The 72,089-nt window shown below is 38.9% G+C and overlaps 1 protein-coding gene across 4 annotated transcripts; it reads left to right on the top strand.

The window, feature by feature from the left end:
* The first annotated feature begins 48,550 nt into the window (after positions 1-48,550).
* Positions 48,551-58,777, top strand: LOC136205193 (T-complex protein 1 subunit alpha). 4 transcript variants are annotated; one of them, XM_065995695.1, is made up of 20 exons: positions 48,551-48,749; positions 49,083-49,196; positions 49,406-49,477; positions 49,902-50,070; positions 50,183-50,247; positions 50,595-50,684; positions 50,776-50,862; positions 50,955-51,014; positions 51,169-51,219; positions 52,146-52,241; positions 52,746-52,811; positions 53,028-53,245; positions 53,512-53,608; positions 54,346-54,432; positions 54,865-54,999; positions 55,225-55,329; positions 57,183-57,311; positions 57,406-57,509; positions 57,724-57,814; positions 58,286-58,777. In XM_065995695.1, the coding sequence occupies exons 4-20, from the start codon at positions 49,998-50,000 to the stop codon at positions 58,367-58,369; spliced, it is 1,638 nt and encodes a 545-aa protein (XP_065851767.1). In that variant the 5' UTR covers positions 48,551-48,749; positions 49,083-49,196; positions 49,406-49,477; positions 49,902-49,997; the 3' UTR covers positions 58,370-58,777. The 4 variants fall into 4 exon arrangements, with proteins under 4 accessions (XP_065851767.1, XP_065851765.1, XP_065851768.1 ...); XM_065995693.1 differs by lacking the exon at positions 49,083-49,196; XM_065995696.1 differs by lacking the exons at positions 49,083-49,196; positions 49,406-49,477.
* Positions 58,778-72,089: the final 13,312 nt, after the last annotated feature.

The raw sequence follows: 72,089 nt of genomic DNA on the forward strand, positions 1-72,089 counted from the left end.
TTACACCTTCGCTTTGCTGGTACGCGATGCCTTTTTGACTTGCCCGTCTTATCTTCTTTGCGTCTTTCACACTCCTAATCCTTGTTTTTACCGCAAGTGTGGGCGTATGAGAGGCATATTCTTCCCAGCCGGTCTCGACCTCGACCGAGAGTACCGAGGCCGCCTCTCATGACCCGGTGGAGAGATTTCGACTTGGGTGCCGAGAGGATACGGACGGTGCCGCGACTTCTAGATTGGATAGACTCGCTGACCCTCAGACAGGTAGACGCTACCTAGTCGTGTTAGATTCTTGTTTGATCCTTTCTGACTTTCTCTTTGTGCATTTTTTAGATTAAGTTCAGGTGGGACGACCTCGACTTCGGTCCCGATTATACGTATGTATCTATGATCCAAGAGCAGCAGTGTGTGCTCATCGGCCCCTGCGTGCGGGCGTGGTATTTGGGGGACCGAGGCATCACCAGAGTTAGTGACGCACATTGGACACCAGGTGAGATCCCCGTCTCTATGTTTGCGGTGCGGACCATGCCCCTATCGGTCGTTCGTCGAGACTGGTCTCGCCGGTTCGTTGGTAGAGCGGTGTGGGTTCACGCCGGGGGCCGTGAGCTTTACTTGTCTACTCTGCTGAGCGCGAGGGATGCCCCGGCGGCAGCGATGGAGGTGGATCCGGTGGCAGATGTATTTTCGAGGGAGGCTGTTGCGGCAGTCTTTGGTCAGGAGGAGGTCCCGGTGAGTGGTTCCGCTTTTTTACCCTTTATTCATGAGATGGTTAGCGGTATTTATTGTGTGTTTTTTTTTGCAGGAGGGATCCTGGAGGAGTGCCCATTTATCTGATTTCTTTGACGGCACTCGAGCTCAGACACCCGTGTGCGAGCAGCCTTACTATGTCGACGAGTCCTCCAGCGCTGCCTGACCAGAGAGCTCATCCCTAGGTGTGCCCCTACCAGACTACGGGCGAGATTTTGCCACGATTTGTTATGACGAGTCCGGGGCAGCTTATGCGGGATTTGAGACAGCTCCTCCTATCTTTACCTCGAGGGTCCCTTTTGATCCCTCAGATGCTTCTCTGACTACGAGGGAGACCTGCACGGATTACGTGGGGCTGTCTGGTTATCTCCGAGATCGCCTCAGCTTGCGCTGCACCGATCACCTGGTATGTATCATTATTTTACTTTAGTGTAGTGGAATGTATGCATGTATGTATGATTTATGTTCGTGCCTATGCTGCTTCTTATTTTTATCTGTTTTTCCTTTCTTTTGCTTTAGAGCGATCTGCATGCCCACGAGCGGAGGCAGAGCGAGTTGGTGCGGGAGGCCGACGCCCGGGTCGGTCAGGTGTATCAGGAGAGAAATGACCACTGGTCAGGGATGATGCGACGAGAGACTGAGGGTCACCTTGCCATCGAGGAGAGGGCACACGATGAGTCGATCGGACGCCTCGCTGCCGAGGAGAGAGCACGGGTCGCCGACGAGAGAACACGAGTTGCTGATGAGCGAGCGCGAGCTGCCGAGGAGGCACTATCTGCGGAGCGGGCATCACACTTGAGAGATTTTGAGGACTATTGGGATTTCCCTCCGTATTAGGCTCGTTATGTATTGCTTTGTAGCTTTCATTATTGCTTTGTAGCTTTTATTGGAGTTTCCCCGCTGTATAGCTGATGTATAGGGAGTGGGGTGGATAGTAGGTAGGCTTTTTGTGAAAAGTAGGATAGGAAATGTATAACTCGTGATTCATATTACCATGCATTCAGTAGATTATGATGATTCCAATCATTCTCGTCAAATATATTAATGCCTTTATTTATTTACAAACAACAGAAATACTTAGTCTCTTATACATTGTTTTTGTAATTGCTCAAGTCATAACTATTGTTACCAGAACCCGCCTTTCGGTTTTCGGATCCCGGCTATTTTTCTCCTCTCCTTTTACTATCCCGAAATTTTTAAATGAGTGCCCTTTTGGGTTTTCACCCATTGGGATTTCCCTTATTGTTGCATAGGTCGCCCTTTGCGGGTTTTCAACCTATCGGGAATTTTTCTTTCTTTTTCTTCTTTTTTTTTTACGAAAAGTATTTCTTAAGCCTATCCAGGTTGGTAGGTTCGGAGAATTCCATGCCGTCCATTGTAGTTAACTTCACCGCTCCTTTGCTTAGTATCTTCTTCACGACGAATGGCCCTTCCCAGTTAGGCCTAAACTTCCCCCTTGGGTCGGTGTGCGTCACACGGATTTGTTTCAGCACTAAATCTCCTTCTTTGATAGGGCTGGTCTTGACTTTTTTATTGAAAGCCCGAGCCATCCTTCTTTGATATAACTGTACGTGGTAAAGGGCTTCCATCCTTTTCTCGTCAACTAGAGCCAACTGCTCACATCGCCTCTTCACCCATTCCGTCTCGGGGATTTCTGCTTCCACTGCGATTCTCAACGATCGCTTTTCGATCTCAATCGGCAGGACTGCTTCTGTTCCGTATACCAAGGAGAATGGCGTTGCCCCAGTCGAGGTTCTGATTGTCGTGCGATAAGCCCACAACGCGAGTGGGAGGTGCTCATGCCAGTTTCGATGTGATTCCACCGTCTTTATGAGAATCCTTTTAAGGTTCTTATTAGCTGCTTCTACTGCCCCATTAGGCTGTGGCCGGTACGGAGAAGATCTGTGATGTTCAATGCCATATTCTCGGAAAAGATTCCTTACTTCCCCCTGAAACTGGACCCCGTTATCCGTAATCATGTGATGAGGCACTCCAACCCTGGTGATCAAGTGTTTTTCAATGAACTTTCTCATCTGCTTGGATCCCAGTTTGCTAAACGACTCTGCTTCTACCCACTTGGTGAAATAATCGATGGCGACAGCAATAAACTTATGTCCATTTGAAGCGTTAGGCCTTACTTCGCCGATGATGTCAATGCCCCAAGCAGCGAATGGCCAAATAGGTGCTAGCACATGTAGTTCCATGGCCGGAAGATGACTGCAATCGCCGTGGATTTGACAATCATGGCATTTCTTTGCATACTCGTTACAATCTTTTTCCATGGTGAGCCAATAGAAGCCTTGCCTAATAATTTTCTTAGCTAGTACTGCTCCCCTCATATGGGCTCCACAAATTCCTGAATGTACTGATTCCATTGCCTCGCGGGCTTCTCCCGCATCCAAGCATCTTAATTGTAATCCGTTAATGTGCCTTTTGTAAAGCAAATCGTTGTGGATGATGAACTGTCGGGCTAACCTTCTAATCACAGCTTGATCCCTCGGTTCTGACTCTGCCGGATATGTTCCATCTTTCATGAAGTTCACGATATCGAAATACCACGGTTTTTCATCTGTCCCTAATAGCATTACGTCCTCGTAGCATGGTTTGTGAGATCTCCTCAATACCAACGGTTTCGAGGCAAGGTTCCGGGGGTTGTCCCAAACTGACACCAAAGTGGCCAAGGAATATGATAGAAACGACATTCTTTGAATCTTTATGCCAACCCTTCTAGCTGATCGAGGTACGGACGTAGTCTTTCTTCTCTTACCTCCCAGTTTCCTTGTGCCTATTCGATGATTAACTTTGAGTCACCCCAAATTTCGACATATGACGCTCCCAGTGCCGCTAATGACTCTAAACCATAAATGCACGCTTCATACTCGGCCATATTATTGGTGAGAGGGAAGGATAACTTCTTGGCCATCGGGATCCTTTCTCCTTCTGGTGAAATAAGTAGTACTCCAACTCCGGCTCCATTCGAATTAACTGCTCCGTCGAAGAACATTTTCCATGGTATAACTTCAATTGCGTTTAAGTGCTCATCGGGGAAATCATAATTTATCTCTTCCTCTTCTGCATTCAGAGGTTGGTTGGCCAGAAACTCTGCCACGGCCCTCCCTTTGATAACCTTCTTCGTTACATATTCAATGTCAAACTCGGATAAAAGTAGTAACCATCGGGCTAGTTTCCCTGTCAAAGACGGAGTTCGGTACAGATACTTCACGGGGTCCATCCGAGAAATAATGATCACTTTATACGATTGGAAATAGTGCCGCAGTTTCTTTATCAACCATACTACTGCCACACATGTCTTTTCGATCATGTTGTACTTGAGCTCGTACTCCAGGAATTTCTTACTCAAATAATACACCGCGTGCTCCACACCGGTGTCTCCCTCTTGAGCCAACATTGCCCCAATAGATCGCTCCTCAATTGCTACATAGAGGAGAAGCGGCTTTCCCAGTTTAGGCGGTCTCAGCACTGGCGGATTAGACAAATAGTTCTGGACGCTCTCCAGAGCTTGTTGACACTTATCATTCCAAATAGCGGGTTGGTCTTTCCTTATCAACTTAAAGATTGGCTCGCAGATTGCGGTGAGTCTCGCTATGAACCGACTGATATACTGAACCTGCCCCAGAAACCCTCTCACTTCCTTCTCATTTCTCGTCGCCGGCATCTCCTGTATAGCCTTCACTTTATCAGGATCCACCTCGATTCCCTTATTTCCGATTACATAGCCTAAGATTTTCCCCGACGAAACGCCGAAAAAGCACTTCTTCGGGTTTAACCTTAGCTTGAATTCTGCAATTCGGGCCAAAAACTTCTCGAGCGCGGCAAAATGCCCTTCTCTTGTCTCTGATTTGACCATCATATCGTCCACGTAGACTTCTACCTCCTTGTGTATCATATCATGGAACAGTGCTGTGGCCATTCACTGGTAAGTTGCCCCGGCATTTTTCAAACCAAACGGCATTACTCTGTAACAGTATGTCCCCCACTCAGTCGTGAACGAAGTTTTTGCTTTGTGCTTTTCGGCCATCTGAACTTGCATGTAGCCCATGAAACCATCCACATTCGTGTGTAAGACGCTTGACGCTGCACTGTCGATCAATACGTCGATATGAGGCAATGCGAACTCATCCTTGGGGCATGCCTTGTTAAGATCTCTGTAATCAACGCACATCCTTACTTTGCCGTCCTTTTTTGCGATTGGCACCATATTTGCGACCCAATGGGGATAGTCGATCACTTCGATGAATCCTGCTTCTAACTGCTTCTTCACCTCCTCTCTGATCTTATCTGCCCATTCTGGTCTCATACGTCGGAGCTTCTGCTTTACGGGCTTTGCTTCGGGGTAAGTTGGAATGCGGTGAGTTACGATAGATTGATCAATTCCAGGCATGTCTTCGTATGTCCATGCGAATACAATTTCGTATTTTTTAATTATTCTCTCGAATTCTTTTCTCTCTTCAATAGTTAATTCTTGAGCAATTTGTATAAGTTTAGGATTTTCATCCGTACCAAGATTGAAAGTTGACATTTCTATTGCATTGATTTCAAATGTAGGCATGTTATATGAATGAGAATGCATGGAATGATCATGATCAACATCAAGCAAGTAAGCAAAATCAGAATTCATTTCATTGATAGCATGGGTGATTACATCATCTGATTCAAACAAAGCAGTAATACAATTTTCATCATCAGGGTCTTCGGATTTCTCATGAATTTTGGAGGTACTAGGCTCATCTCCCGCTCCTGCAGTTGCTTCAACGGTGATGACTTGCTCCTCGGCATTCAAATCCAGCATCATAATCTCCTCGACAAAGCAGCTCGCCTTTCCTTTGCCCCAGTCGGCAACATCATTGAAGATTTCGAACCCCGGCAGAATCTTCCCTTCTGTGCTAGTCCATGCCTCGGGGGTCCCTAAATACGCCTTTCCATGCCCCTCGTTCACGAAGTACTTCCTTAGGCCCACTTTTCCTTCACCATTCACGTTGGACGGACCTCCCTGCTCATATCCCAAACCCCTCCGGGTTTTCTGACTCTTAAAGTCCGGAAATTCTGGCAACCCCTGATGGTGTGCTCCTAAGCCCATTCCCGGGATGAAACCTCCCTTCATCATCTTCACCACATCGGTGGTCATGCTTGACTCGTAAATCCCGGAAACTTAGAACCCGGAGAAAAGTTGAGGCTCAATTCCCAACGCCGCCACCGAGCTCAATTTCTCAGCTCTGATTGTCACTATCTCCTCCCCAAAGGGGAATTTAATCATTTGGTGGAGCGTGGAGGGCACACCTCCCAACTTATGGAACCAAGGGCGTCCCAACAGTACAGCAAAGGTTACCGGTATATCCAGCACGGTGAACTCAGTTTCTTCTTCATGCGGCCCTACTTTCAACTTGGCCTTGAAGACTCCCTCAATGTGCCTACGGCTGTCATCATACGCTCTAATCACAGTTTCAAAGGCTGTCAAGTCTCCTCTCTCCACTCCCAACTTCGACAAGAGTTTCAACGGGCAAACATTAATGGCCGATCCATCATCGACCATCACACAACTAGTCTTCTTTCCGTTGATTTCCGTTCGGATGTACAAAGGCTTATTGTGAGCCTTCCCCTCTTCTGGGAGATCCTCATCGGTAAATGTGATTTTAGTTTTCTTTCGAGCCATAATTGCCCCTACTAGCGCTGCCGGCTCAGTATCGGTGGAAATAACCAAATTCTGCAGCTCTTTCATCAGGTTTTCGCGATGGTACTTGGAATGGCATAAAACTTCCCACACCGTGGATTTAGCTTGCGTCTTCTTCAACTGCTCGAGAACTTGGTCATCGGGCTTAGGAGCCGACCCTTCCCCTATCTCAGTCTCAACCATAGGTGCCTTTCCCTCGGCCACTCGTCCTGACCTTGTCATGACGGCGATTTCTGGCTCGTCATCTGATTCATCCCAAATATTGATAGGAATCCTCCGATTAGCATCTTCCTCGTCCGAGGAACTTTCCCAAATATCCACAATCATTAAATCCATAACGTGAGGAACGTTCGGATTCAAATAAAAAGGATCCGCTGATCCATACAAAGCCCAACCTATCAGATCATTGTAATCTCGGAGGGACACTCTGCTCATCCTTCTAGCTGCCAACGGAATAGCTCCTCTCTATGCACATAAGCTGCACCTTATCACTCATTGTTTCGTGACACTGTTCATACCAGTGCCTCCACCTCCTAGCATAATCCATGAATGGTTCCTCGGGGAATTGCCTGATCCTATCCAGATCTTCCAAGGATCCCGTCCATGGAACATACATCTCATACCTCGCCACAAAAGCACTCCTAAGCGGTATCCAATGACCCATTTCCTCCCCTGATAGGCCTTGGTGCCACAACAAGGCTTCTCCCATTAAAGTTTCCGGGAAATGTTCATGTAATTCACATTACGGGAATCCGGCGTCGTACATATGGTTGCGGAATAACCTCGCATGCTCAACAGGATCCTGGTATCCACCATACCTAGGCATTGCCAACACTGCCTCGGGCGTTTCATAAGAGGGGGAGTCCGGGGTTTGATCCGCCAACATCCATACCGTATACTCTTTGATAAACCTCTTCGTCATTGCCGCCCAATCGGTCTTAACATACATCGGAAGTGACATATACCACATCAACGGCTCACCCATCAATGAATTACAGAACAAGCTGGTGATCTCTTCTTTCTTAAAACCCAAGGGCGCCATAGCCGACAAGTAGAAGTGAAGGTGCTCCATAGGGTCCTTATTGCCGTTATACTTGCTAACCCTCGGCAACGGACGCTTGATAGGTCCAATCTGCATCGCAAAGCGCTCTGCAGTTCTGTCTTCAGCTCTTTGGTACTTTTCTAAAAACAAATCCGACAACCGATCCCAATCGTGCTTGCAAGAATCGGGTAATGAGTGGAACCATTCCAAAGGTTCGCCTACCAGCGAGTGGTGGAACCATTGAGCAATTTCATCTACTCCGAAGGATTCAATAAACATGTCGTGCATATATTCACACAAGTGCACCTCGGGATCTCTTCCTCCACTAAACAACCCCAAATCTGGCACAATAGTCCGAGACGACCCTTCTCCGGTCTCTTCAGCACTATCCTCATCATACGGTGCTCCACCATCCGAGCCTTTCCCCCATCGGTTCATCCTCTTGTTCTTCACCAAGGAAGGACACATACAGACCATTTCCTACATTGCTCTTTTCATCGGAGTCCAACAACTCCTCTACATTTCCCTCGAAGGATTCCATCACTACAGTTTCTGTCAAACCAACTCCGATCATACTCACCCTATGATTAGGCAATGGATTACGCCTAATGGAAGGGTTCACTGACGAAGGATCAGCTATCTTCTTCTCTTCGATTAAATCTTGGATTTCGTGTTTCAGCCTCGCATAATTCTCAATTGTATGCCCATAACTGCTGTGGAACTCACAATACCCTTTAGCCTGTATCTACGGAGTAGGTTGAGCTTTGTTATACGGGGTAAGGGCTTTCAATAGTCCTTTCTTCTGCAAACGTTCGAAAACCTTTGCGTAAGTCTGATCGAACTTGGCGAACTGCCTCTTTTCAATAGCATTAAGATCAAGCACTTTCACTGCTGCGGATTCCGTACTCGCACTAGGCCCTCCGGCACTATATCCCGACTTCGTCCACTTGGTATAAGCTTTCTTCGGCTCTCCATCCCCTTCAATAGTCAAGGCACAACTATACATCTGATTGAAATCAGTAAATGGCATATACCGCAACTCATTCTTGATATATGGCAACGTGTTGCCAACCACCATTCGAATCTGATCCTGCTCGAGCGGCTTTTGTTTCATCACTGCGGCCTTAGCCCTCCATCTTTTCACAAAATCGGAAAAGGATTCCCCAGCCTATTGCTTAGTGCTCTCTAACTCTTTCAAAGTGACCTGTAGCATGGTGTTAAAGCTATACTGAGCGATGAATGACTTCGCTAATTCCTTCCAATCCCTCTTTGTTACCATCGGCAATGCATGAAACCATGCGAGGGCAGCCCCCTCTAGGTAGGTGTTAAACATCCCTAGGACCTGATCCTCAGTCAGGATCGTGTGCTTCATCACCGCAACATACTGATTCATGTGAGCGGTGGGATCTCCAGTTCCATCGAACTTTTTCATGTCAGGGAGACGAAATTTCAGAGGCAAAGCTGTTGCCGACAAACAATTCTTCAAGTTATAGAAGTCCTGACTTCCGGAACTTCCTCCATGCAAGTCCTGCACTTCCTGTGTGATGTGTTACTTCCACTCCTCTTCCTTAGCTTTCTCTTCCCCAAACTGCTTGTTACGCAATCCTGATAGTTATCTCCAAAACGGGGACCCGTGCTCACAATGTTCTCAGCTGGTTTACTGCTACTCTTGTTACTCTTAATTGCAAGCTCGTCCAGCTGGACTAAAATTGCGGTTAACTGATCATTGAGGTTATTCACCACTCTTTCTAACCTTGATATTCTCTCATCTGGCGTAGACATACTGACCGAATACTGAGCTGATTCGGACAACGATGATTCGGACGTCACAACTACTGATTCGGAATTGTCAACCCGTAGCTGATCAGACTGCCTGGCTAGTCGATTACTCTCGCGAAACCACAACCGCTTAATGATGAAGTCTGCGCGGACGATCGTCCATTAGTATGTATGCATGATTTTATATGCATGATTTGTGGTGTGTGCGTTTATTTATTTACGGATATATAAGATAAGAAGAACAAACGTTAGTTCTATTTACACGTATCACAACATCTCTCTTCCACCCTTATTCCTCCACACACTCGTCGGTCCAGGTCTCTTTCCTAGGATTTTGGTTTTTGGCTCACATTGCGGTCCAGGGGACGCGTGATGCCGTCGATTATTGCGGAAAAGTAAATCACTCATAAGACAATACAGTTTGTTTTTGACGCGTCGGCGTTCAGTGACTAAGAAATCGACCAAGTTGGATTGTCCTTTCGGAATAACTCGTCTTTCGTCCTTTCATGAGACGCATTAGTTCGGGTTTTGACTCCCTTTGAGCGCATCTCGGTTTTTAGACGTGGTACGAGTTATTCTTCTAGTCCAATCGTTCGTTATTGTCAATGACTCGTTCCTTTTTATTCGTGCGGGTTCGTGTCTCGATTTTTGGATTACAACGGGATCTTTTGGATCTATCGAGAGACATAACCACGTGTTTATTTAGTGATGGAATCACTTTTGGATTTTATTTTAGGGAACGGACTCATCGCGTAACGTGTTTGTTCTTAGCGTCGAGGATTCGTTTGCTCATTTTGCTACGTGAAAAGACGGCGAGTCTTATTTTGAGCGCACGATAATTTTTCGGCTAATTACAACTCTTTGTTCCTCCCAATCCATGGGATATATCATCTCAGTGTGGTTATAGAAAATCAACGTTTCGTTGAATCGCATGTTTATTCGAGGCGAGGATATTACCGTTCTCTTTCCTTTAGGCACGAATTAAGCAAACACGTACATCGGGCCATATTTCTTGGAGTTTTGGTAACGGTCAAAATGATCGAGTCGTTAGTCAAAACCCGCAGTCTCGTCCATATAGCGCAATTATATGGTTTGGCTTAATTCGGCTTCGAGATTTTAAATGGGGTATACACTCGTTCGAGGCACGTATTCAATGGCATTGGTTTATTTTCTTTAACTACTCGCGGGATTAACATATATCGTAGATTCAGAATGATTTTGGTCGTTTAGTTCATTTTTGTCTTTTTATTTTCTTAGTCACCTTTTGCGGACACGTCCATTTCTCTTAAGAATGACACAAGGCATAACGTAAGAGCTCGTCTTTTATTCGGAAGGGACGGGCTACTTGTGCGAAACTTTTCACGTTACAACAAGGTCGTTCGAAACAGAAATGTTCTTCGTTTTCGTTTCATTATGATCTCGTTTCATCCCAATTTATTTAAAGAATGTAAATAACGGCTACTGTTAATATAGTCTTTTGAATCGAAGTATAACTATCCTCAACACCAAACTGATTCATACTAATACGTGCTTACGTCGAAACGCATTTCCTGAACATGTGCCTTCGTCGGGACACAGAAAGGGACAATGCGGGCTGCACATGTTCATTCATACGAGATGACTAAGTCGTCTTTAGTTTAAATCATTTCGATGTTTTAGGGTAATTAGTATGTCAACTCAAGAGTATATATTAACGCATCATTTCATTTTCTTTACATACTTTAGGATTTAGACACGTATCATGGCGATTTGAAAACACGAACTGATTCATTTATCACGCCAAAAATAGTAACGGGTAATCCTATGGCAACTTCTAAGGCTACTATATGCTGACACGGCTGACCGCGAGACCTCACAGGACCGCACAAATTCGCCCCTAACGAATGGATGGGGACCCTTTGGCGCCTTACTGTAAGGGGGAACTTACACTAGCCTCTTTCGAGCGACGAATGGACTCTCGCTAGAGGTTTCGCGGAAATTACCCAAAGGGTTTGCAATAATGCACATGAATGCATACGAAAAGAAGTAAAACGATCCATCCCCGTTAAGGGCTTAATACACGCCTTCTGGAATCAAATTTCTCGCTTCCCCAGCAGAGTCGCCACTTGTTAGACGAGGTGCCGCGGCCTAATCTCCCGGGCGGACCGGGGGGTGGACACCTCATGGCGACGTAAGCGGTGGTTGGCGCCGAAAGCAACCAATCGTGGAATCAAGCTGCTCGGCAGGACCGGAGCTCGGAGATATGGAAGAGTCGCCACCCACGAATGGGAAAATGAACACCGATCCCTTGCGGGAGACCGGTGTGGGTTCGGGAAACTTAGGTACGAGCCGAGAAGGCTAGCTCCTTTTTGGAGAAAGGCTACTAGGCACCCCGACATCGCCCGGTTATGAACCACCGGCCTCCTACTCAGCATGTTAGGCGATAACGGACTAATCGTATACTTCTTTAAGTTTAAAATTCATTTGAAACCTTTTCTTTCTCTTTTTGGAAACCGTTTTGAGCATATATTATTGAAAAGCCACATTAGTAAAGAATCACCCATTTATATTATACATACACAGAGAAGGGGGAAGAAAGAAGTGATTTATTTACAACTTTATTTAAATGTCATGTTGTGTGTTTATTCTATGCTAACTTATTTCCCCCCCAAAACGAGTTTATTTACGTGGTTCGCACCTTAATCGTCGTTGGAACGATTTAGGTGCGTTTTAAAACCCCGATTGGTGAAGTTTACTCGAATCGCCGTTGGAACGACTCAAGTGTTTGAAAATGTTTGAGATAAAAACCTTTAGTAAGAAAACGTGGTTAAACATACAAGTCCATTTTATTTTGTACAAATTCTTTTGAGAAAATGGTTCAAAATATTCGATTATTCACAATGAAAATGATTTTAATTACAAGGTTCACTTAATCCGCCTTTGGAATGGACTAAGGTTTTAAAGCGTGATGTTTTGAGAAACGATTTGAAATGTCAAGAAAACTCTATTTATTTACATTAGGAACCTCTAAAAATTCATTAGTTTAAATAATTAAATTGAAAACTCTTTTTTGATGATTTATTTTCCCCTTTTCCTTAATGGATCCTCCACTTGTCATAATTACAATAAATAATAAATTGAATCCCAAACTCAATCAATCAAAACATTTTTCCCCCAAATAATGTATATATACATATAAGAATTTTGAGAAGAAAAGGAAAAAGATATATATATACATATACATATGTGACAAAATAAGTAATTAAAACAATATAGAGAAAATAATGAACTTTGATGAATGAAAATAGTGATGAAAGTATTTAATAAGTATGATAACTTGCCATTCTAATCAAAAGCCAAAAAAGGAAATAAGTTATAAATAAGAAATTAATGTTTAGCTTAAATGAAATGAGGGGAAAAATCTATATATACACATATATTTTATTAAGTTAAATTAATTGAAAATAAACATTATACCCCCTAAAATAACTATCATAATAAGTATATAAGAAATAACCCTCCCAAGTATACATTAATATCAAAATGACTCCTAATCATCCTCAAAACACCTTCTAATTAATTACCCAAAATGCCCAAATGAATAATCTTCTAAAATAATACCCAATATGGTTTAAATGAATTAAATAGAAAATATATAAAATATAGTTTATAAAACCAAATTGATGAAAGAAAAGACATATGAAGACATTAAGTAAATATATGTACAAAGTATTTAAAAATAGCTTAAAAATATATATTACATAACTATATATATGTATACCAAGGATCAAAAACTTAAAACTTGAGAAAGAGGGACTAAAACGGTATTTTTTACATTCTGGCAGATTTACCGACGGAAAATCCGTCGGTAAACATCAATTAGTGACAGAAACGGAAAATTACAGAACTACTCCAACTGTTTCCAGATTGATTCAAAAGCTTTAAATTAAGTCTAATTCAATCATTTCGGATTTCCGAACTACCAAAAATGGATCATAGTCAATAATGGAAATTCCTAAAACGACGTTTTTATTTTAAAACATTATTCGGAAATTTTTAAATTAAAACTTATAATTACAACATTTTTAACACCCAAACTACCTTTTTATCGGATCACGGTTCGTATTAGGATATCAAAACGAGGTTTTTTATTTTAAAGCAAAACCGAATTTTATTCAACACGAGACGGGAATTAAATAAATACGAAAAATTAAATAAAACGTGATAAATAAATAAATGACAAAATAAATAAAATTATAACATAAAAATAAATAAAGGAAAAGAAATAAATTAAATAAAATAAAACGAGTCTAGTCCTCAGATAATACCTCAAGTTCGGTATCTGACAGTCGAAGCCGATTGATTCCACGAGTCGTGATTTTCCGGTTTTTTGTGTTTTTTTAGTAAAAATTTAACTTTGGGAAATTCGGAATTTTTGAGAAAAAAAAAATATTTTTCTCAAAAAAAATCACTTTCTCTCTCTAAAAATGTCTAGAGTGAGAAAGGCTCCAAAAATCCCTCTCATCTCAAATGCATGGGGATCCGTGCCTTTTATAGGCAAACGGATCCCCGGAAAAATGGGCGACGCCCGAGTAGAATCGGGCGTCGCCCAAGGGGGTTGGGCGGCCGCCCATGGCATGTTGGGCGGCCGCCCAACCCTCCGTTGGGCTACCGCCCAACATTGTTGGGCGGCCGCCCAACATTCGTTGGGCTATCGCCCAACATTGTTGGGCGGCCGCCCAACATTCGTTGGGCGATCGCCCAACAATTATTGGACGGCCGCCCAACAGCGTTGGGCGAGCGCCCAACGCAAGGTTGGGCGTCCGCCCGACGTGGTTGGGCGCTCGCCCAACGGCCGCCGGGTCGCGTCTCGCGCCGTCGGGCGCGCACGTCCCGCGGCCGTCGAGCTCGCGTTCCGTGCCGTCGGGCGTCCACGCGTCGTGGCCGCCGAACGTGCATTCCTCGTGGCCGACGAGCGTGCGTTCCGCGCCGCCGGACCCATGCATCGCTCGGATGCCGAGCACATGCCATTCGTGGTTGGATGCGTGCGTCCGACGGACGTCGAGCGCGCGCTTTGCGTCGTCGAGCGGGCGTCCGACTATCGTCGAACGTGCGCCGGCCGCCGCTAAGCACTCGCACCATGCCGCTAAGTATTCGCGAGCCATCCAATCGACAACAGCGATCGAATGTAACTTATTTATTTTATTATTTTTTAAACTTTCGGAATCAATCGCTTCAACCGTCTTGTTTTCAGGTTTTCGTCACAGGTCCTCCGACTCGGTGTCTACAGCTGCCCCACACTGAGGAAAGATAAGAAGAGTGGCAAAAAGGCAATGGTGGCTACATGGAGTGACAGTGATGAGTCTTCATCCACAGAAACTGAGGCCACCGAGTCAGCGAAGATATGCTTCATGGCTGACGAACTTGTTGAGCCATGCGTCTCTGAGCATGCTGACCTATCCGTCGCATCAGATGACGAGAAGCAATCAAATGAGGTAATTTCTCTTCACCAGCTCAGAAACGATATGGTTAATGCCCTGAGTGATCTCTACACACTTGTCAAGAAGTGTAATAAAAACGTTAGAGCACTCAGCAGGCGCTGTGACGAAGTGGAAGAGGTCAAACTGAGTGACCTCAGATTCCTTCTTCAGGACAATACAACTTTGCATGATAATATGAAGATCATACATGAGTCTATCTCTGAAGTCCAGTCAGTTTCAAAGAAACTGAGAAAGGACGTCACAACTATCCAGAACCAACTAAAGGTTCCAAATAAAAGAAACAGTCCTCTGAGAACTCAGTACCAAGGTACTCAGCAGAGATGGAATCCCCAGCGAAAAGTCCAGTGTGACTTTTGTGGGAAGTTAGAACACACCACTAAGGTGTGCTGGCACGCTCAGCACTGGGGTGCTGACAAGTCAGTGAAACATGCTAAACAGAAGGTCAGCTGTGACTTCTGTGGAAAGAATGGCCATACTGTTCATGTATGTCGCCATAAAATGAAATACGATGCTTTACCTGTTGCACCTAAGCAAGGACCCAAAAAGAATTGGGTACCTAAAAGTAACTAGTTACAATGCAGGTAAGCCTGAGATGTGCAGAGAAGTCAAAGATGTGGTATATTGACAGCGCATGCTCAAGGCATATGACGGGTGATGAAACTCAGTTCATCACGTTTGAGGGTAAACGAGGAGGGAGCGTAAGTTTTGGAGACAACAAGAAGGGTAAGATAGTAGGGTCAGGAACCATCGGAGGTAATCCTACTATTGAATCTGTCTCCCTAGTCAGCGGACTCAAATATAACTTACTCAGCGTAGCTCAGCTATGTGACAATGGGAGAAAAGTTATATTTGATGCTACTGGATGTAAAATATACGAGGGTAAAACAAATGAGTTAATATTAACTGCCCCTCGAATAGATAATGTCTTTATGCTAGACTTAGAGAAAAAGTTTTCAAAAACTGTGTGCTTAGTATCAAAGGAAGAGAATTCCTGGCTATGGCACAGGAGACTTAGTCATGTAAGCATGGACCTCCTGGCCAAACTAGCAAGAAAGCAATTGGTTGAGGGACTGCCTGAACTTAAATTTGAAAAAGATCAATTATGCCACGCTTGCCAAGCTCGAAAACAAACCAAACAATCTTTTCATAGCAAAAATATTGTCTCAACTAAACGTCCGTTAGAGTTACTACACTTAGATCTCTTCGGTCCAGTCTAACCGCTGAGTCTGGGTGGAAGAAGATTTTCCTTGGTCATTGTAGATGACTTCTCTCGGTATACGTGGGTCATCTTGCTGACCAGCAAGGATGAAACCTTTGAGACATTTTCAAATTTGGTTAGAAAAATTGAAAATGAAAAAGACCTAAAATTAGCTCACATCCGTAGTGATAATGGTGGAGAATTCAAAAACCAAAAGTTAGTTGAATTCTGTGAAGCCAGCGGCATTGACCATAATTTTTCTGCTCCTAGAACACCTCAGCAAAATGGGGTTGTAGAAAGGAAGAACAGAACTCTGGTTGAAATAGCCAGGACAATGCTGGATGAGCATAGGCTTCCAAAGTATTTTTGGGGAGAGGCTGTTAACACAGCATGCTATATTCTTAATAGGGCTCTAGTTAGACCTATATTAAAGAAAACCCCCTATGAACTTTGGAAAGGACGAAAGCCCAATATTGGATACTTTCGTGCCTTTGGCTGTAGATGTTTTATTTTGAATACCAAAGATAGCTTAGCAAAGTTTGATTCAAAAGCTGATGAGGCTATCTTTTTGGGCTACTCAACAAACAGCAAAGCATACAGAGTTTTTAATAAGCGAACTCAAGTTTTAGAAGAGTCAGTGCATGTAGAGTTCGACGAAACTAACCCTGCAGGTAGATACCAGCCGCTGACCGAAGATGATCCACACTCAGTAACCACTGCTGACCAAGAACCAGCTACTGAGTCATTCACGAAAAGGCTGACCAAGAGTAAGAGTGAACCTAAGATTACTTTTACTGACCCATCTACTTCTGCAGAGATTGTTGAAACACAGACAGCACAAGACATGAATCTACCTAAAGAGATAAGGATCCCAAGAGGGCACTCAGAGAGTGCGATCCTTGATTCTGCTGGGAATACCCTGATGACGAGGAATCAACTCAGAAAGTACCTCAGCAATGTTGCTTTCGTCTCAGTTCAAGAACCGAAGAATTTCTCTGAAGCTGAGTACGATGAATTCTGGATGAACGCAATGCAAGAGGAGCTCGATCAATTCAGAAGAAATGATGTATGGGAGCTAGTGCCTCATCCAAAGAGTCAAAAGACCATTGGAACAAGATGGGTCTTCAGGAACAAGATGGATGAATAAGGGAATGTAGTCAGGAACAAAGCAAGGCTTGTAGCTCAAGGCTACAGTCAGCAAAAGGTATTGACTACGGTGAGACCTTTGCCCCAGTGGCAAGGCTAGAGGCAATTAGAATTCTATGTGCATATGCATCTTACATGAATTTTAAATTATTCCAAATGGATGTCAAAAGTGCATTTCTTAATGGAGTTATAAACGAGGAGGTTTATGTTAATCAACCTCCAGGTTTTGAGGACCCTAAATTCCCTAACCACGTTTATAAACTCAAAAAGGCTCTGTACGGCCTCAAGCAAGCACCACGTGCTTGGTATGAGAGGCTGACCAGTTTCCTGCTGACTAGAAATTACGTCAGGGGCAAAGCTGATACAACCTTATTCATTAAGAAAAAGGGTAAAGATACCCTGCTGGCCCAAATTTATGTTGATGATATAATATTTGGTGCAACTAACGAATCAATGTGCAAGGAGTTTAGCAAACAAATGTAGACTGAGTTTGAAATGTCCATGATGGGAGAACTCAACTTCTTCCTCGGTCTTCAAATTAAACAAGGAAAGAATGGCATATTCATCAGTCAAGCCAAATATGCCAAGGAGATATTAAAGAAATATGACTTGGAAAATTGCAAGCCAATATCCACTCCTATGGGCACTGACACTGTCCTCTGCGCTGACGAGAATGGTAAGTCAGTAGACAGCAAATTATATCGAGGTATGATAGGCTCTCTACTTTACTTAACAACCAGTAGACCGGACATTCAGTTTTCAGTATGCTACTGTGCTAGATATCAATCTAACCCTAAGGAATCTCATTACATTGCTGTAAAAAGAATCCTTAGATATTTGCAAAGCTCAGTGAACGCAGGTTTATGGTATCCAAATACTCATGATTTTACACTCATCGGATACACTGATGCTGACTATGGACGGGATAAGCTGGAACGTAAAAGCACCTCTGGAGGATGTCACTTCTTGGGAAGCTGTCTTGTATCCTGGTTCAGCAAAAAGCAGGCGTCAGTAGCCTTGTCTACCACTGAAGCTGAGTACATTGCTGCTGGTCATTGTGTTGCTCAAGTCCTATGGATTAAGCAACAACTTGAAGACTATGGTGTTCAAACAAAGACAATTGAAGTCAAATGTGACAACAAAAGTGCAATTGATCTTTCAAAGAACCCAATTCAACACAGCAGAATAAAGCATGTCAGCATCAGACATCACTTCATTAGAGACCATGTACTCAAAGGTGAGATCAAGCTGACCTTTGTCCCAACGGACGAACAGCTTGCGGATATCTTCACGAAGCCACTGGCTCGTGAGCAGTTCAACATACTGAGAGAAGCTATCAGTATGTTTAATCCTCTTCAGTAAATTCCTGTACTAAATGAATATGCATGCTGAGTGAATTATTATGCTGAATGATTGGTTTTGCTGAGTAACTCATAGAAATTAATTAAACAGCAAATACTGAGTAAACTTGCACACTCAGTAAGTTAGTTTAAACTTAAACTTAGAAATCATCCCTTCATGCAATACTGACCACTCAGAATATCAAACGATTAGTATTCTAAACGCTGAGTGTTAGATCCGTTAGACTAAATGCAATAGCACGCGTATAGCCCTAGGATGACGTATACGCCGTATGTGTCATAAATGCCAAGATCTTTGTCGGTTCAAAATCCCAAGGCAAAACTGACATATGGATTCGATTAAGATCCACACCACACATCACCTTTATAAATAATGGGTATTTCCCCATTTTTGTTCTTTACGCTTATCGAACTCTCAAGCAAAGAAATTCCTTCTCTCTAAAAAATCCATCTAAGCTTTCCCATCCTAAACTATGACTAAGGTTTCCTACAACATCTCCGGTGCCGGCCACCAAAAGTCCAGCTCCGATGAACCTACAGGGAATCCTCCAACACCCAGCAATGGAAAAGCTGGTCAGGAAAAGCCTGTAAAGGTCAGGACCTACTCAAAGGTTTTTGAAAATGTCCGTGAATGGAAAGTTGAACCCTCAAGATGGGTATCAGAAAACTTCGTACAAAACGAACAACCCTTCTGCGAGTGGATTTCACAAAACGGCTGGACAGAGCTGTTTTCGGTTAGGGATGAAACCTATCCTGACCTGGTAAGGGAGTTTTACCACAACCTCCGCGTTGCAAATGACAACACTGACTATCTGTGCACAGTGGTTAAAGAGAAAACCATCTTCATCAACCCTCTCTACTTAGGAAATCTTCTCAAATTAAAAACTGAGGGAGCAAGGCTAAGAAGATCTGGAGATCAGGATGGCACTGGGTATGAACAAAACTTCTGCAAACCTGAGGGTCACTCAGGAGAAGTCTCAGCTTCATCTATGGGTCAGCACCAGAAGATGGCTCATTACTTGCTGACTTACTTCATCTACCCAAAGATCAACTGCACTACATCAGCAACTAACTTCGAGCAATGCTTTATATGGCATATGCTGACGTACACTCCCATCAATATGCCAGTCTTTCTTGTTGCTGGTTTCCTTCGAAGTACTGGCACGCTGAGGCTAGGATCAATCATCACAAGAATCCTCATCGACCATAAAGTTGACCTCGAAGGTGAGGACAAGACTCGAGGAACTGAGATCACAGCTGCCTCGCAGAGAGCATTAAAGTTTGGACAGCCTTTGAAGAAAGGTAAAGTTGTTGCTGCTGCTGGACAAGCTAAGGGAACTGCTCAGCCAAAGAAAGGGCGAAGGACTAAGGCCCCAGCTTCCCGCAAAAGGAAAACTGCTGAGACTCCTTCCAAAAATGTTGAGTCTCCAGCAAAAAGACAGAAGTCAGCTGGTAAGTCAGCTGAAAAACAAAGCAGGCAAGGTGAGCCTGGAACTGAGGAAACTGCTGAGCATCCTCAGAAGAAGCAGAAACCTTCTACACAGACTCCCCTCAACGCCATACCTACTGACTTTGTAGTACCAGGTGACTCTCACTTCACCCAATGTCAAGGCAGTGTAGCTGAGTCTGAAGAACATAAGGTACAACTGGATGACCACTTCATCTCACAAGTTGAGGAAGAACTTGATGGTGACAGTACCGAAGAAGAAGAAGAAGAAGAGGCCAGCTGTCAGGATGACGCTGAGGACTCTGAAGAGACAGCAAGTGAACATGAGACTGAGCAGGCCAATGCTGGGGTTGCTGCTGGAGATGAGCAAGTACTTGATCAACACAATGTTGATCCAGTCCAAGAACAAGCTGACCAGCCTCATGATGAGCAACACGAATCTTCTCCTTCTCACTCAGGAGATGCTACTCAAACTGTCACTCCACCTCGTAGAAGAAGAAAGTTGGTTAAGGCCAGTGAGAAGCCTGTCAGTAAAGATTTTGTGCCCCCACCAACTCTTCCTGACTTTGTCATTTCTAAGACAACCAAGGACCCATCCTCAGTAAAGCTTAAATTTTTCAAACGCCAACCAACCTCTACTGTATCGGCGCCATTAGAAAAGTAAGCCTCTGTTTCTTCTCAACAGGAACATGCCGACCAAAATGCTTCCGCCACCTCAACCAGTCAGGTTGAGCCGATTACTGTTCATGCCATTTCTTCAAGCATGGTGCTGACTCCACACACTTCTGCCGTCAGCACAGACAGTATTCGGATTACCACTTCTCCAACTCAACTCTCTGCCGACCAATCAACTATACCTCAAACTTAAGTGCAGATTGAAAATACTATTCCAGTCACTGACCTGGTCACTCCTTTCACTCCTCTTCCTTCTGGTCACACTGATGACCCTGAAGGCTCTCAAAGCTATGTGAATGCTACTGAGTCCGGAAAAAAGCTCATTGACTCAGTTCAAGCGTTGATCCAAGACCTTCAACAATCTACTCCTCCTGCTGCTGGGTCTTCAATTCTTGAGAATACTCAGCTTTCCCAGGTCACTCAGCTTCTCAACGAAGTTAAGGGACTCAAGGACTTGCTGAACGTCATCATATCTTTTCAAGCACAGCAAGCTAAGCAGGATTCAATAGCCAAGCTGGCTGAGATCCAGCTGACAACCGTGCAACACTTGAACTCTTTACAACAACAAGTTCAGAAATTGTCAGCTGTAAACACCGACTATGCCACCTCATCTGAAGTAAAGATGCTTTTTGCTCAGCTTCACACCGAGCAACTTAAGACAAATGAGCAAATGGTCTCTTACAATCAGTGCTCAATAGAGCAAATAGGTGAGGCTATTCGCTTGCTTAATCTGAATAAGCAAGAGATGGATACTGACGTAATGAAACAGAATAAGATGCAGTCTATCATGCAACAAACCTTCAACCACATTCGTCATAACAATATTCAACGTCAGTATTACGACACAGCCCTTTTAAAGACCTTTCACCAAATCTTTGCTGGTCTTACTGAAGCTCTCATCTGGCAAGGCAAAGCTCAAGCGTTTAGCGTCAATATGCTCAGTGCTGCTGACCTTAACATACCCGCAGAGGTATCAACTGATGGAGTTGCAATCTTTGATGGCGTCAATGAAAGCGCTGACAAACTTAAGGAGCTATCTAAAGAACTAACTCGAGCTGTCTTAACTGATGCTTTTAAACTTCCTCCTCCTGATGCTGACAAAACGGGGGAGAAAGATAAAGCAGCTAGAGCTCAGCATGAGCGAAGTCAGTCTCAACACAAGAAAAAGAAATAGATAGGCTAGCTCAGTATAGACTAAGTCAGATGTAATCTATATGCCTTATCTATAAGTTTTGTTGTGTAACCACTGACTACTATCAATATATCATATCTGCCATCTTTAATTCCTATTCCTGAGTTATGATATATGTTAATATATGTTACTGTGTACTGAGTCATTACGTATCTTCAATTAAATCAGCTATGTTTTATACTTATAAATCTTATTGACTGAATCAAATGCTGATAACATGTTTGACATTGACTTATGTGCTTATAAAACATTGTCTGTTAAGAACTCATTGAACAACAAATTACTCAGCGCACTCTATATGATTATACCTTCCGCTTAATACTGAGTAAATAGAATATGTTTAATAAGCTGACCTATATCTGAAAAACTGACCTTAGACTTACTTGAATTAAACCTTTAAATGTTTAGAGTAAAACTAAGTCAGTAGCTCAACCCTTACGGGGGAGTTTGCTAAGTTGAAATAGGTAAACTATCATGGGGGAGCTCAATACTGAGTTCTTCGCTGAATAGTTTTGCCAACATCAAAATGGGGGAGTTTGTTGAAACACCTTTCCACATAATTTTGATTTGACAAAATTGTTTAAGTATAATTGAAATACATATTCTAAACACACTAAGTTTAAATGCTTTGATTTATTATACTAATGTGTTTGTTCAATGTTGAGTTAAAACTGTTTATAAGACACAAGAATTAAAAGGTCCAAGCCAGTACAAGTGTTAAAGCCCAAGTCAAACAACTCAGTACAACTCGGCCCGTGTTTGTTAAAACGATGTCGCTTTGGACAAAACGCAACTCAGCAAGAGAAGGATCTAGAAGACCTTCAGGAACAACTTCAAGATGAAGCTGCTGAGTAGTCTCGACAAAGCGTACAAGACAGCAGCTGGCAAATGAAAACTTCCAGACAAAGTATTTCTACTTTGGGTAAAGTTCAGACGATACAGTATGCTGTCCAGTTGACTTTACCATAAAAGGAGAGACAGTCTGCTGAGCTGGCCGAGGACAGAAGATACACAAATCTGATTGGCCGAGAGCTCTGAGCAAGTCAGGATGACAATGATAGGAAGCCGTTTCCCTCCAACGGTTATTTCGAAATTCGAAATGACCGATGCCCAGACGTCTCTATAAATAGTGCCATCAGAAGCTTCATTCAATACAGAACTTGATCAAGCCATTACGCTGACCAATTTTCTACACAAGTTCTGCAAGCAAAGAAGCAAAGCAAATCTTACACTACAATTCATACATTTGTGTAAAAGTCTAGAGTGATTATTTCAATCGTCTAAAGTGTCTTAGCAAATCTTTGTATAGGACAAAACACTTATCATTTCTAGAGATTAGAAATGAGAGGCTGAGTACTCGGTTATAGTACTCAGCGAGAGATTAGGACTGAGTAGAGGTATAGAGGAAGGTACTCTTATTATACTCAGTTGCTAAGATTGTAAAAGGTTTGAGGCTCTACCTTTAAAGAGCTCAGTAGAGGATTCGAAATCTCGGAACGTGTTCCAGGGACAGGACGTAGGCTTAGAAGAAGCCGAACCTGGATAAATCTGCTGAGTGAAGTATTTCTTACCTTTAACTCCTTATATTATATTGCTTGCTTAAAATAACCAAAAACTGACCAAGTAGAGAGGTCAAGTAGAGTTGTGCGCATTGAACATCTGAGCTCAGGAATAGACTCTAAGTGCTATCTCCTGACTCAAGCTAAGAAACTGACCTAGTCACCAGTTGACTAAGCCAGTGTCTTGCTGTTTACTCAGCGCCACTGTTAAAACCTTTTTCCTTAAAAAAAGAAGTCTGCCCTAATTGCAAAAAAGTTTAAATAGTTCCTAACCCCCCCTTGGAACTATACTTGCAACCTTACAAGGGACCAACATTTATGTCATCCTCTAACCATTTTTCTTTAGTTTTGAGAGTTTTAACTCCTTCCGTTATTTTATATGGTACATATGGGCCTTTTACTATTGCCAGACATGCACTCATGTTTTGTGCTTGGATGAAATTCTTCATTCTGTTGTTCTAGAATGTCTAGTTCGATCCAAAGAAAAGAGGATGTCTAGTGATTGACAATCCTTTAGGGAGGATTTGAGTTGTCTCATTTCCCGAAAGGAAACGTGTGCTATTAGATGCCATTTCAGGATCTGGCTCAAGATAGTTTTATCTTAATAGACAAAGCTTAGGCTTTGGTACCACTTGTTGGTCCCTTGTGAGTTAGAGTTTAGTTCCAAAGAGGGGTGAAAAGAATTATAGGGTAAACTTAACCCTTAATAAATTTCTCATAAATTAATTTATAATAGCACAAGACAAAGGCAGATTCTGAGTTAGAGGCAATCTTCATTTACTGTGTTAAATAGATAGAGGAAATTTGATTCTGCTTTTGAACTTTCTTAAATAGAAGGCAACTCAACTGGAAGAGCTTCTGTTATGACTTAAGGTTATACGATCTATTGCATACAATAGTAAGGAGTGCTGCTTAGATATTTTAACACAAAAGCAAGTAAATATCAGAAGAAGTAACGTAAAGGGTTAGAGAAAAGTTACACAATGATTTATACTGGTTCGACCTCTTACCTATTCCTTTTCTGAAATTTTTGTCACCTTCAAAAAGGGGGGATTGTTGAAACACAATTTCCAAGAGTTTTTATTTCTGACAAAAATAATTTAATCAGAACCCCAAAATAATTTAATCAAGAAATTTAAGTTTAAATTGATTATTGCTAACCTTGTTATTGAATATCTTAAGATATAGCATTAACTCAAGTCAAAAGAAAATGGGCTCACAAAAATAAAAGGCCTAAAGATAAACCAGAAGCCCACTAATTCGGAAGCCTAGAAGCAAAGAGTGAACACAGCTGGCATTGACAAAAGACAAATCACGCATGTTCCCAAGGCTGACAAAAAGTACATGCTACAGAAGCAATGTCCCCTCAACAGGGCCTCTCTCCATTATACAGTGAAAGGTTGACAAACTGCATGCAAAAAACATGGCTCAAGACAGAAGAGCCTATGGAATTTGCAACGGAAAACTTTTTGCTAGAAGGACAATAGAAGTCAGAAGCTAGTGTTGACATGATCCGTTTCCACCAAACGGTTAGTTCAAAATTCAAACGGATCTCTCACCAGCCTCTACTATAAATACCAAGCCATTTGCTCCTTTTGAAGTTGATGAATTTACAAGCAATCAGAGAGATCAAAACTTAAAAAAGTGTCTAGAGAAATATTCAAATACACAAGTCATTTTCATATCTGTGTTCGTTTGAACGAAAAATTAGATCTTTATTGTGTTCTTAGAAAGAACTTATTATTGTTCATAATATTACATTAGAAGCTCTGTTGCTTGTTTAGGTTATAAGCAAATAGCAGAGAAATAGATAGCTGAGAGATATTGTAAAGGAATGTACTTTATATAGCTTATGTCTATTGTATAAAGGTTTGTGCTCTACCCATGAAAGAGTACTTTAGTGGTTAAAGCTCAGAAGAATGTATTCCGAGGATTGGACGTAGGTTAGAGGCCGAACCAGTATAAATTTGCTGAGTAACGATTTTCTAACTCTACCTTATTGCTTCTGATTATTTATGCTTTGACTCTCTCTCTCTCTCTCTCTCTCTATGTATATATATATATATACTGCCAAGTTTGACTATTGTCTAAACACTAAATCTATAATGTCATCAGAAGCTTTGTCCAAAGAAAAGGTTGCTATAAGCGCAATATCTAAAATCAGAACCACGCTCAGTAGACAATACTTGTTACTGATCTGAACTTGCTTCTGATATTAAATATTGCCTCTGTGCTCTGTAAATGAAAACACCAAGTGAGAATAATTTCAAAAAGGTTTTAATTAACCAATAGTTCCATTCATCCCCCCCATTGGAACTAATATCACCTCACAAAGGACCAACAGATATTACAAAGATGTATCAGAACTTGAGACCTTATTATTAGTGGCTCACGATGAAGAAGGATGTAACAAAGTTTGTGGCAAAGTGCTTAACTTGTCAACAAGTAAAGGCAACACATCAAGCTTTAGTTGGAAATTTAAGGTCGATGACTATTCCAGCATGTAAGTGGGAGCAAATTATGGTGGATTTTATAGTAACCTTATATAGGACGTGTCGTAGGATGATTCAGTTTAGGTTATAGTGGATAGGTTGACTAAGTCTGCTCATTTTTTTACCAATGAAACAAACTAATTCCTTGGATAAACTAGCAAGGTTGTATGCAGATGAGATAGTGAGGTTACATGGAGTGCCTGTGTCCATTGTGTTTGATCGAGATCCACAATTTACTTTTAGAATTTGGTCCATTCTACAGACAACATTGGTTCAAAATTAAACTTGAGTACCTTTCACTTATAGGCAAATGGACAATCTGAGTGTACTATTTAGACATTTGAGAGAATATGATGAGAGCTTGTGTTTTGAACTTTGAAGGAGAGTGGGTAGATATTTACCACTGATGGAGTTTGCTTACAACAAGAATTTTAACTTTAGTATTGGGATGGAACCATATGAGGCGTTATATGATGGACGGTGTAGAGATCCAATTTATTAGGATGTTGAAGGTACAAGACTTTTAGAGGGGCCATAGTTAGTTAGTTCAAGAGATAATTGAGAAGATAAAGGTAGTGAAGAAGTACTTAATTAAAAATGGCCCAAGATAGACAAAAAAAAAAGTTCCATAGATCAACATTGACATGAGATGAAGTATGAGGTGGGAGATAAGGTGTTTTGAAGGTGTCGCCATGGAAAGGTATCATTCGGTTCAAAAGGAAAGGCAAGTTGAGTCTGATGTACATTTGACTGTATGATATTATTCAACTAGTTGGGCCATTTGCCTATATTTTAGCCTTGCCTCTAGACTTGTCACGAGTTTATATGGTTTTTTTCATGTATCTATGTTGAGACGATATCAATCTGACATGAGTCATGTTATATATGAACCTGAGATTGAGGTAGATAGAGATTGGACCTATAAAGAGAAGCTAATTGAGATCTTGGAAACAAAAATTAGGAAGTTAAGATAATGAGAGATACAAATAATACGAGTGTTATGGTGTCATCATCGTTCTGTAAGAGAAGCCATGTGCGAGATGGAGGATAAAATAAAGGGTAAACTTCAAATAAAACCCATGTGGTTTCACTAATTTTCAGATAAAGGACTGTGGTTTACTTTTTATCAAAACGAGGATTGAGGTTTTCAACTTTAGCAAAATAAGGATTTTTTCGATTGATACTATTAAAATCACCATTGACGACTTCAAAAATGACATATTTTAAGAACTACTAATATTCTAAACAACTTTAATTCTTCAACTTTTTTATTTTGAGATTGTTTAGATGATGTTTGGTAAAGAGAGAGAAAGTTAATGTTTAGAGAGAGAAAGTTCTAAAAAAGATGATTTTCGAAAATCGAAAATGTAGTTCCATAAAAAAATATGACATTGAACAACTTTAATTCTTAAAAATTTTCATTTTCAGGTCGTTAAAGATGGTTTTAATAGCATTAATCCAAGTGTGAAACCTCAATCCTCGTTTTGATAAAAAGTAAACCACAGTCCTTTATCTAAAAATTAGCGAAACCACAGGGGTTTTATTTGAAATTTACCCTAAAATAAAACGTCAATACTCACACTTGTTTGAGTCTACTGGCGTGTTTTAAATTTCAAGGATGAAATTTCTTAAGGGAAAAAATTTTAACATCCTAAAATTAGGGATTAATATAAAATTTGTTAGGTGGGTGTTAAAAATAAAAATTAGTTTAAATTTGTGATAAAAGGTTAATAATAAAAAAATATATAAAAACAAGTAAAATGGTGATAAGTTTTTACATTTAATCTTTTTTTTTAAAAATTTACATTTAATTAATGAAATAATCAAGGGTATAAAAGTAACTTCATTGGGCTTTATCTCTATATAAAACGGAACCTTCGTGAGAAAACCCTATTACGTTTATTTCTCTCTGAAAATGAAGCGGCGCTGATTGAGAAAACCTTGTTATGTTTATTTTTCTCTGCAAAAGAAGTACATAAGAAAACGAAAGGGGTGCCGATTGAGAACCAAGAAGATCTTGCTCAGCAAAATCTTCGTAAACTGTAAGTTAATTTTGTTCTCTAAGCCATTAATTTAGGGTTTTATATCTGTTTCGAATGAGAATTATGAATTTTAGAATTGTTAAGGAGCCGCTTTTTGTTTATGGTGTGGATATGGATGGATTCTTGTGATTTTGGATTCATATGTCTAATAACTTAGATTTCTATGTATGTAAAACATATAACAGATTCACCATAAGAAATATTTTAAATCCTTAGACATATGATTTGGTATTTTCTCTGTTGTTTTCGTTAAAGTTCTTTTAGGTTTTACATATAAGTAAAATTTAACGCTTCGTAAATGGTAAGTTTACTTTGTTCTGTGGTCCATTAATTTAGGGTTTTATATTTACGTCGAAGGAGAATTATGAAGCTTAAAATTGTTAATAAAAAGCCGCTTTTTAATTATGGTTTGGATATGGATAAAGGGAATTATCGTGATTTTGGATTGATATGACTAATAACTTAGTTTTCCATATATATAAAACATACAAAAGATTCACTATAACGAATTTTCCAAATCCTTAGACATATGATTTAGTTTTTTTTCTTTTTTGTTTTGTTTAGAGTTCTTTTGGGTTTTACAGATAAGTAAAATTTCATTTTTATAAGGATAAGTATTTTCAAGTGTAGTAACTCCATTGATGATTAAAGTACTTTTTGAATAATTAATTTTTCTTAATAAGTAAAGTTTTATAGAAATTGCTACATGTGAGTGATATTGTTCTTCGCAATTTTAAGATTTTAGTATGGAAATATAATATATAGATATAGATATTTATGTAATTATATAATTAATGAAACCTACTCTTTGTTGATATTTGAATTAATTGTATAATTAATTATTCTGTTCTTAGCTATTAGATGCTATTGGATTGGAAAGAGATTGTTTTGACTATTCACTATGTCCATATATAATAAACTTATTTAACCATAATAATACTAATTCAAATTTTAATAAAATTAACATTATATAATGAAATTTATCATATGAAATAGTTATTATTTAATTAAAATTTGTTTTTAGTTTAGTTTAGTAACATGTTGGTTTGGTCTGTTGATATAATTATTATATTTAGGCGGTACTGAAAAAGTAAACGATTATCAGTAATGAGTTAGCATTTTAAAAATAAAAATTAATTTGAAATGCTGATGAAGGTCAATAGTAATAAAATGTATAAAAATAAGTAAATTGGCAATAAGCTTATTAGATTTAATTGATTAAATAATAGGGGGCATAATAATAACTTTCTTATTCATTGTCTGTGTATAAATAGGAATATAAGTGAGAAGCTCTTATCCCTTTTTATTTCTCTTTGCAAAAGAAAGCAAAAATATAAAATAATGATTGATAATCAAGAAGATAATGTAAAACACAATCTTCATAAATTATAAGTTGATTTTGTTCTATAATTCATTAATTTTTTACGAAGTTTAAAATTATTAATGGGAGACCATTTTTTTTTATTATGACATGGATATGGATGAAGAAGATTATTGTGATTTATGATTCACATGACAATAACTTAGTTTTCTAAAACATATAATAGATTCACCATAATGAATTTGCCAAATTCTTAGACACATGATTTAGTCTTTTCACTTTTATTTTCTTTAAAGTTTTTTTTTTTGGTTTTACAAATGATTAAAATTTCTTTTTTATAAGGATAGAATAGCCTTTCAAGTGTAATAACTTAATTGATGGTTGAAATACTTATTGAATAATTATTTTTTGTTTTGCATTTAAAAATGACAATGTAAAGTTTTGTTGGAAATTGTTATATGAGATGTCTTTCACCATTTTAGAATTTAGTACGGGAATACAATATATATATATATATATATATATATATATATATATAATTTTTTTTTGAATAAATATATATATATATAATTATTAGCAAAGTAAACATAGTTTTTTCTATTGATGGTTAAATTAATGGTGTAATTAATTATTGTGTTATTAGCCATTGGATTCGCAAAATAGGAAACATATGTGTAATTAATTATTCTGTTGGATTCGAAAAATAGGAAACATATGTGTAATTAATTATTCTGTATTTTTTTTTTTTTTGGTAGAAAAGGAAAAGAAAAACGAATAACAACAAACTACCCAGGAATTAGCCTAGGGAAGCTAACCCCAATCCTATCTTCTAAGAGAAGATGAGAGATGAAACTAGGGGAAACAGGAAGGGTAGTAACGCCTAACGTCCCTTCATGGCCCGCCGCCGCCAAGCGATCAACAACACGATTCTGCTCTCTAAAAATGTGTCTGAACTCTACGAACTCAAAGGAGGAGCAAAGCCTTATAATAGCTTTGATGAGGTTGCGACTGTTAAGACCCATAGAATGATTCTCAGAAATCATTTTGATTGCTTCCAAATTATCAGACTCCACAGAGAGCCTCTTAACACCCAGCCTTTTAGCAAGATTGATTCCAGTAAGAATAGCCCAGAGCTCCGCAGAAAAGGAAGAACCCAACCCTAAATTCTGGGAGAACCCAGAAAGCCAGACGCCCCCTACATCTCTAAGCACACCTCCAGCCGCAATCTTACCGTTACTGAGGCAGGAACCATCAGTATTCAGCTTCACAACCCCCTCTCTTGGCCTGCTCCATCCCACGAGATGGACATCACAACACTGAGAGGCTCTGGCAAGGGACTCTCCTTTGAAACTATCGATAATAGAGAAAAGTTTTTTCGAGAAGAAATCAGCTAAGTTTGTCATAAAAACAGTTTTATCTCCAAAAATCTCCTCGTTTCTCCATTTCCAAACTTGGTGACAGATAATAGCAAAGAAAATGTCACCATGCTCCATGTATGGAAGCAACTTTCCTCTAACACCATCAGAGAACCAGTCGACCTCAGAATGTGCCATGAAGGAAGAGAAAATATGGTGTGGGAGAATTTTCCTCCAAACCTCTTTACTATTAGAGCAATCTCTAAGAGCATGGCACAAAGTCTCAACATGACCTCTGCATCTACTGCAAGCTCCAGAATCAGTCAAGTGCCTTCTGTGCCTATCCGAATTAGTAAGAAGCCTGTCCTTAACACCCAGCCACAGGAAACTCCTAATACGGAAAGGAACTTTAAGGGTCCAAATCGACTTCCACACATCCGAGGGAGGATCAGATCTAAAGAGAGAGAAAGCTTCAAAGGCCGATTTGCAAGAATAAACTCCATTGTTAGTCAGCGCCCAACAGTGCCTATCCAAGTCTTCCTCTTGATTACTCACCTTCACTCCCCGCATTCTAAGGAGAGTCTCAAGGCTAAAGAAAGTATCAAACTTTGACCAGATCCAGTCCCCTTCCGAGTCAACCACATCGGCAATCCTCCAGTTGCGTATATCACTAGGCGGGGGGGAAGAACACACCTCAATTAACGGTTTATCCCCAATCCAGTTATCAAACCAGAAACTAATGGACTTACCATTCCCCACTTCCAGGCCAACTCCCGAGCAGAACTCATCAAACACAGCACTAAGTCCTTTCCAGAGGAAGGAACAATTATCAACTCTCTCTTTCGGGCCCCCGAAGATTTTGTCTTTCCGATACTTACCACAAAGGAGGCGAACCCAAAGAGAGGAGGGGTTTTGCCACATACGCCAAAGGAGTTTCATTAATAAAACTTTATTATTGTCCTTTGCTTTCCTAATACCCAGACCCCCAGAATCTTTAGGCTGGCAAACCTCACTCCAAGGCACAAGATGGATCTTCCTGCCCTCCGCAGCTTCCCCCCACAGGAACCTACGGTTAATCTTGTCAAGATCATTAAGCACAGGATCCGGAAGCTTACAAGCCTGCATGATGTGATTGGGAGCAGCACAATTAACAGATTGAATTAACGTGAGGCGGCCAGCGAGAGACAGAGTCTTGGCTTTCCAAGTGGCACACTTCGAATTAGCTTTATCCAAAGTCTCTTTGAAGGAGCCTTTAGACACACGCTCACTATGGAGGGGAACACCCAGATACTTCCCAAGAGAATCAGTAAGAGGAATACTTGAGAGATCACTTAATCTCTTACAGACTCTCTGATTCATATTCTTAGAGCACATCATCCTAGATTTCTGGATATTAAGCTTCTGCCCAGAGGCCGAACAAAAACAATCCAGAATATCCATAATGACTCTCAACTGCTCCTCATTACCCTCAAGAAAGATAAGGACATCATCTGCAAAGAATAAGTGAGTCACCTGGGGACAGAAGCTGTTGATCGCCACAGGGTGGAAACTCCCATTATCAATCGCATCCTGAATCAGGTGAGAGAGCCTCTCCATAGCAATAACAAAAAGGAAAGGGCTCATAGGATCCCCCTGACGGATTCCTCTGCCCGGGGAAAATTCCTCCGACATATCCCCATTGACCATAACTTGAAACACAGGAGAAGAAATACATACCTTAATTAAACTTCTCCAGCTGTCCGGGATTCTAGCTCTCTCAAGGCTCTCCATCAAGAAATCCCAATTAATTCGATCATAGGCCTTCTCTAAATCCAGCTTCAGAGCCACAATGCCTTTCCTCCCCTTCCTAATCTTCATCGTGTGGACCATCTCTTGGGCGATCACCATATTATCCATCATTTGTCTACCAGGCACAAAGCTACCCTGATTCTGACAAATGATCGCAGGAAGAATGCCACGGATTCTATTAGCCACAATCTTTGTAACAGTTTTGTAAAGAACATTACAAAGACTGATAGGTCTCATATGCAAAAAGGAAGAAGGCTTATCAATCTTAGGAATCAGAACCAGGAGGGTTCTATTAACCAGCTCAATATCCTTCGAACCACTGAACATCCCCAAGACAAAATTATAGATGCCTTCCTTCACTACATCCCAATGCTTATGGTAAAAGCCCGCCGGAAGACCATCAATCCCAGGAGCTTTAGAAGCCCCAATGCTGAAGATAGCTTGGTCAATCTCTTTTCGGGAAATAGGTTGAAAGGCCTCCTGACTACAATCCTCACTGATTAAAGGAAATGTAGCAATAGAGTGAGCCCTCTCCAAAAGAACAGGTTCCTCTTTGAACAGCTCTCTGTAGAAATCCAGGGCTAAGTTCCGAATAACCTCATCTTCATAAACCCAATCACCATTAGAATCCTTAATGGCCTCAATTCTATTTCTCTGCCTTCTGATCAGGGTAGAGAGATGGAAGTATTTGGTATTACGATCCCCATCTCTAATCCAGGACTTCCGAGACTTCTGGAACCAAAGGAACTCCTCCTGCCTAAGCACAGCCTCCAGCTCCTTCTGAAGGGTTCTGAGGAGGCCCTCAAGGCTATGATCAAACCTCCCTCCAACCTGCGTTGAATGCCCTCCATCCTCTTTAATAACTTGTTCTTCCTTCTGATAATATGCCCAAACACATTCCTATTCCACCCCTGCACCTTATTCCTGAACCCTTCAGCAGCTTGCAGTACATACGAATGAGGTCTCCAACTCTCATGAACGAACTCTTTAAACTTAGGATGGGACTCCCAAGCTAACTGATACCGGAACGGTCTCTTACCCCTAGGATGCTTACCTCTCAAAAGTCTAAACAAAATAGGACAATGATCCGAATGACGGAACGGGAGGTTCAACACAGAGCACTCGGGGAAGGAAGTTAGAGCTAAAACATTAGCGTAGACTTTGTCCAATCGAACAAAAGTATTATTACGCTTCCAAGTGAATTTATGACCAGAAGCCCCCAGATCGGAAAGCCCACATAAATCCATACTATTCTTGTGATGCAGACATCGATTAACATAATGATTGGATCCCCCTCTCTGATCACTCATAAAGGCGATATCATTGAAGTCACCCACCACAAACCAGGGCTCCGAAATGCTGACACTCATAGAATAGAGAACCTCCCAGAGCCGTTTTCGATTAGACAAGATAGGGTCAGCATACACAAGGGTAATAAAAAAGGAAGTATTGCCGGAAATACTCACTTTACAATGAATGAACTGCTTATCCATGCTAAGAATATCAAAATGAATCCGATCTGGCCTCCAAAAAAGCCAAATCCCCCCAGCCCGGCCAGTTGCCTCCGATCTAACACAGTGCCAGTTCTTAAACTTCTTAACCACCTCATCTGCTTTCTCACCACTAATCTTAGTTTCCAAAAGAGCAAAACAATATGGATTAAACTGCTTAAGAAGATCATTAATATGGATACGGGTAGCCTTGCTAGCCGCACCCCTAACATTCCAAAATAACAAATCCATAGAAAGGAGGACAACTGACCACACCCCTACCCTAAGCTAGGTATTTACTAGGGGCTCCTGAGAGCCTTACCGAGGTACCCCCGGGCCCCCTCTTATCTGGAAACGCCAAAGTGTTAAGGCCACTTTTTTGTTTTCCTTTAAGCTTTTTCATATTAGTTTTGTTAACTCCCATAGATTTCCCAATCCCAGGATCAATACCATGAACAGGAATACTAACCTCATTTGAATTCTTCCTCCTTCTAGCTGCAAGGGTCAGGGTCCCCCCCTGGGCTTCATCCTTAGAGACAAAAAGCGGGTTCACAGATTCAACCACCTTCTCGACTGGATCTACAGACTCTAATCCTGGAATACTCTCATCCATATGATTCTCATCTTGGTCTGACTCTTGAACTTCCTCAATCATCAGGGCCCCAAATCTGGACCCAGGCAAGGCTACTGAAGAAACCCCAGCCTCCTTTCTAGCTTTGAGGACAGGCTTCTCCTTGACATTTGGAATAACAGTAGCTTTAGGAGAAAGGGACTTAGAATTTGTGTTGATATCAGGAGGACAATTGTGAACCACTGCAGGTTGATTCCTACGTCTAGCGGGCCTCTTTGCCACCATCCAGGGACCAAAGTTCCCTTCATACCCCTGGTTCCCTCCAGTAATCCGCACACTACTCTCAACCCTCTCTATAACAACCCTCTCCCTTTTAGGGCAACCCTCCTGAGAATGACCATACATGCCACAATCATAACAGATGTTATGTAAACCTTCATACTCAATAAAGAACACTTTATCCTGAACACAGAACTTAGAAAGTAAAGGTTTAGCCAGATCAACATCTATACATACCCTAGCAAACTTACCCCTAATGGCCCCAATTGTAGTTTTGTCCACATGGTGGACCTTACCAACCAAACCTCCTATTTTACTCAGAAAGTTTTCACTGTAGTACTCAATGGGAAGGCCCGGGAATCTTACCCAAGTCAAGATCCTGTTAACCGAACAGTCGTGAGGATTAAAATTAGGAACCCAAGGCCTTAAGGCCAAAACATGATTGGAAATGATATATGGGCCTCCCTTGATAACCGAATTATAATCCTCAACCCTAGTAAATTTAATGACATAGTAGTCATTTTCCAGGTCAGTAATACTGACTTTACCTTTCCTTGCCCACTGCGCTTGTATTCTTTGGGCAAAATAGTTAAAACTAATTCGCTTACCCAGGACAGTAACAATCAAAGACACCTTCCACTTCTCTCTAAGCTCACGCTTCTCTGCAGCGGAAAGTCTAATGACCGGACAGAGAGGATCCTCCTGGCCATTATCTTCCTCATCAGAATCCGAGAACATATCATCAGAATCTCCCACCATTAAAACTTCCTCTAAAACCGGCTCTTCCTCAGCCACCCCCATGACCGTGTCCTTCCAAGAGTTTTTACCAATCTCGCTCATCTGAACCCTACGTCTAGGGGAGACCGTCTTCCCATGAGCTACTCCTACAACACCCACCCTTCCAGAATTATTAGAAACATCCAGACCCGAGGCAGCCTGCCTCCCCGTCGTAGCCCCTGCCTGCCCCTCACAGCCCGGAGGAGAGGATCCCGTGCAAGGCACTGCGCCGACAGCCCCAGCCCACTGCCCGACCGAGGAGCCGGCAGCGCCTGGGCAGTGCCCGGCACTATCGGCGCATAGCCCTGCGCCAGGCACCCCCGGCCCCACTTCTCCCCTCGAGATTGGGGGAGCCTTACCCCCGGCATCAGAAAACCCAGCCGCCCGTATCTCCCATTGATCCGCACCCAGCCGCGACAACCTTGTCGAATCTGCCGCCTGTGGATCGCAAAGATCCGTCCCCAGCCGCACGGGCGGCGCCCGCGAGAACCCTGCCGACGCACCATCCATGCCCATGAGATCCCTACCGACGCCCCTGGATTCCCCTGCCTCCACCCCGCCAAGCGCCCCGCCCCGATCTACACCAGGTGCACGCTCGCCGCCAACAAAACTTGCCTCACCCTTCTCGCCCCAAACCACCAGGCCACCGCCCCCTTCCTTGCCGCAAATCCCCTCCAGATCCGACCCCCCCTCGCCGGCCACAGCCCCCCTCTCCCTAGATCTATCCCTAACACGCTTTACCATGAACCCTAGCCGAGAGAGAGAGAGAGAGAGGAGATAGATCTAAAAGAGAGAAAAAGATCTAAAAGAGAGAAAAAGATATAAAAGAGAGAAATAGATCTGAGAGAGAGAGGATAGATCTAAAAGAGAAATAGGTAATGTAATTTTTTGATAATTAACCAATGCCTATCTAACTAATTTAACCATAATAATATTAATTCAACTATTGATAAAATTAATATTTTTCTTTAGAAAAATGAATACTATATGATGAAATTTATTATATGATGAAATAGTTGTTATTTAATTATTTTTTTTTAAGAAAACTGTTAAATTGATTAAAAGTTGAATTAGTATTATTATGATTAAATTAATTATATATATGGACTTAGTTTATTATCAAAACACTATATTATAGACTTAGTTGGATGAGGTGAGTTTAATGGTGTTGTGACGGTTGAGAAAGGTAAAAGACTGTGAAAGAGCATTGACATTAGGGATTTAGAAAAAAATAACAAAATTGACTATAGCAATGAACGAGAAGGATGAGGTAAGTTTTAGGTTGAGAGGAGGATGAGAAGTTTGATATCATATAATTTAGGTTGTTATCACCATCTTTTATTGTTATGTGCTTATGTGTTATTTTGTTACTCTCTATATTTATTTTCCCACTTATTTTTTAAATTCATACTAATATATTGATTATTAATGACTTACTTTCATAACAGTGACATGGCTAGACCCCGAGATGCTGCATCTAGGGCTCGACATCAACTACGACAGAGGATCATGGCCATGCGGAGATAAAACCGCATTGTTTCGCGTATGCCGAATAGGCGCGGTCAATTGCGATCCCTTAGACGCCAAAAAAATGAATTACGAATTGAACGTGCAAATCAACAACAATTAGTACACAACATAGAGAGTGTTGTGGAAGATGTGGTCCAAACTCTTACAAATCGTGTAATTAATGATATATTACCACATATATCTCGCGGTTTGTCAAGTGTTATTGGTAATTCAATGGCACAGTTGAGAGAGGATTTAGGAGTTACAAGAAATACAAATGTACTTCAGCTACAAGAGGATCTAGAGGAGGATGTAAAGGAGGATCCAGAAGATGGTCCAAAGGAGGATGTAAAGGATGATCCAGAAGATGGTCTAGAGGAGGATCTAGAAAAGGATCTCAAGGAGGATCCTTGATATGGTCATTTTATAATGTTTTTGAACAACTCTATTTTTAAGTACTTTTTAATATTTATGTGCAACTCTATTTTAATAATTTTTAATATTTATGAACAACTCCATCTTCTGAAATTATTTATTCGAGCAATTTAATATTAGTATGTATTAAAAATGTTATCTAATGCTATAAATCCATTTATATGCTCCTTAAATGTGGTTGTATTCCCTAATCTAATTAGGGTAAACAAAAGAGCAACTCAATATCACTACAAGAAAGTGGACATTTAATGGGAAACAATATTCGCTACTAAATATTACATATTTGTATGCATAAATTAGATTTTGCCATATATAGTGAATATTTAGTAGGGAATTTATTATTCCCCATATAAAAAAGATATCAATGGAGAATTTATTGATATCTCCACAAAATGAGTACGTCTTAGTGGGGAACCAAATTAATTCCACATTGAAAATCCAAAATTTAGGGCGCTAAAAAAATGATACTCATGTCTTCTAGCAAGTCTTTAGCGCTAAATAAAAAAAGAACAAATCCCTCTCTCTCTTTATTTTGCTATAAGGTTTTTCGCTCTCACGGAATCCATATCTCCCTCTAACTATCGACCAAGATTTAAGATCCTTTTCTCCCTATCTCTGATTAAAAGCTGAAGTTGATATTCACAAAAGCAAGATTAGCCTTCTTTCTCTTCTCTAAAATCAAAATATGATTTCATGCATGGAGTATGAGTGGGTTGAATTACATGTGAATTTAATGGGTAAGATGATTATCACATATTTTGATTGATTCTCAACTAGTTGGAAGGTAAACCCCTAAAATCATCCTTGTATTTCGATGGTTTATCCTCTTTTATTTGCTGATGATTCTATATTTTGAAATTGCAATGATGGGTTCTTGGTTGTTGGCTTAAATCTAAAATTGTTTTTTGCTTCTTCCATTTTTCTTCGTTTGGAGCTAATGCGCTACTTTCTTGAGGATCTTATGAGGTAAGTTTCTTTTTTTTTATAATTTTACTTTTTTCTGGCTTCATGTGGTTCGATTACCTGAAATAGACTGGTCCACATGCTATCTAAAATTGCATAAATGATACCGACATCCAATAGTTTGATAAGCTCAGTCTTGACGACATCCCTTATGTTGGGATTCAGCCTCCTTTGGGGTTAAGCAGTTGCATTGTGTACTTCCTCCATTATAATTCTATGAATGCAAACGATGGTGCTAATACCTTTTATATTAGAGATTTTCCTAGCCAAAGCATTATTGTTCCTTCTAAGAATCTCAAGTAATTGTTCTTTCTGATCAGGAGTGAGTTAGGATCAAATAATGACAAACAACTTGTTTGGTGGCTGTAAGTAGGCGAATTCAAGATGTGAAGAAAGAGGTTTTAATTCTAACCCCGAAGGATCTTCCAGTGAAGTTTTGATTGAATGAGCATCTTGCTTGTTCTATACTCCGGGATCAATTTCTAAGCATTCTTCATAATAGGTGTTCTTTTTTGGTTTTTCATCTTCGAGAACATTCTCCTTTAGGTGTTCATTGAGTTGTTCTTCTAGTTGTTCCTGCTAATATTGCAACATTGATTCATTAGTAGCATCCAACAAATATGAAGCATCACTTGAAAAGGGATGTTTCATAACTTCATTCATTTTAAACACTACTTTTTCATTATGAACTTTGAGGATTAATTGTCCACTGTCAACATCTGTCAAGGTTTTCCCTGTTGCTAGGAAGGGTCTACTTAAGATGATGGGAAAATGTACATCTTTATCCATGTCCATAATCAAGAAGTCCACTAGTAGGATGAATTTTTCTACTTTAACTAGAACATCTTCGCTATTCCCCAGGAGCATGTGATAGAACAATTTGCCAATTAAATGGATATTTTAGTTGGCCTTGGGTCTGGTAGTCCTAGTTTTTTTTATAGATTGAGTAATGCATTAGATTTATGCTCACTCCTAGGTTATACATGGTTGAACAATCATGGTTGAGCTAAACCAAAGCTACGTTCTCCAATTTCTTCTTGTTCGCCAATAACTCCTTTAAAAACTCCGTATATTGCAACATCTTGGATAGTGCTTATACAAAAGGAATGTTAATACACAATGTTTTAAGAAATTTTAAGAACTTACCATACTGGGTACCCAGATTTTGTTGCTTGAGACTATCTAGGTATGATGGAGGTACATGTTGAACTACTTGATTCATCTGAATAACTTGATCAATGGGAACAAATTCTTCTAGCGTGATATTTACATGTTTTCGAACAATTGGAGGTTCTTCTGCCTTTTCATCATTAGTAGATGGAACAACTATTTTGGTTGTTTTTTTGACCTCAAATGTTTCCATTCCACTGCGTAGTGTGATTTCATGTACTTCTTTCGGATTCTCGGTTTTGCTGGGGAAGGTCCCTTTTTTAGGAGAGATAAGGTTTTCCAGTTGATGCACCTGGGTTTCTAGGCTCTTGATAGAATCCTATTGTTGTTGATATTGTTGCATCATTTGCATAATCATTTCTCCCAGATTAGGCCTTTTCTCCTCCCTATTATGTACATTGTACATGCTCTAGAAAGATATTTTGGTTGCTCTGGTTGTTCTATGTGAGTTGCTGAAATGGTGGTTGCGTGTGTTTGACTGGTTGATGTTGGGGTGGAGCCCATGAGAAATTCGGGTGATTCCTCCATCCTTCATTGTAAGTACTAGAATACAGATTCGTCTTGTTGTTCCCCACAAAGTCAGATTGCTCCAAGCTAGGAGTCTTCACTTGCAGACTTAGACAATCAACAGTTTTATGGTTACATTTGCAATAATCAAAATGAACTACATTAGCATTTTTTTATAGAAGGTTTATTCAACTGAATCAATTGTCTATAAAATTGTTTGACCTGAGCAAACAGTCTAGTCAATATTCAGTCATGAGTGAATCATTTTTTTTAATTTTCCTCTCTCATAGGGTACTATTTATAATTGGTATTGTCACGTCCCTATCGAAAAAATATTAGTTATAAATTATAATTGTCTATAAAATTGTTTGACCTGAGCAAACAATCTAGTCAATATTCAGTCATGAGTGAATTTTTTTTTTAATTTTCCTCTCTCACAGGGTGCTATTTATAATTGGTATTGTCACATCCCCATCGGAAAAGTATTAGTTATAGTGGTGAAGCTTTTAGCCTATTGGTTGAGAGCTTACCTATAACCTTAGAGGTCATGGATTCGAATCACATGGGTGGGGTGAATTGATGATTTTCCTTTATTTTTAATGTAATTTTCCTTTGTAAAAGTTATTTCTATAGTAAAAGATATATTAATTGTTTAAAGTTTGAAAAAGAAATTGTACAATTAAAATAACTTTAAGATAAAGAGGTTGGATTTAATAACTTATGGATTATAGGGTTAGGCTATCCTTACTTTGTTTTTTACAAAGCAAGTCTTACTTTGTTTTTTCCACCATTGGATGGTGATGAACTTTGATAAAGTAAACTCATCTAATGGTAGAAAAAACAAAGTAAAGCTTACTTTGTCAAAAAACAAAGTAAGCATAGAAGGCACCATGAATTATAATATTATATTGATATGTGCCTCTACCGTATAATCAAAACAAAAATATATGTAAAATTTGTTAAAGGTAATTTTGGATTTTAGGGGTTGGGGAATGAAAGAAGAACGGGAATCTTCAGTGGAATGGGGTAGAAGGATGGAGAGAGAAAGCTCTGGGATCATGATCAACTTCTTTGAATCTTCCACTCCCCTTAAATATTCCACACCTGGATCTCTCTCTGGGAGGGGTTTTCACTCTTATTTCTAGAGATGCAAATCTCTTTCTCTTCCCCATGGCTGAATGATAAAGCTCCCCTCTCTTTGCTGACCGATCATAATCTTGTGAATCATGCTCTGTTAATGTTATTCCCAGTTTCGCATTATTCCCAGTTTTGCATCATCCATTATCATTTTCCTCGTAAGCATCCAGTCGAGAAGTTTAGGTAAACACAATTATCTTTTTTAATTTCGTTTTATTTTTCTCTACTTTGAATTTGAACTGGTATGCTAGTCCGTTTTATTTGATGATATTATGGTGGCGGTTGAGTTTTGGAGATTATTTTCTCTCTTAATTTCGTTAGATTGAGTTCCTTTTTGACAGATTTATACTCGTTTAACTCTGGTTTATGTCATGGTTTCGAATCACATCTGGGTCTGGTGGAGATTTTTCTTTCTTCTGCAGTTTAAAAAAAATGTTTGGATTTCCTTTTGATTGGAGGAATTGAACCTTGTTTGGAGGAATGAGTATTATTGTGGTTGAGGTGAGAAGATGATGGTTGGAGGAAAGGTTCTGGATTCTGAAATTTCGATTGAGGGAAGGTTGGAGGTGGTTTCGCTTCTGATCGAGATCATTTTGATATCTATTTTGTTTTTGGGCTCAAATTTGTTGTTTGTATTATTTTTGTACTGTTAGGGCTTGATTGGATGAAGTGTAGGGTAGAAGGATAGGGAAGGGTAAATAAAGGGTAGAGAAGTGCATGGAAAGGTAAAGAAGGGGAATGAAGGGTAATTTGTAAACCCTTCAAAACCCACTGAATTGGTGGGTTGAAAATTGGACGAAATTTCTTAAAAAAACCCTTCAAAACCCCTCCATTACCCTACCCTTCTATTTTTTTTGTTCCAAACATGTGTTTGTAAAAACCCTTACTAACTCTTCCCCCTCCCAAACAAGGGTTTCTATCAACCCTTGCTAATCCTTCCCTTATTAACCCCTCTAAACCCCCATCAAATCAAGCCCTTAGACTTTTGGACTCTGCCTGTTTATTATTTCTGAATTTTTCGGGTGATACGGTGCATTGCCGGAATCACATATTATTAGAGGGGTCATTTCACTCCGAATTTCAATTTTGAGTCATTTTTGTGCAGATACGAACCCTTTAAAGGGTAAATGGTCACCATTGGTTTTCTGGCAGTCTCTAAGGCTTGTTTTGGGTTAGAGAGTTTAATCAAAGGGATGCTATTTTTCTAACCTGACTTGTAAGAAGTTTAAGCTATGAGGTTAATTAAAGGCTGTTTTGGGATTAGATGAGGTTAATTAAAGGGAGTTTATTTTTCTAATCTTGCTTGTAAAGTAGTTTAAATGGAGGTGGGGTAAAATGAAGGTTAAAAAACCTTGAAATAATCCTAATTTCAATCCCACCAAATTGGTAGAATTTCGAGGTTTATTAAATAACCTTCCATTCTCTCTTTAATGAATCGTGTGAAACCTTCATTCAAGCAAACCACAATTTGGGAATATGGAGGTTCACTAAATAACCTCTTATCTTTTTAATGAATATTGTCAAACCTTTATCCAAGCACGACCTAAAGTAACAGATTGATATATACATGACCTTTTGTCAAGGTATCATATAATAAAAAGTATCATATAATTGGCAATCGGGAAGTTTCTCTTTTTAGCCTTAAAATATAACTTCCTCCATTGCCTCTTAAAAATATCATTATTTCTCAATTCTCTGGTTTTTCTGCACTGTTTGCATTAGATTGATTTGATTTGTTTTTTTTTTGTCCTCCAGTGATTGATGAGGATATGAATGGCTATTGATTGAATTAATAAGGATATGAAAGAGGGTATTTTGTTTTTGGGACTAGTGAGCAAAGAAGAAATAAGAAATCTTCCTCGTCATGCAATTCTGATGAATCATGGAATTCTGATACGGTTAGAAAGAAAGATTGAAAAGTTCTATCTTTACTATATTTATTCAACCTACGGTGGCATAATTTAAACTCTCAAAATTAGCAAATTAATTATGGATTCAACGTACTGAGGCTGAATGAGAACCAACAAAGGAATAAATGGAAGAAATATAGAAATATCAGGTAAACATTTTGATGATAAAACAAAAGCAGATGCAACAAAGACAAAAAAAGGAAAAGAAGAAGAAAAAGGTGAAGTGAGGAAAGGAAATCATATTTTTAATTTAATTACATATTATTGACAAAAGCAAAATAGATTGATGTGTTAATGATATTTAATACCATGTTTTACTTTAAAAAAAACACCATGTTTTAATAGTAAATGTTCAGGGCCGACCCAGGGCCTAGGACCGGGATGCACCGGTCTAAGGCCCAAGGCTAGAGGACTAGAGGGGAACAAAAAAAAGTTTAGAGTTATAAATAAATACTTTATGTTTTATTTATAATAAATAAATTTAAAGTAGTGTAGGGTAATGGTATTACTTTGTTCTTTCCTTAAAGAGGGTATGGATTTGATTCTCACCTTTGTAATCTATTTTAATATATAAATTATACATATATTTAATCATTATTTTGTTTTTTTTCTACCTGTAGATATCCATTTTTGTCCGGGACATTTTTATGCTTTAATTGACAATATTTGAAATTTCGACAAGTTTATAAATTATATCAGAAATAAAACATTTCATTCTCACTTATAATTTACCCGAGAAATGAGGCTTTTGTATACCAATTTGTTATATCTCAATATAATTATCAAATCACATTCAAGGTATAATTTATTGAAACAAAAGTGTTTTTATCTTGCCATGAATTATATTTGAGATATAATGTGTTGTTTCTAAATATAATGTTGAAATTGTTATATTTCAAATTATGATTGTTAGTTAAACTCAATTTTTGTTAAATAGTTAACTCATTCATTTTATAATTATGTTCAAGAAATGGATATAATTTTAGGTATGATTTATTGTTAAGAGATTAGCTATTGAAGATAATTTTTTACATAAAATCATATTTAGAATATAATTTATTCTTGAAACCACTTAATGATGAATGAATTAATGTTCAGAAATAAATTCTAAGTATTAAGAAATAATGAAACATAAATAAAATAAAGTACTTTGTGAAGAAATAAATTTGTATTAATAAAGCTAATCCAATTACATCTTTTGTTTTACAAAAGTCTCAAGGTTTCCTCTAATCAAGCTTCACATAAAAGGAAGAGGCAAGAATCCAAATTTCAAACTTAAAATTTCAACTTTGGAGGAAGATCCAGAATTGGGCAGCATCATGAGTTATTAATTCAAGAAAAATCCACTCCTCAAGACTGAAGAGACAAATTCAGCATGAATAAGCAACCAATGCCCTGCATCTTGAAAATAGGGGGCCATCACTAGAGACAAATGCACAAGGATCAATAATGCAGAAAAATTCGTAGTAAAAGACAATTTTCTCAATTCCAGCAATGACTTGTACATCTAAATAGAGGGGTTTTGAACACCAAAAGGGGAGAGACCAATTTTGTAAAAATAGATTTTTAGGCCAATGTTAGAGAGAGAACATTTTTGAAGTATTTTTAAGCAGAAATCTCAGCAACTAGAAGAGTTTTTCCTATTCAAAGAAAGAGAGCTGTTGTAATTGTTACTTTACAAATCAAATACAAATAATTTCTTCTTCATTTGGTCTCCAAAGCTTTGAACTAAGGATTTTTATTCCTAGTTTGTAAAAACAGCAATCAAAAGCATTCATTTTGCTTCTGAAATAAACTGATTTTACAAACCACTAATAAAGATCTATTAGTTTTCAGCTCTTTTACATACATGTTATTTATTTAATACATACTAACCACTTACTAATCTTACTAACTTAATACATTAATTAGAACTTGTATTTTATTCTTTGTGTACATGTATTTGTATCTATCCTCTACTAACCATTCATTATTCCGATAACTTTATATATTTTTCCTATTTATACTACACTAACATTATTATAAGCTAACCATTTATATTTATTCTAATCATTTATATTTGTTTTAATCTTATAAATAAATCAAGCAGATTTACATTTTGCAAAAGTTAATTAAACTAGATCATTTGTAAATTATTTTTATTTATTATCCTTAAAACAGATTCAATCTAATCTCATTCAAATCTCACTCGGAACCTTACTCCGCCTCTCACGATTTACATGGAATAAACTTTCAATTATATTGTTTTGCTGTTACAAGTTTCAGGAAATGAAAGTCATTAGCAGAAAATCAAAAGAAGAGCAAAATAATGAACCCAATCTAACCTAACATCTAACATAACATTTACTCTCCTTTTGTGTTCTTTAAGGAGGCCTTACCAACGCAATCACCGGATCCGATGACGGAGAAAGGGAAAGCCTTCTGGAAAATAAATCTCAGCAAGCTTCAGATCTGGTAACGGAAAGAAATTGTTAGAACATCGAAGAGCAAAAGACATCATCTGACTCAACAACCATCACAGATCATAAAAATGGACTAATATGTAATATCAGGATAAGAAAAACACAACTGAACTCACCTGAGCTCATCGGAGAGGATGAATCAGAACACATGACTGGTGTTTCCGATCTCAAATCACCACAGTCCCACACTGTTCTAAGTTGTTTTGCCGTTAACCACAACCCTTACAGGTGGCAGAAGCTCGTGGACGGTGGAGGCTTACAACGCTTTTAATTTCCACTACATGATTTTAATAAGTTTGGATCTAATGGTGACTGATCAAATTCATTTGGTCAGTCACTGACTATGTGAAAATTACTGATTAGGGTTAATTCAACACACCATTGCAGCCCCTGTTTCTTTTCGATATTTCTTCTTTCAAACCAAAAACGTGAAAGAGCAGCAACCCCCACTGGCCGGCCACCGTTCGCCGCCTGCCCTTGCCGTCGAATCCTCATCTTCGGTCTGCATCTCCGCTCTTCTCTGTCGTCGCACCGTTCTGCCGGGGCATCTTCTCAGACGGAATCACTGCATCTGCCTCCGCCTCTGCTCATGTCCGGCAGTCGTCGTCTCCGCCTTGGTTCATGTCTGACCGTCGTCGTCCTTCATCGCTCATGGTGACTGACCAAATTCACTTGGTCAGTCACTGACCAGGTGAAAACCACGGTAACCCTAATATCCAAACTTATGTATTTATATCTCATTATTCTAAATATTTCAGATTGACCCCTATGATTTTAATTACTTCAATTTGACCCTGATTAAGCCTTTCTCGCATATCCCAACCTCAGCTCAACAAACCCACTTCATCCATTTTGATTCATTCTAGTATTTTCTTTATATATTTACTTCTATTAATTTGAATACACATGTATTTTATATTAAGTTACTAGATAATATATAATTACGTTTTATTCATCGGGTTTTAATTACTGAATAGTGATTATAATACGACTAGCTCATCTCGATCGATGGATAGCGATCTTGATGAATAAACGGATTCCAATCGCTGGATAGCGTTTTTGAAGCGATAAGATTATCTTGATCACTGAATAGTGATTCGTATAAATAATTAGAAAATCGTATATCATTGTGTTTTAATAAATATAATAATTTTCCCTTGTCAATCCCATTAAAACTATGTTTTTATCAACAAACATTAATAATATACAACTTTCTTTATCAAGTTTTGATCGATGAATAGAGGTCATATGACGAACATATTACCACGACCACTGGATAGTGGTCCCGATAAACATACGATAAACTTTGCGAGCATTGTCAAAGGCTTGAATGGATACTATTAACAACATTTAAAGGCAATCATAAACACAAGCACGTAGAAGTACAACAATAACGATTTATCGGGCGGGATAGGGTGAGATTTCGTCTCTTCCCTATACGTAACCGGAAACCGAACTTGGAATCATCGCAGACTAATACCTTATCCGAACTTTACCCGAATGAGTTAATTCGGAATCAAATCGGTGTCCAATCAGACCGTCAAACTGATTGGTGGCGACTCAAAAACCCATTGGATTAGTCTCCCTAGAGGGACTATCCAGCACAGTTAATAAACCAGTAGAGCGGGAGCCATATCGAAGATATAACCGTTCGCGATCCGCGGGCACGGGCGTGACAACCCGAAAAAAAGATCTAGAATTGGATTGAGCCGTTGACTTTTTTTTAGAACCGAACTATGACTTAATTAGGTATAATTCTGGAGATTTTCAAATTCATAAAATTACTGACTAAATATGTTTGAGATTCTAAACCGAATCGAAAATCCAAAATCGGGTTGAATCGTTGACTATTTTATTAGGACCGAACTGAATAGTACCATTGACTTAATTAGATACAATTCTAGAATTTTTTAAATTCTAAAATTGTATCAAACCATACTCACCCCGAAATGCAAGTTAAAGGAGGGTATAGATAGGAAATGAATTTAATCGCAATAAATTTGCGGACCGAACACAAAAATACCTAATAAAGCATCTGATTAGAAGCCTTCATCATTAAATTTTAGAATAGATAAAAAAGCGCTAGGGTTTAAACTTTGGCCTGAAACGACATCGTTAGAGCATCCACAATGGTTGGTAACAACCATTGTAACTTAAGTGAGGTAAGTAACAAAGTGAAATAACATGCCACTAGAGAGGATTTATTTTTCAAAATTTCATGAGATTAAAAAAATATATTTAATTAACAATAGGTATTAAAACCGCAATTTTTCAGGATCAAAATCGTAATTGTGAAGGATCATATTGTAATTTGCTATGTCTTTGTAAAGCAAAAAGCTGAAGGCGGAATGGCGCCTAACGCGCCATATCTAGCATGTGTACTCCACGCGCCAGATCAGGCGCTTCAGCGCCATCCGTGGCCTTCAGCTTTTTAGTTTTTGGATGTTAGGGAGTTTGACCTGGGTTGTTACTTAAATCTGTAACACACTAGTTTTTGTAACAAGTATCCTAGTGGTTAGTAACAACCACGCCTAGGATCGTAACAACTAAAAACATCCCGTAACCTCTTCCTTGCCTCTGAGAAAAACCTAACCAGTTCTCTTTTGAACATGGTTTTAAAAATCGGACCGGACCGACCGGTTGAACTGGAAACCGGCCAGACATCCGGTCCGGTTATTGTATATAGGGGTCACTACCAGTGACCCCTGAGAACCGGGTAAAACCGGCGACCCGGTTTCACCCCGGTTTTTTATCAATTTTTTTTTAGCCTTGTAAACTAGACCTCGCCATGGGCCGATGAGCCCGTCCGCCCAGCCCAGGCCCATTTAGCCAGACCTGGACACATAAGATTAGTGTCAGGCCCAGCCCGGCCCAAGTCCGAATAAGCCCACCTAGAAAATGGACGGGCTTGGGCTATATGAATACCCGTCGGGCCCGGCCCGTTATCTATATATATTTATAAATTTAATTATTTAAATTAAATATCTCATATATATATAAACTTAATTATCTAAAACCCTACGCCTCCCTCCTTCATAAATTGTGAATCACAAACAGGATCACAAATCCCGCCTCTCATCTCCTCACACAAATCCCGCCCCTCCTCAACAACCGACCGCCGCCCCTCAACCGCCTCTCAACCGACCGGCATATCGCGCCCCTCCCCTCAACCGACCGGCATATCGCGCCCCTCCCCTCAACCGTCCTTCAACCGCCGCGCGAGAAATCGGTGAGTATTGCTTTCTATTTCGACCTGGACAGTAGTGTTAAAATGATGAGGCTAATATTTTAGATTCTGGTGTCACAGATCTGTATCCCTCTCCTTCTGATATCTGTCAAACATCTTCTTTGCTCCGCAGAAATTAAAATATTAATTAAGTTTGTGGGTTAGGAATAGAATAAATAAAAAAATGATGGATCCATGTAAAGAATAGTTTGTGAGTTGTGAATAAGTGTTAAAGTGATATGATAATTATAAATTGTTGAAAACGTAAGACAAGAGATTTTAATCTCTTGTTCTTCTACTTGTTCAGATTATTGATGACAAGTCTAGTATTATTAGGTAGGTTCAGGAGTAGTTTGCAGTGAGCTAAAAGTTTCAGTTGTAGCTTCCTTCAAATCTTGGCAGTAGACTTTCGCCAAGTTATATTATGGATATTACAGTGTAAACACATAGGTGAGCTGCTGATTTAATATTTGGGGTGTTATAATGTATAAAACATTTAGGATTTGGAGGACCAATTAATGTTTTATCCAACTTATTCTTATTTGGCAGACAAAAGAACAAAAATCGATTTCATTAATCATTTCTCTTCCTCTTCGTTTTCTTTTCTTCACCTGTTCGACGAACCCTAAGCGGCGATTTTGGGTTTCCATTTTCTTCAGTGTCTGCTTCCGTCGCCGCTGGCTGGCGATTTCTGGACCGACCACCACGGCGTCAGCCGCACTCCTTTCCTGGTTTTTTTTCTCTTCTTCCCTGATAATATATTTCATTATCTTTCCGGTTTTGTGATTGCTTGATTTTTTTTCCTGTTCATTAGTTAATAATTTGTTTCATTCTGTTAAATGCTTTGTTTTTTTGTTTGTGAAGCCTTAATATTTAGTTTGTTCAATAATTTGTTCTGTTAAATGCTTTGATTTTTTTTTTGAAGGATTGATATTAGAATTTATTTGATGGATTAATTTATTAGAATTTTATTTTATATATATAACATATATATATTATTTATGACGTCGTCCGGTTCAACCAGTCCGGGTCAACCGGTTGAACCCATTGACCCCTGACCCCTTTGTCCCACCTGTTTGATGTCCGGGTCGGTTTTTAAAACCAGGCTTTTGAACTTTCTAGAGGTTTTTCCTAATTCAGTAGTCGCAATTGCAGTTCATCATTTGGTCTGAACTCAAATAAAGTAGAAGCTCCCTTCTCCTTACTGAACTCATAGATCAGATCTAGGGTTTCATTCGCTGCATAGCTCAAATGGCGTTCTCTGGTCAGACTCCTGACATTCTCGGTGACCGGCAAACTGGCCAAGATGTTCGCACCCAAAACGGTTCTCTCTCTTTTTACTACTAAATCATTCTCTTGCTTGCTCTATCTACCTGTTAGTTTTGTGCTCTGAGTTTCTTGACTTAAGTAACTGTTTCGTGTTAATGATGTATTAGTGGTTGCTTGTCAAGCTGTGGCCAACATTGTCAAATCTTCACTTGGTCCCGTCGGGCTCGACAAGGTATCATTTCTTCTCCTTTTTTTAAAGACAGTGCTTACTGACTCTAAGATTTCCCCAGCTTTAAAATCAGTATTTTGATTTTTGTTCTTCAGGCCTTGTGTCTTCACAAGGGATAAATGAAGCATGTAATTTATATTTGTTTGCCTTTCATAAACATCAACTGATAATTGCCTGCTAAGTTGTTTGGTTTCACATTGTTTGTATGATTCCACATTTTCCGCTAGAAAATTTTGGGATTCACATTGATCAGCATATTACCTTGTCAAAATTGTATGGACTCTTGTATTAACACATTTATTTAGGAGGTTGATTAATATAGTCTTCGATTTGCTGGTTACTTGTTGCAGATGCTAGTAGATGATATTGGTGATGTAACAATTACCAATGATGGTGCCACAATTTTGAAGATGTTGGAAGTAGAACACCCAGCTGCCAAGGTGGATATATTTTTCACTGCCCTTGAAGTATTTACTGGTTTATGCTTTTATTTGCTTGTGCTCATTGACATTTTTCCTTCGAGGTATTTAGGTGCTTGTAGAGTTGGCAGAGCTTCAAGACCGAGAAGTTGGAGATGGAACAACTTCTGTTGTTATTGTCGCTGCAGAGTTTCTCAAGGTAATTACAGGTTATGCTGTTTTTGGTGTTAGGACTACTTTGAGAGTTTCTGAAGGGAGTAGTAATTACTAACTGAATCAATTATTTTGCAGAGAGCAAATGATCTGGTGAGGAATAAGATTCACCCAACATCAATAATGAGTGGATATAGAGTGAGTTTGATTCTTTCATTCTTTATTCCCCCATGTGTTAAATAATCCTGTAGGTTGCAAGTATATACGAGCATTAAAGAAAGAGTAGGATGTCTTATCACTGTTTTTTTTCCTAATTGATTTAGCTCATGAAATTGCTTTTGTTTGTTGTCAGCTTGCTATGAGAGAAGCTTGTAAATATGTTGAAGAAAAATTGGCTGTGAAGGTAAGGCTTCATTGAGTTTATTACCTATGTACTTCTGATAATTAGATACACAGGTTACTATTAGAAGCTATTGCTGTGGTACTTAAAAAAAATCACAGTTCTGATGTCTGTCAATATTATATGATGAGTTTTAGTAGTTCAAAAGCATAGTTGTTAAATCGACTCGTGACTTGAAATCCTCATTTTGCAAAACGGGACTTGTGAATCGAATTGTAAGATTTGGATCAAATTCAAAATATTAACCATGCTTAACTTTAAATATTAGTCTAAAAATGCAATTTTAATGTCAAAATAGAAATTATATCAAGTTATCAACCAAGTACTTAGATTGAAATTCAAATCTAATGGAATCCGAATAAAACTAATTGACAAAGCATTCTTCATCATCAAGAGAATCGTCATCATCTTCTTCTTCCATAACCACACTTTCCAATTCCTTTTCTCCACTATTATCCAATGTTAAATCTTCAATCTCCTCATCTTCAAGAGTATGGCCCTTCTCCTTGTCCTTTCTACCATACTTCAAATTTCTTGGTCCTACTCAATACGCATCATAGAACAATAATTAATACACTTTTGTTTCCTATTGGTTCCAAATTCCTATAGAGTCTCCTAGTTTTCTTAAATTCCTTTTTAATTTGGCCAGATTTGATTTTGACTCCATTTAAAATAAAATAAAATTCTCTGTATGTTAACATGAATAGCCAGCATCGTTGGCCGATTCACCACCGATTCGGGGCGACTTGTACTATTCTAAGAACAGTGTTCAAAAGTGGAAGTCGGTACATATTTGAAACATAAAAGCTTGTGTACGCTGTTGGTAATTATCGCATGCTTCATAGTTTAATTTATTGGTACTACAGCAATACATTACCTAGTTTGTTGTAAATATAATATTATTAATTTGTGTATTTAATTTGTCATAGGTGGAAAAGCTTGGAAAAGACTCTTTGGTTAACTGTGCCAAGACCAGCATGTCCTCGAAGTTGATAGCGGATGACAGTGATTTTTTCGCAAATCTAGTATGCTTTGTTTCACTAACTAATTAGAATATTATTTTAGTCAATGGATTTATCTGCTGATTGTTACAAATGCTTGCTCATTATTTTGAAATAACAATGCCATTTCACATATTTTTGTTCTTTCTGAAATTAGTTGACTTGATCAGTTTTGGGCTTTCAAATCCTTGGTATAACTATTGACTAAAGGTTTGAAAAAATATTAAATTCTTTTTTGACCTAGGGCAACTTTTTTTTTCCTTATAATATCTATACTATAATGGTTGTATTAATTTATTAAACTGCCCTGCCAACAACATATTTTTCCACCGTGCTATTGATGTTTTGTTTCTTGATGAAAATAAACAAAAATAATTGTTGTGAATTTCTTTGTTGAACAAGTTCATTTGCTCATGAATGATTATATGTCGTTTTTAGGTCTTTATAGTTCGAATCTGGTCTTTTGTCGAGGCTTATAAGTTATAAATATAGAAACTCTGTTTTTTTACCATTAATATACTTCCATAGGTTGTGGATGCTGTACAAGCAGTGAAGATGACCAACCAACGAGGAGAAGTGAGATATCCAATCAAAGTTAGTGGTTCTTTTGGTTCTGTTTTTCTTAGTTCCTCCTTTGCTAACAGATTTTCTTGCAATCTTGATGTTGCTTATTATTTTTGAAGCCATCTTTTCATAACTGTTTACAAACTCAGTAGAAATGTGTTGTAAGAGTAATTTATCTAATTGGTATGGCCCCTTGGTGTTGCATTATGATAATTCTAATGCCAGGTTTCCTGTTTAATCTTTCAGAGTATCAATATTTTGAAAGCTCATGGAAAAAGTGCAAAAGATAGCTATCTGTTGAATGGTTATGCTCTGAATACTGGTCGTGCTGCTCAAGGAATGCCTACAAGAGTCGCACCTGCAAAAATTGCCTGTCTTGATTTTAATCTTCAGAGGACAAAGATGCAACTCGGTGTACAAGTTCTAGTCACTGATCCCAGGGAGCTCGAGAAAATTCGTGAAAGGTGACTGACTATATTAAGCTCCACACACTTTTATGAGAACCGGGCCACCTCTGCCATTTGTGATATTTGGTTCCTTCAGTTAATAAATTTGCTGCAGCAATGATAGTGGAATTTTTATATAGTCAATAATGCTATAGCCATATTTCTCATTTGTTTCCACTCCCCAGGCATCCTTGTGTTTGGTTGCTGTTGTCATATAAACGTGAACCGTCATATGCTGTGCTTTTGGTTCGGCTCTGATTATTTTGATGCATTTGCCTTCACAGAGAAGCTGATATGACTAAAGAACGTATTGAGAAACTCTTGAAAGCTGGAGCAAATGTTGTTTTAACTACAAAAGGAATCGATGACATGGCTCTTAAGGTAAGCCTCTCGCTTATATATGTTTCTGGCTGTTTCCAATATTCTATTTCCTTTTTTCGGAAGTATCTCTGCATGATCATTTGGTTGAGTTCAGTCTCTGTTAATTTGCTGTGGTGGCTTAAACAATGATGGTTTTAAGCTTTTGAAATGACCACTTACTATGTAATACTATATTTAATGTGGTGTAAAAATGTCAAAATGCTAGACTTTTTTTCTTCTATTTTTCTTCCATTTTTTCCCTTAGCATATGGAACAAGATTGGTTGCTTCAGTGATAGGTGAACTGAACAGAAGCTATTGGTGTTTCTTGAATTCAAGACTTCTTAAATGCGGGAGTCCTGAATATCTGGGAATGCTCCTCTTCTCTTCTCTTCTCCTCTCATTTTGTTTTATGTTCTATTTAATTGAAGTAGTAAGATGCGCTACTATCGGGATGATATATTGAATTTTTTTCTTTAATACAAAATTGAAAACCTAAATTTTAAGCGTATTCACGTGTCAATATATTTTACTGAAACTGCGAATCTTCTTGAACTATGCTCAATTTTTTTGAGATAGAATTTTCTATTTTGAGTCTTTCTTAATCCTTGATTATGTGAGGTGAGGTTTGGGTGCACTTAATAGATTAGTTGTACTTATTATAGCTCTGGCAGATGAGCTGCTCAGGTTTTCTCTGCTTCAAGCATATTGATCACATTTTTTTTATATTGGTTTGCTTGATATTGTTATTATTAACAGTATTTTGTGGAGGCTGGGGCTATTGCTGTCAGACGTGTTCCGAAAGAAGATATGCGCCGTGTTGCTAAGGCCACTGGTGCAACCATGGTAGTACTTCTATCCTTAATTATTATTGGATTTAGCAATGTATTATTCTATATTGACATTGCATTTCGAAGAGTGACTAGCGACCTTGTTCAACATGCTGTTTAAATTCAAACTGAAAACTCTTAGATTTCTTGCCCTCATTGTGTAAGCAAAGTAGTTTTGCAATTTCCTTGTCAATTCATTAATCTTGAATTGAAACTTGCAGAGCAAACAAAATGTGACCCCGCTTACATTTCATGAAACTCTGTTCTTAACATTCCCCTTCCTGAATTTTGGAAACAAATTGATATTCTTTTTTCCCCCTTTGCTGTGCCTTTTTTTGTTTTAATTGGCTCTGCGCCAATTTTGTTGCATGCTGAATTTTGTCATATGCTTTCCGCTGATCTACTGTCAATGTTATCTAGTTAATTCTATGCTCTTATGTGTATGTAGGTTTCAACTTTTGCTGACATGGAAGGTGAAGAAACTTTTGATTCCTCATTTCTAGGATCTGCTGATGAAGTTGTCGAAGAGCGCATTGCTGATGATGAAGTGATTATGATAAAAGGGACAAAATGTACTAGTGCGGTGTGTGATTATTCGCTTTGTGTTTCATGCATTTTAATAATGCTGATATTAATATGCACATGGATAGACTACTAGACTAGTATAATGTATTATTGTACTTATTTGAAAATTGGATAAAGTCGAGATGAAGAGTAATATAATTGGTTCATCAAATTTTTGGTTGTGCAATGTGTATGGCATTTGTGGCCACCTTACTTGTTGGCTGATTAGTTATCATATTCTTAGGTTTCCTTAATTCTTAGAGGTGCAAATGACTATATGCTGGACGAGATGGACAGATCTCTGCATGATGCTTTGTGCATTGTTAAAAGGACCCTTGAATCTAATACGGTAAGTTTCCTACTGCTGATTTACTTTTGCATCATTGTCGTTGACAAAATTAATTCCTACCTTTAAAATTGAAAGTGATTTGCAGCCACAGTTGGGGCTATATGCCATAGTTTTATATAAATATAATGTAGGAGGGTATTGAAAATGACCAGGACTGTAAGAGTGTTGTGCCTTGGCATGTTTGCTTTGATGTTGAAATCCGAAAATGTTGAATATCATTTGGTTTAAATGTTTTCACTAGCATACTTGCACACAGTAAACTTCATGATGCTGATTACATTCTTTCCAGTATTATGTTCACAAATTCCTACCTTTTAAAATTGAAATGGATTTGCAGCCATAGTTATTAAGGCGCATGGCGCACACAATGGTGCGCGCCATAGCGAGACAAGGCGCACTTACAAAAACAAAAATCATAAAACTATAAAACTAACATAAAAATGGAAAGAATACTAAATCATGACAATATTCTTAAGCATAAATAAATTTTAAAATGCAAATAAACCCCATGTTAGAAAGCTAAAGTTGATATTAAATCCTAAGTTGTACTCCTGACCAAAACTCTCCAAATTCATCACTCCTGTTGAATTCGAATTCCCCTTGTCTGCTTTGTTTCTATTTGAATTCGTTTTGTGTTTTGTTCTACTAAACTTCTTCCTCTTATAATAAGACTCTGTTGCTTCCTCTTCTAACTGTCTCTTCCTCTTCTAATTAATTCAAACGTATAATCTCTCTTCCTTTTTAATACTTATTTTCTTTTTCTCATTTGGGACCCTTCAGGACACTTGTTCCAGATAGGTAACTGTCAAAAAACCCATAAAACTGCCCCTATGTAACCAAGGCGCGCCTTTGATGCGCCTTTGGCAACTGCCCCTTGGCGCACCAGGCGTGCGCCACGCCATGGGGGTGTCATAGCGCTAACGCCTGCGCCATGCGCCACGCCATGGGGGTGTCATGGCGCTAACGCCTGCGCCATGCGCCAAAGGCACTCCTTTGATAGCTGTGTTTGCAGCCATGGTTGGGGCTATATACCATAGTTTTATATAATATGATGTTGGAAGGTATTGAAACTGACCAGAACTGTAAGAGTAATGTGCCTTTCCAGGTTTTGTTTGATGTTGAAAACTTGAAATCCTTAAATAATAAATTTAACTAGGTTTAAATATTTGTTGATGTTATCTATATATACATATATGTGTTTGTGTGTGTCTGTGTGTGTCAACTCAGCTACCAAACTTTGCGTATGAAGGTGGTGTAGAGTGGATGAATTGGGTACGTCATCATTGGCAACAAAATATATTCAATATCATGTAAAGGCTTTTTACAAGGTCAAATGTCTGTCATGTGCTTTCATTGACTAGAAAAGAAGGAAGTGATCTTTCAAATTTAAATTACTCTGTGATATGGAAGGCATAATCTCATCCTTCCTTACTTTTTAGAAGTGAATTGCATCCGGAGGGGGAGAGAAAGAGGGAGAACCATGTTAATTGTCAATCATTTGAATTTTTTTTGCTGCAAGACTTGTCAGACTTGTCATTTGCCTTGATGGGTTTCCATTTGTTGTGGGGAATTGTTTTGGTCACTGCTGCATGCAAGTTGAAATGCATACAGAAACCGGGTTAAGAGTTTTGACAGGAGAAGTAATGATTCCCGAACCAGGCCGAGTGCAGTTTTGGCAGTGTTTTTGTGCAGAATGTTATTTGCTCTTGGGTATCACTTTTTTGTTTGTGGGATGAAAACAGAATTTAGAAATGCTATTATTTTGATCATGTGAAGACTTAGTGTGCATCTATTTTATGTGAAGATCAATGGTCAGAGTTCGTACATTAGTCATATGTCTATCTTTATTACAGGTGGTAGCAGGTGGAGGGGCAGTTGAAGCTGCTCTATCTGTTTATCTGGAGTATCTTGCTACAACATTAGGGTCGCGAGAGCAATTGGCGATTGCAGAGTTTGCTGAATCCCTACTAATTATTCCAAAGGTTTAGTATGAACATTCATGTACAACTATTGTCATGTTGTTTTCCACTATTAAGTTTTGATTTAGTCAATGACATTGACATGTATCTGGTGTAGATATTGGCTGTTAATGCGGCTAAGGATGCCACTGAGTTAGTTTCAAAATTACGGGCTTATCACCACACTGCACAAACAAAAGCTGATAAAAAGCATTTATCAAGGTATTATGGTTTATGCTCGGAACTTTTCTCGACTTCTAAATTCATTTGTTTGAAAGAATCTGTTGGAAAAGAAGCACATGCTACAATCGCTTGAAATCATTTGTGGAAAACGAAAAATAGCTGAAAGAAGGATAATATCAGTTTTAATTCTTTGGCTCATCCTTCCGCTTGGTGTCTTACGTTATTAAATTTTACTTCCACTTAAATGCTGTAGCATGGGACTTGACCTCTCAAAGGGCACCATCCGTAACAACCTAGAAGCTGGAGTAATTGAACCTGCAATGAGCAAAGTGAAGATACTTCAGGTAACGACCTTGGAAAATTATAATAATCCAGTTAATTTTGCTATTTGTATGTCAAGCAGTCTCAACATGTCTGCCTATGTTACATGGAAACGGATACGGAAACTGACCCCGGTACATATATATTAAAAAAATATCATACGAGTGACATAATAGAGGGAGAAAAGAGAACTTTTCATTTTGAAAGCTTATAGAAGATGACCTAGAAAAAATTAGGGATTTGTTGAACATGTGATTAGCATTAATCAACTTCTGAAAATATATTACATCCTAAGAAACGAGTTTCCAAATTCGAAGAAACTATTTTCCATTTTTTGTAAATTACATAAACGTGACTCAAAACATTCTTACAAGTTTCCAAGAGTTTCCGTTTCTGAAATGAATACGGAAATGTGAAGCACCTTGAAACCACGAGTTTTTTGTGCAACATATTATGCAGTCTCAAAATGATGACTAACAATACTTGTTTTGCAGTTTGCAACAGAAGCAGCCATAACAATTCTTCGAATCGATGACATGATCAGGCTTGTCAAGGATGAAAGCCAAAACGACGAGTAGGATCTATTTGATCGAAAATGATGGAACCTTTCTTTTTGTGCTTTCCATCCTTCTATGGCGCGAAGGAGCCGTGAATCTTTTATCACTGGAGTTGAAGAGTCTGGTTCTCCGTCTGTGTGTACGCATTCTATAGCCACCTTTATGGGAGAGATCCGAAATCAACTTTGTTTAAGCTTGTGCCTATTATTGAGGTTCAAAGGTAAATTTATAACTCTGTAAGGCAAACCTCCAAGTAAATCTAACTAAGCAGGTAGCAAGTAGGCTGCTGCCATTTTTGCATCTTTGATTTGCTGCTTTTTCATTTTTCATGGTTTAGTGGAGTTGTGTGCTTAATTAGGCTAACACATTTTTATTTTTATTTTGGCTTAATGTTTTGATTAAATGCTTAACTTAGTGCTTTTTCATTTCTCCATTTTGTAGCTAGTTTTTAGTTTTTGTCGTTTTACCTTAAACATTAGATATATTGTAGAGCTCAACATGGATCGTTGGATTTTGGTGATTCTTAAATCGGACTTAAGATTTAGAATTGAATTGAATCATTGACTTTTTTTTTTTTTTGGAGCGAATTGAATTGTACCATTGCTTTTCATTAGGTACAAATTACAATTATGTATGGACTTTAGGCCAGAGCACGGATCTTAGAAATCCTTGAACGAGATCGGATAGAGGAAAAAAGTTTCAAAATTGGATTCAACGTTTAACTTTACTTAATATTTGTATGTGTCTTGCTTCAGCTATTAAAAAAATGGAAGCATGTGGTATCACCAAATTGCATAGAGGTTCATCATGTGCGTAACGTCGGCAATTGTTGTACGGATCACTTGATACTTTTTAGTTTTTCCCATGGCAGTAGGAGCATATTCTTGCAACTAAAATGATACTCTAAGCTAAATACTGCTATATTCTCTGAAAGGGCTTCAGATTAATATTTTTGTTTTTTAAACGTATATTATCGGATTGATTCAAGTCTGGAAAAATGTTTACACAGCTTTTGTTACACAACTACCTGGATATGTTGGTAGTGCAAATTTTATTTTATATGGTAATAAATCCAATAGAAGACTCATAATGATCAAATAACCGTTGATATATGCTTATTAAATTTAAGTTTTATGATGTTTCAAATCTCTATTTTTTGATTTTAATAAACTTGGATTTAACGGTGAATGACTAAACTACATTGTCATTAAGGTCTATGTGATCATTCATCACGTAAGGTGTGTGATTTCATATGGATCTATCGTCTTGGATGTATTGGAATTAAATCCTCACACCCTCCTTTCTAATTCTACTACTATGATATGACAATTCTAATTGCTACTTCTACATCATTTTCTAGCAAAGATGTACTTGTAAAAATCAAAATGTATAAGCACAACCATAATGCACTTGTTCGTGAAAAAAACATTAACGAGGTAGAGACATAGATAATATCTATATTTGTCCGTATTGTTTTTGGAGAATGCAAATTTATTTCTAATGTACAATATTATCCATAATGAGGTCAATTTTATTCTTAACAAAAAGTTTAAATAGTGTTTACTGATATTTTTTTTTTGAAAAAAATGCATGTAATTTCATTAGATGAAAAAAGAAGTACAACAAGCAAAATGTAAGGAATAAAACCTTATATGTTTACAGGCTAAAGCAAATACAATATCTACGAATGGATGGAAATGACTGCAATGAGCAAAAAGAACCCATAAAAGGCATAAAAAACACAAAACAATAATATATTTCTCGTAAATCCAAATCTGTAGAAAGACATCTGCAATCCAAAGTTCATCCCATTCTGAACATTTAGATCTGAATCTTTTTTTTTTTTTGTTGCAACCACGTAGATTTACTGATCTGCGGATAAGATAAACCATTTCCGCTCTTGCAAATTCGAAAAAAGCATAAATGAGAGCAAATACAATGAGACGGATAAAGAGTTTCAATGAAATATATGAACACAAACTAAAAAAACAATAAAAATAAATACAGAAACCTCACTCGGTATGAGAAGGAAGAAGAAAGATCCTTCGTCCTCCTCAAAGTAGATCAACCAAATAGAAAGATTGACAACAAAAAAAATGGAAGAAAAAGGAAGCAGAGCAGAATTGGCAGTTTTTTTCTTCGTTTACTGATATTTGAGTTGTTATTTCACAAGCACATTAGACGTTTTATATATAAATTATGTTCAAATTTATTTTAATAGGTAGAGATAGAATTAGTTTTATTTAACAATAATGTTACAAGTAAAATTATATCATTTTACATGTAAGTATAAATTTTTATTCTTTTTAGAAAAACGATAGAATAAACTTTTTTTTTTTATTAAGAACGATAGAATAAATTTAAACCTTATCCCAAAATGCAAATGTGTTTCATCAAGAGAATCATGAGCTTGGGGGGGGGGGGGGGGGGGGGGAGGAGGGGTGTGTATCGGTTCGGTTTTAATTTTAAGTGTATTTCGGTATTCGGTTCGGTTTGACAGAAAATGTAAAAAAACCGAATCGTACCGAATTACACATATTTTACATTTATATATATATACACACATATATTTGATTATACAAGTTTAATTTTTTTTTATTATTGTCGAAATAATAACCCAATATGGATATATTTAAATTTTTATTGTTGTTGAGGTAAATTTAATGAGAAAATTTAGTGATTTTTATTTGTTATTTTTAACTTAATTCGGTTTGTTCGGTTTAAACCGAACTGAACCGCATATTTCGGTTCGGTTTTACCTATTATTCGGTTCGGTGTCGGTGTGAATTATTTTGATCATTTCGGTATTCGGTTTTTTCGGTTCAATTCAGTTCGGTTTTGTACCGATGCACACCCCTACATAGAGATTCATTTTGAAAGTTCATTTTAAGCAACGGCAAGCTTTTGTAGCTATACATGTTAGTTTAGTTTACTCGTTGATTAGCTTAACAAATGTGTTTAGTAACAACGACTTACGTAGCCAAAATGTTTAATTTACCGCAACGACATGAATATGTTGATATAAATATGCCGATCTTTATAGCCACTATAAAGCTTCGTTGCTGTAAAAGATGATATTTCAGGAATACAATACATAAGTATAAGAGTATTGAAACTCTACCTAGCTAGTAATATAGACAAATTGAGACTCTAACTAGATAGGAATCTATTTACAGGATAATAGGAATATTATCTCTAACACCCCCCTCAAGCCGATGGCGGGCACGAACAAAGAGTCGAGAGTGAAGCATCGTGAAGCGAGCAGGAGCTAGCGGCTTGGTGAGTACGTCTGCCACTTGATCATCGGTTGGAATGAATCGGACGCTGAGAAATCCATTTTGTACTTGTTCACGAACAAAATGATAATCAAGCTCTATGTGCTTCGTACGAGCATGGAATACTGGATTTGAAGTAAGATAGATTGCCCCAACATTGTCACACCATAATTGAACCGGGATGGGTAGAGGGAAGCCCATATCCGAGATAAGCGATTTGAACCATAGGAGCTCTGCCGTGCCATTTTCCACTGCTTTGTATTCACTCTTGGTGGAGGATCTAGCTATTGTTGGTTGTTTGCGAGTCTGCCATGATACAATGCTGGATCCAAGGTAGACACAAAAAGCACCCGTAGATCTTCTATCATCAGGACACCCTCCCCAATCGCTATCTGAGTAACAATGAATGTGATTTAGTGGTTTGATAGACATGACTATCCCAAAATCAGACGTGCCTTGAATGTAGCGCAAGACCCTCTTGACTCCTTTCCAATGTTCATCAGTTGGACAGTGCAGGAACTGGCATAGTTTGTTAACTGCAAATGCAATGTCAGGATGAGTGAATGTTAAATATTGAAGTGCTCCTACAATGCTTCGGCACTCATTTCCAGAGGATAAACTAGTGCCAATCTCTTTGGAAAGTGTTGGTGTAATCTCTTTGGAAAGTGTTGGTGTGGTGGCCATGGGAGTCAATGTAGGTTTGGAGTCAATCATCTTTACTCTGTCGAGGATGTCAGCCACATACTTGGCCTGACACAGGCGAATGCCATCTTTCTCATATCTTATCTCGATTCCCAAAAAGTATTCTGCCTTGCCAAGGTCACAAATGGGAAACTCATGTTCAATGGCTGCAATTGTGTTAGTGATGTGTGCAGGATGGTTACCTATTATGAGGATGTCATCAACAAAGCACAAAATTTAGGTCTTTTCAGTTTCGGTGCGTCCGATGAAAAGAGAGTTGTCAGCCTGTGACATCTTGTACCCAAGTGAAAGGAGGAATGTTCGAAGCCGTGTGAACCATTCTCGCGGAGCTTGCTTTAACCCATAGAGACTCTTTTTGAGAAGACATACATGATCCGGTCTATCACTGTCCCGGAACCCCTGTGGTTGTTCCATATAGATTTTCTCGGATAAGTTTCCATGGAGAAACGCATTAGAGACGTCAAGTTGATTGATGAACCAGTTTTTTGCTGCTGCAATGGCAAAGACAGATCGAATGGTCGTAGCTTTGATCACATGACTAAATGTCTCTTTGTAGTCAATCCCAGTTTTCTGAGTAAATCCCCATGCTACTAGACAAACTATGTATCCATCAATGGTTCCATCTGACTTCTTCTTTGTGCGAAAGAGCCACGTAGAGGTGATGACATGTTGATCATATGGTCTTGGAACAAGTTGCCAGGTGCCATTCTCAAGAAGAGCTTGAATCTCGTCAGACATTGTCGTGCGCCATTCGAGTTGTTTGTTGGCCTTGCTGAAACATATGGGGTCCACTGTGCCATTTGGATGTGTAGCTAGAAGTCCCTCAAAACGCCCTCTCGAATGAAGAAACGACTGTCAAAGTTGCATATAATGTTGACGTGGACCAATCATGGATGCAACGCGAGACCGAGGTCTTGCAGTAGGAACAAGAGCAGGTGGTGCAACTTCTTGAGGAGGAGCCTATGTTTGTTCATGAGGTGTTGCAGTTGCTGCATCTGGTATGTCAGGTGTGTCAGTGTCCAAGGAATCAGCAAATGTAGCAGAGTTGTTCTGAGGAACTGGTGTTGATGCAGCTATGATGACTGGTGATATAATTTGACGTGGAGCTAGTGGAGCAGTGTTTGTTACTTCAGAGTCAGAAGGAGCATTTGGGGTACCAGGATTAGGCCCAGAGTGGACAGGTGTGGTTGGTTGGGAGTAAGGAATCAAATGTGAAGGAGATAATATAGGATTGGGAATAGAGAAATTACCTGGATACAGGCCGAGTAGAGACGGTAGTTGACATGATGTGCTTACCCCCGAGTTTCTAGAAGAAGATGGTGATGCAGTGGCTATTGAAGCAGGAAACACATCTTCATTGTACTGAACAAATTTGTAGATGTATATATGTCCGGTGTCATACTCAAGACAAATAATGATTCTCCGATGGCCCAAGGTAGACACATAACTTAGAACAAAAATCAAATTTATGCTGATTGTATGGGCGAAGGAGAGGATAGATGCCACTTCCAAAGACACGTAATGCTTTATAGGCAGGATGTTTCTTATAAAACAGGAAATAGGGAGATTTGTTTTTGAGAACTTTGGTGGGTAGATAGTTGATTAACCTAATATTGTGAATCATGGCATAGTTCCAGAATTTTAGAGGCAGAGATGCATTGGATAACAGAGTAAGGCAAGAATCAACAACATGTCTAATTTTTCTCTCAGCTATACCATTTTGTGCATGAGTGTGAGGGCACACCATTTGTGTATAATGCCATATCTTTTGAAAAAAGGTTGTGATTTTTGAAATTCTCCCCCAAGATCTGAATAGTTATTCTTAACCCTTGCACTATACCGATTAGAAATCATGGCATAAAAGTCACAAAAGGTTGAGAAAACATCACTCTTGTTCTTTAAACAAAACACCCATCCAAATCTACTGAATTCATCAATAACAATTAAGAAATAATGATGACCAAGACAAGAAATGACTGGAGTTGGTCCCCAAACATCCAGATGTAAGTTTTCAAAAATAAATGTGCTAGAGCGACTAATAGAAGGTAAAGAGCTTCTAGCAAGCTTGCCTAGAGGACAAAAGGATCAATTGCTAACTGGACTTGAAGAGGATAGATTGTTTCCTTTGAGAACTGTACCGACTGTCTGATTGTGACAATGTCCATGCCATGCATGCCACCTTTCGAAAGACACCTTCTCTCCAACAAGCGCCTCCTTTAGGGTGGGTGTAAGCACATATAGTCCATCTTTACATAGGCCGCGTAACAGGATTTCCCCAGTTGTTTGGTCCTTCACAAGAAAATGGTTAGGCCAAAATTCAAAGAAACATGAGTTGTCACGAGAAATTTTTTGAACAGACAGAAGGGATTTAGTGAGTTTAGGAACAAGCAAGGCATCATTAATTGTCAGATTATTTATGTGTGAGTTACCAAAGTGAGAAATTTGCAGACCTTGATCGTTACCAAATTGAACTGTGTCATATCCTCGGTATGGCTGCATCTGTTGAAGCTGAGCTGGATTGGCTGTCATGTGGTTCGTGGCTCTAGTGTCGGGATACCATGGCTGATGAGCACCCATGAACGGATTGTGCGGTTGTTGCCATGCCATATGTGCTTGCGGTCCATAATTATAGTTTGGATGTGAAAAGTTCTTCGGTCTTTTGCACTTATCAGCCCAGTGACATGGATATCCACAGTTGTAGCAATTGCCACTCCTTCTCTTCTTTGGATTCTGCTTCTTTGATTGTGTTGATGCTATTGTGGATACATTGGCTTCTCAGTGCGCAAATACACCATCAGAGTGAAGCAGAGTTGTCTTTCTTGTTGATTGAATCATGCCTTCAACGGTCTTTAAACTGTTCAGAAGCTCATGATAATTGATGTTTGTGCTACGCTGAGTGACAAGATTCTGAACGGTGGAGCGATACTCTTCTCCCAAACCCTTGTAAAGAACTGACGGTAGTAAATGTCGAGGATAAGGGTTCCCTGAGGCAGCCAGATCATCAAGAATAGACTTTACTTTTTGCATGTAAGCAGTTACTGACATCCTCCCTTGCTCAAGCTTATGTAATTCAACACCTAACTGAAACTGTTTGGTTCCTATTATAAGCCCATAGGCATCTTCCAAAGCTAGCCAAATGTCATGTGAATATTTGAGATATGCAATATCAGGAAAAACTTCTTCAATGATGGAATTTAAGAGCAAAGTCCTAACCATATTTTCTAAATCATCTCATTGGGAAAAAGATGGATTTATGATTAAATCCGCAGCAAATGTCATAAAACCTGTTCCGGAAAGAAATTGAGGTGGAGGAGGTGTTGTACTGATAATATGAGAGAAAAGATGATAAGTTTTGAGGGTGAATTCCATAGACATTCTCTAGGCTTTGTAATTATGAGGAGTTAATTTAATGTTAATGGTCATATTGGTTGGGGGTTGTCTTGGTAAAGTAAAAGGGGAAGAAACAGATCCCGTATAAATGGGATGAACTGTGTTAGAATAATTGGAGGGATAGGTTGAAGGCGTGATAGGGTTAGGTTGAAATTGGGTAGAAGGGATCACTATGCCAAAACCCCCTTCAGATGACGGTTAAAAACCGTCATCCCGCAAGATATAAAACTGTCACGGGGCTCGCTGCCATCTGATGGTACTTCAGATGACGGTCACACTCTGTCATCTGTAATAGGCTCACATGACAGCGACCAAATAGTGATCTGTCATCTGACCACTAATTATATGACGATTTATCTAATAACAATTGTCACCGAATATATGTTCTCATGACACCATTTTTAAATAATCTGTCAAAATATTAAGTTAAAATAGAGGTATTATGTTAATGTTATGACAATTTTTGTTTTCTCGACTGTCATCATAACGTAATTCACATGATATAACTTGTATTAAATTCTGTCGCTGGAACGTAATTAGTATGGCAGTTATCAGTTCTATATCGTTAGATAGAAAGTAAGATGCAATTTTCTTATAAGAATTTTGTCATTGTTTTTTTGGTTTTTACCTCTTCCATGAACCTGTATATATAACCAAAGTAGATTGCAAATAATGTGCAAATAACCTTTATATATAACAATAAACTTGTACATATATGAAGATCACAATCCTAACCAAAGGTTTCTAATTACAAAAATAACATTTAACTATATAAGAAGCCTAAACACCTAAAACTTGAATCTCCTGATTTGTTATACCCATTCTTTGAATGTTTCCTTCCATCCTTTTTGCTCCCTGTAACATAAAATACACAAGTTAATTGAATGCTGATCTTAATGCCAAGTGCCTCTATTGTGCCACACACTTTAATAGCCTAATTATATGTAATTCATATTGGCATAAACTGAGGGTAAAAGAAACGGCTTACTAGAGATGCATGAAATTCTGATAGCACATCATCTGCAGTTTATTGAAAATAAAGTAATTACTGTTGAAACACATTTCCACAAGATTTTGATTTGACAAAATCATCCATGATTAAGAGGCAATTAAATTTAAATGCTTTGATTTAATTGTACTAATGTGTTTATTCAATATTGAGTGCAAAAATATATAAAGTAAAGACAGAACAAAAGTCAGCACAAGCAAAGCTGAGTAGAACAGAACTCAGCATGATAGAATGTAAGCGGAGTTGAGTAGAACTCAGAAGCAAAACGAAGCTGACTAAAATTAAAGATTTCTTCAGAAGCGGTTAAACAGAACGGAGCTGACTAAGAAGCAACTCAGCTCAGAAGATTGAACATCCGAAGATAACAAATAGAACTGAGTAAACAGACATGACAGCATGAAGGATCCGTTCACTAAAGGACAAAGTCTGCAAATCTTCTGCACCAATAATTGGAGCCTCGAAGACACATAAAAGACTAATTCCAAGAATCATGGGTCATTGGATTATTGGTAAAAGACAACTGGCACAAACAGACAAGCCAGACGCAAGAAGACAAATCTGACGCCTGAAGAAAACAGAGAAAGGGAATGGCAGAGCAGTCTGAAGCTGGCCAGAAATTGTTCCCCAAAAGAGCCGTTTTGGTGTTAACGGTAACAACAATTCAAACGATCCAAATCTGCAAACTCCTTCTATAAAAGGACAATGAAGAACCTTGGATTAAACAAGAAACTAAAGCATCAAGAGAAAAATACAAAGAGAGAAAATCTTGAAAGCACTCAAATACAAAAAGATCTTACACCAACTTTTCATTCTCTGTGTAAATGCTAGATTGATTGTTGTATAATCATCTAAAGTGTTCTTTAGCATAAAAAGAACAGGTTTGTGATCAATAGGAATATTGAGAGTGTTAAGCTGAGTGCTTGGTTGTAAGCATTCAGTGGTAGAGAAATCTAGGTGCTGGGTTGTAGCACTTAGTAGGAGTTGAGTAGACGAATAGAGGAAGGTACTCTTGCATATTCAACTGCCTTGTAATTGGTTTGTGCTCTACCGTTAAAGAGCTCAGTATTGGATTCAAAAAGCCCGGAGGACTCTGGGGACTGGACGTAGGCAGAGAGGCCGAACCAGGATAAGTGATACTGAGTAATCTCTGAACTCTCTCTTATATTGTATGTGTTGTTTGCTATATTTACTCAGCATATAAATTGCCTAAGCTGACCTTGAGAAAATAAGTGGTGCTGAGTTAGAAGCTGACCTCCAAGAGTGTCAATTCTCAACTCACAAGAAAACAACTTTAGTCAACATCTGACTAAAGCTGTCTTCAAACATATCTCACCAAGCTGACCAAAAGCCGAGTTAATAAACTCTCAAAATTACTTCCAGTCAGCTTAATTAAAACGTGAAAAAGTTATATTAGTTCGTAACCCCCCCTTGGAACTAATTACCAGGGACCAACAATTACTACCATAGAGAGATTTTTTCTGTTGAGATCAAGAGGAGACAAATAAAGTTAAAAAGATTAGATGTCTCGAAGTTCATCTACTAATCAATGTCCACATGTATATTAGAAGGTGGATCCTACCTGAAACAAATTTCAAATTCTTTCACCACACAATTGAAAATATGCAAGGCACTGGTCCTGCATCTGGTGCTTGTATTACTATCACTCTATTGACAAATGCAAAAGAAGTTGAAGTCAAACAGGATCATGTGAAGTCAAACAGGATCATGTGATGTCATATTCTACGGAAGCTTGAAGTAACCTATGAAGGCACAAGCAAAGTTAAGGAGTCTAAAGTCAATCAACATATGAGACTCTACGAGCTGTTTGAGATGAATGAGAATGAAGACATCTCAGAAATGAACGCAAGGTTCACAAATATTATAAACGAGCTAAAAAGGCTTGGAAAGAACTTCACTGAAGAGGAACAGGTGAAGAAAATTCTGAGAAGTCTGCCTAAGAGTTGGCAAGCAAAGAAAACAGCCGTAGAAGAAGCTCAAGACTTGACTACCTATAAATATGATGAGCTGATCGGATCCCTGCTGACCCATGAAATCTCTATGAAAAACTTTGAAGCCAAAGAGAAAGAAAAATCAGAAGATAAGAAACAAAAGTCACTTGTCATGAAAGCTGACTCGACTGAAGCTGAGTCAACTGATGATGAGGAAATAGCCATGTTCACCAGAAAAATGAAGAAGCTGTTCAGAAGGAATGATAGAAACGGCAAAAGGTCATTTAGAAGAAATGACAAGTATAAAGCCGAGTCAAGTGACAAGTACAAGAAGGACAGCTCGAAGTCTGTCACATGCTTTGAGTGTCATCAAACTGGGCACATCAAGTCAAGCTGTCCCAACCTCAAAAAGGAGAAGGGAAGCAAAAAGGCTATGGTAGCCACATGGAGTGACAGTGATGTGTCAACATCATCCGAAGCTGAGCAAAATGAAACAGCCAACATATGTTTCATGGCAGATGATGGAGCTGACCAATCCCAATCTGAGCAAGCTGACCTCTCTGAAGATTCCGAGCAGGAGGAAAACAACAATGAGGTAACATCCTTACTTTTGCTTAGAAATGAAATGGTAAATGCCCTGAGTGACTTATATACACTAACTAAGAAGTGTAACAAAAAGATTAAGGCACTCAGCAGGCGCTGTGATGAGATCGAAGAGGTCAAACTGAGTGACCTCCGATATCTTCTCCAGGACAACTCTGACCTGCATACCAACATGCAAATCTTACATAAGTTTGTCACAGAGGTTCAATCTGAGTCAAGGAAACTTAGAAAGGATATCACAATGTTACAGAGTCAAGGGAACGGCTCAAATAGAAATAAACCCCATGCTGAGTACGCAAATACTAGTCAGCGTAAGCAATTCACTCAATGTGAGTGTTGTGGAAAAAGGGGGCACACAAAGGATGTGTGTTGGCATAACAAGCGGATTGTCCAATGTGACTTTTGCGGAAGAAAAGGGCATACCACAAAAGTATGTTGGCATGCCCAACACAATAATGCTGACCATACTCAGTTCAACCCACAAAGGGTACCTTTTTGTGATTTCTGTGGTAAGCCAGGCCACACCATAAAAGTATGCCGTCACAAGTTAAAATATGATTTTGCACCTGTTTATACTAACAAGAAAGGACCCAAAAGGAATTGGGTACCTAAAAATGAATAGTTTAAACTGCAGGTCAGCTTGACATGCGTGGAGAAGTCAAAACTATGGTATATAGACAGCACATGCTCAACGCATATGACAGGTGATGAAACTCAGTTCATCACACTAGAGCTTAAACGAGGTGGAAGTGTAAGCTTTGGAGACAACAAGAAGGGTAAGATAGTCGGCTCAGGTACTATCGGAGGTAACCCAACTATTGAGTCTGTCTTCTTAGTTAAAGGTCTCAAATACAATCTGCTGAGTGTAGCTCAGCTTTGCAAGAGCGGCAGAAAGGTTGTATTTGATGATACTAAGTGTCAAATACTCGAGGGAAATACAAATGAATTAATTTTAACTGCCCCTCGTGTAGAAAATGTATACATGTTAAACTTAGAAAAACAGTTTTCTAAAAACATATGCTTAGTGTCTAAAGAGGACAACTCCTGGCTATGACATAGAAGACTTGGGCATGTCAGCATGGACCTTCTTGCCAAATTAGCTAGAAAGCAATTAGTTGAGGGATTACCCAAATTAAAGTTTGAAAAAGATCAACTGTGTAAAGCTTGTCAGCAAGGCAAACAAACTAAAAAGTCATTTCATAGCAAAAATATTGTCTCAACCAAAAGACCATTGGAATTACTACACTTGGATCTTTTCAGACCTATCCAGCCACTCAGCTTGGGAGGTAAGAAATTTTCCTTGGTTATTGTAGATGATTTCTCTCGGTACACTTGGATCATCTTGCTGAGCTGCAAGGATGAAACTTTTGAGATGTTTACCACACTGATTAAAAAAGCTTGAAAATGACAAAGACCTAAGAGTAGCTCACATTAGAAGCGACAATGGTGGAGAATTCAAAAACCAACAGTTTGATGAATTTTGTGAAATCAGTGGTATTGACCACAATTTCTCCGCTCCTAGAACACCTCAACAAAATGGGGTTGTTGAAAGGAAAAATAGAACTATTGTCGAAATAGCTAGGACAATGCTGAGTGAAAATAGGCTTCGAAAGTACTTCTGGGGTGAAGCTATTCACACGACATGTTACATACTGAATAGGGCTCTAGTTAGACCTATACTTAAGAAAACCCCATATGAACTTTGGAAAGGTCGAAAGCCCAACATTGGATACTTTCGTGCCTTTGGGTGTAAATGCTTTATACTCAATACAAAAGACAACCTTGCTAAATTTGATGCTAAAGCTGACGAGGCGATCTTTTTAGGGTACTCAACAAACAGTAAAGCATATAGAGTATTTAATAAAAGAACTCAGGTTGTAGAAGAGTCTGTACATGTTGAGTTCGATGAAACTGACCCTACAGGTAAGTCAGCTCAGCCTGAAGAAGATGAACCAGGCTCAGCTTCCGCTGCTCAACCAGAAGCCTCTGTGTCATCTATACAGGAGCTGACCCAAGGTAAGCAAGAAATTGAAATATCATTTGCTGACCAATCTATTCCTGTAGAGATTGTAGAAACACCTCTTCCAAACGACTCAACACTGCCCAAGGAAATAAAGATCCCAAGAGGACATACAGAATAGGCCATTCTTGATGCCGCCAACAACAAATTAATGACCAGAGATCAGCTTAGAAAATACCTCAGCAATGTTGCATTCGTCTCAATATATGAGCCAAAGAACCTTGCCGATGCTGAGCAAGACGAGTATTGGATCAATGCTATGCAAGAGGAACTTGACCAATTCACTAGAAATGAGGTATGGGATTTAGTACCTAAACCTAGGAATCAAAAGCCCATAGGAACCAAGTGGGTCTTTAGAAATAAACTAGATGAGCATGGAAATGTGATTAGAAACAAAGCTCGACTTGTAGCCCAAGGCTACAGTCAGCAAGAAGGTATAGACTATGGAGAAACATTTGCACCTGTTGCTAGATTAGAAGCTATACGTATATTGTGTGCCTATGCCAGTTACATGAATTTTAAACTATACCAAATGGATGTAAAAAGTGCGTTTCTTAATGGATTTATAAACGAAGAGGTATATCTTAATCAACCTCCTGGGTTTGAAGATCCAAAGTTTCCAAACCACGTTTATAAACTCAAAAAAGCCCTGTACGACCTAAAGCAAGCTCCAAGAGCTTGGTATGAGAGGTTAACCAACTTCCTGCTGACCAGGAACTATGTCAGGGGAAAAGCTGACACAACCTTGTTTATTAAGAAAAAGGGTAAACATACCCTACTTGCACAGATATAT

This window comes from Euphorbia lathyris, chromosome 9 (genome assembly GCF_963576675.1).
Source record: "Euphorbia lathyris chromosome 9, ddEupLath1.1, whole genome shotgun sequence".
Classification (NCBI taxonomy): domain Eukaryota; kingdom Viridiplantae; phylum Streptophyta; class Magnoliopsida; order Malpighiales; family Euphorbiaceae; genus Euphorbia; species Euphorbia lathyris.

Coding starts and splice junctions, on each gene's coding strand:
- LOC136205193 (XM_065995695.1), top strand. CDS start 49,998: ATGGCGTTCTCTGGTCAGACTCCTGACATTCTCGGTGACCGGCAAACT. Junction 50,248..50,594: donor GTCCCGTCGGGCTCGACAAG/GTATCATTTCTT, acceptor TACTTGTTGCAG/ATGCTAGTAGATGATATTGG. Junction 51,015..51,168: donor CAATAATGAGTGGATATAGA/GTGAGTTTGATT, acceptor GTTTGTTGTCAG/CTTGCTATGAGAGAAGCTTG.